The sequence below is a fragment of the Temnothorax nylanderi genome, unplaced genomic scaffold (assembly GCF_030848795.1).
Source record: "Temnothorax nylanderi isolate EJ_2023f unplaced genomic scaffold, tnyl_v1.0 TNYL_tig0898_pilon, whole genome shotgun sequence".
In the NCBI taxonomy this organism is placed as follows: Eukaryota; Metazoa; Arthropoda; class Insecta; order Hymenoptera; family Formicidae; genus Temnothorax; species Temnothorax nylanderi.
Genome location: NW_027249960.1, coordinates 1 through 55,377, shown reverse-complemented (window position 1 = coordinate 55,377; position 55,377 = coordinate 1). Strand labels below are relative to the sequence as shown.

The following is a 55,377-nucleotide window of genomic DNA, read 5'->3' as shown; positions in this document are numbered from 1 at the left end:
GGAGAGAGAGAGAGAGAGAGAGAGGAGAGAGAGAGAGAGAGAGAGAGAGAGAGAGAGAGAGAGAGAGAGAGAGAGAGAGAGAGAGAGAGAGAGAGAATTATATTTTCCATCTCTCACACGACACATCTCTCTTTCAAGTGGCACGATTGGTTGGTGTTTCGCCGGGAGCAAAGACTCTCGGGCATCGATAGCCGCGATTGGCCGTCGTCGATCACCGTGTGATGAAACGCGACGCCCCCTTCCCTCTTACCAGCGCGCGAGTTCCGATTGGTTTACCGCCGTCTCGTCTTCCGCGCAACGCCACATCGAGATGTAAATTTTTCCAAACGGAACGCGACACTCGTGCTCGTTGTGTCGTTACGTTTATGGTTTATGAAATAATGTCCGCGTGGCGATATCGCAAGTTAGATCGACGAGAAATTCGCACACCGTGACCGTGGAGCCGTATCGAGACGTATCGATGATAATTGACCGACGTTCGGCACGCGACTCGTCGGAAAAAAATGATTTCGGAAGCGTTAAACGAGCTTTTACGGTCTTTGGCCGTTTATATCATCGACAACGACAAGCCGGTAAGTCTGTCGCGCGATCAATTTGGACAAAAAATAAAATCACCCGCGGTGTGTTTCGTATATATATATATATATATATGGGACGATTCACGTCACTTTTACCCCCCATCTGTCCAAAATTGGTATGGACGGATTTTAATGACCAAGGGCGGAAAATGTTTGTCTTGAAAAGAGCTTTTGAAAGGCGTGTGGCATATATGCGCAATTCAACATGGCGTCATAGTTATGGCTGCTTAAAGGGATAAATTCAAAATTTCAGATCCAACATGGGCAGATAAAACGGTGAAAAGTAACTAAATTCATGTGAAACTCAGTATTTGGGAAATTTTGGGGTCGCTGATTACGAATCTGAACGTAAAATTGTGAAATTCAAAATGGCGGATCCAATATTGCGGATGCAAATATGAGAAACGGACGAAAATTCCAGCAAATGATCTGAAAACTCTTACTGGAAGGTTTTTTGGGTCGCTGATCACGAATTTGTAGCTAATTTGTTTAAAAACAACAGACAAACCGTGTTAATTGAAATTCTACTCTTAGCGTTACCCAGAGATGACGGCGTGGACGTGGCAGAAATTCATCTCCTTTGGAGTGCTTTATTTTCGTGAGTTCCCCTGGCCTCTCACGCTTCGGGGTGCTTTATTTTCGTGAGTTCACCTGTACTGTAGAATGTTCAGTGGTTGCTCACTAGCAGAGTATTTCATGTACTGTAATCTTATTTTGAATTTATCCCTTTAAGCAGCCATAACTATGACGCCATGTTGAATTGCGCATATATGCCACACGCCTTTCGAAAGCTCTTTTCAAGACAAACATTTTCCGCCCTTGGTTATTAAAATCCGTCCATACCAATTTTGGACAGATGGGGGGTAAAAGTGACGTGGATCGTCCCATATATATATATATATATATATATATATATATATATATATATATATATATTCATTTTGTGCTTTTATCGATCAACGCGATAATCAACGCGATGGGAATTTTTTTAGATCACTTACAAACGGCTGAGCGCCGAGTTGCGCGTCCACGTCAACGTGGCGAAACAAATCTTATGGAAATTCTACAAAAAATATTATAAAAGCAACGACATTGAATGCACATATTTGCTAATAGGCCTTCTAAAGGATAAAGGAATGCGCGTGGAGGTTGTTAAAGAATCCGATGTATCTAAAGCTGAAGCCAAGTTTAGTAAAATTACGTCGAAGCACATCTACAGCGTCCACAAACCGCTCGCGGATCTACAACTACTCGCCAGTTTTGGTTCCGGCAATGTAAATTACAGCGCGATAAAGTCGGATGCCTGCAAAAAGCGAAGCGACGAAGAAATACAACTGTTACGTTGGGGTGCAGCTGCTAAAAAGATTGCGATAAACGCGACGAGTTTACAATGTACAAATTCAACGAATCCATCGGGGACCGAAAAAAAATCAACGACGGCGAGCAACGATCGATCGAACGAGCCGCGTAATATGACTGGGAGATTAAAGAATCGCGAAAAACCGTCATCATCGTCGTCGTCCTTCCGAGAACGCGACAGAAACTCGACGACGAATCATATTTTACGAAAGAAGAAGAAGAAGGATTCAGCGAGGAATACAGATTCAAACGTAAAAGATGAAGCTTCGACGGAGACGACGACTAAAGGAGTTGTCGCGGAAAAGGAAAACGACAACACGGTCGAAAAGGATAAAACCTTGATTCGGACGAATAAAGCTTACGCGGAAAAGACTAGATATTCAACCGCTAAAAAACCACCTGCCCGAAACAAATCTGCGAAGCAGACGAGCCTGATGGATTACTTTTTTGTCCGGAAAAAATCTCCCTCGAAATCTGTTTTATCGTAATCAATATGACATCTAATCTCTCGGGGTCCACCATTCTCATCTACAATTTCTCCATTTTCATTCTTTATCAAAGAATTTAATTATTGCTATAAAACATGTTTTTTTCTGACTTTTTTTCAGATTTTGTTTTCAAAATTACTATGCTAATATCAAATATGCTTTCCAAGCATTTGCATATGCATTTGTTATAAATCCTGTGTTGTACAAGGAAAGTCTCGCATTGTATCGAAAAAGCTATTAAGAATAAAAACGTGTTCGATCTGTTATATACGAGCACTTTATATACATCTATTTTCGTCAAAATAATTACGCATAATTTCTACATGTATTAATCTTTTTGTACTTAAGTGTATAAACATTACAAATTATTCACGCTGTGTATAAAAAAAATCACTATTCTATAATAAAGTTAAATCTCAAAGTTCTATAGTTCAGAATTTCTACATTATTTTCTTAATAAGCTATTTATTCAAAAGTTGTAAAAAATGTGAGAAATGGCATTTTCATGTTTTTTTTTTACAAATACTCGATACGCGCGCGCACACACACACGCACACACACACACAAACTAATAATAAACATATTAGCAATTTAATCCAATATACCTGACGAAAATTCACATCATTCGCAGATTTTCTGTATGTATATATGAAAAAAAAAAAAATTATCGCCGCTGTCCACGAAAATACACAATATGTATATCTATAAAATCTTAATATATCTTGCGAATATATTAAAAAGGGATCTATTAAAGCAAAATATTTATATTTTTCTGGAATTAAATTTATAAAATATTTGACTAGCAATATTTTACGTATATAATTCTGCTTATATTAAAATTATGTTTTATACGCGCGCGCACACAAATTGTCCGTTTTCCAGCAGTGGAACGCAATTATTTTTATAGTAGTAGATATTTTAATCATATCGATGGACTCGCAGAATTTTGCTTTTCCGGCAAAATTATATCTTTTATTCTACAAAAACATATGTAAATTGGATTTGTTTCTTTAAACGTATTTTACCAGTTACCTGTGACAAGCACACAATTACACATTTCAATTTACAATTAAATAACATATATAAATTCTCAAGAAACGCAACGCTGTAATCGCAACAACGTTCTGTCTTTTCCAAAAAATTTCCATCATTTCAGCAAACCGGGTGGTCCGACCTATGAAACATTGATATTATATATGTATTACACATATTGATATTTTTTCCCACAATAAAAGTAAATTCGGGTGCTATATTTACCGTAAACGCCGCTCATAATGCTTCTCAGAGTTTTCATCAAAGCAGCGAATGGAACTCCGTTCTTCTTGGCAAAATTCTTCCAGATACGATGCCATCCAAACAGTCTTGTAATTACTAGCATCCATTTCAACTAATTCCGCGTTCAATAGTTTAATCGCGTCTGAAATAATAACATGTAACGTGACTCTGCTTTGACCGATTGGGACTCGATACCTTTTTCGTTGGACGAAGAAAGATATCGATATACCGGAATATTCAGCTTGTTTAACATTTGGCATAGAAGATGGAACAATCCATAAAAATGCTAAATCTTTTTCGACGAGATCATTGAGCGTCGATATTCTATTCTGTGCCCACTTTAATGTAGTTAATATGTGATTATCATCCAATTGCAAATTTCCATCATTTTTCCTAAAATAGAAATGTGTACAAATTTCTTAAAAGGTAAGAATATTTTCAACAATGCTTCTATATATGTATATATAGAATTAAATACCGTTACATACCATTCGGCGAATACTTCTAACGCTAATTTTTTAATTCTTTCAATAAAAAATTTACTCAATAAAAAAGAAACGCTCGGACGTGAACGTTGCTATTGTTCGACGATGAACACAGACGACTTGGATTTTAACGACATTTTTCTCACGACCGATTTCGACACGACTTTACCAACTCTGGGAGAATAAAATCATCTCGATCGTCGACCGTGCGCGAGTACGACCGACGTTACGTCTCCACAACGATGCACTCTGCGTAATCAACTTTTATAAATTTATCCAACATTCGTAGCTTTTCAGTTTTTCCTACCTTTCGCGACAATTGTTTATCCACGTTAGCGTACGATACACAACGCGCACATTCGAGACACGTGTATCCGTAAAAAATATTTGTAGGATATAAATACATACGTTACGTTACCGAGATGTGCCACGCGACTCGCGCGATCGTTTAACAACGGATTTCGTCGACCCAACGTAGAATCGAACGTTTCTCTTTTTACTTTTCAACGTTGAGCGCTTCAGTTGAAATTCCATCTCGGAATTTACCATGGAAATTAACTCGAATGATTTATTTGAAAAATAACATTATATTTATTTGTCCCATGTAGCGAATCGTAGTTTGTAAAAAAAGCTTCTTTGCCAATAATTCGTAATTTGAATAATCGTTGTTGGATACCTCGATGTTTTCGCAAAAAGAAAAAATTTACTTATAATTCATTGGGAAAAATTCCGGGAGACATATATACGAGATGTGTAAATTTGTATCCGTCATTCTAGAATTGAGAGTCAACCAACCGTCGAACATTCCGTATTGAGATACATAATTATATCTAAGAAATTCATTTGTAAAAGATCCATGTTCGCCTAATATTTTCATTCACACTCGATAATCTGTATTCACATTTATTAAGTTTCAATATTGATACACAGAAATCTCAAAATATTTACCCTCAACCGTGGCGGTAAAATCCCTGGAATTCCTATTTATTTTGATCGATATTTCATTTATTCTAAAAAAAATTTAATTTGGTTCTACACAAAGTACTGGAAAATATATAAAAAATAGAACAGCAAGTACGCATACAGAGAGAGAATGGAACGACCAATTATATTTATTTCACTTTATTTTTCATATCTAAAAGTTTATACCTAAAAGGAAGCCCTGGAACTCTACACTGTTAAAGGTTAGAGGATGAAATTTAAACCAATACCATGAGTTAGATTTATTTTGTTATTTTTAACTATCATGTGCGTCAAAATTTATTAGTTTGAAACAAAATAGGATTATTTTAACTCCATTGGTTTAGTCAAATTAACATTGTTTTAGTTAAAATAACTACATATTGAGTAAGAGCAGTGGCGACCTATGGAATAGTTAAAAATTACTCAAAATTGAGTTTAATTTAACCCTATGAATTTAACAGTGTATACATCCACCGGTATGCAATGTCCGCGGTTAAAAGAAATACAAAATAATAAACGAATCTTCGTACGCAGTTATGCGTAAAGGAAGTATACAAAACATACGAATAAATATTGTATCAATCTTTTCTTATAAATATACGTAAAAAAAAACGATAGTAAAAGTCTACTTCATTTGTGCGCGGCACTTATATCGCGTCACCCATTGATTTCCGTCGTCGACCCACAGTTTCCGCAAAGTTTCAGCAGACTCGATATGTGATTGTCGTTTTAAACTGCAAAATTCCCCAAGAGTAATTCCTTTTTTAAAGAAACGCCCATCGAGTCGGGGTGACCGATTGACTTTGTTTCAATTTTCACGTCGTCCAACCATATTGTATTACCAAAGTGAAGGCAAATCTGCGAATAATTCATTCGTCATATATTTTCCTTCTATCGTTAGAGTTTTCTCTCACTAATCCGACAAACTCTTACTTTTATAACGATATAAGACCCTCCGTCAAAATTTTCCGCGAACCACTCGCGCACCTGTTCGTCGGTATATCGATTCCACATATATTCCTCGTCCCGTGGTGCTACACCGGCTAAAAATATTTCGACAACGTGCGTCGGAAGATTTAATAATTCCTCTGGGATGTGCATTAATTTACGTACCTAAAATAGCAAACGATTCGTTTGTAACAAGAAGAAAAATTATAAATAACACACTTGGATCTACATAATGATATTTCATATTTAATATGAAACGTGACGATTGATATATTATTTTTTGAGAGATATTCAACGTTGTCGAAAAAAAATGTTGAATGCAAAACCACGAATAAAATATTAAATAATATTAAATAATATATAATGATATATATATTATTATATAGATATATATAATCTTACGTCAATATATTCGTGTATAATACCGCTGTCGATACATCTCACATCTACGAATTTTTCATCCAAATAATTCCCGTCACATCTGACGCGTCTGATCTGTACTCGTTTAAACGCGTCACGAGTTTCCTCCAAAACGCAAATATCACCTACGTTTGTCGAGTTACATATTTTCCTATAATTAAATATACATATACGATAATTGCAAAAGGGAACAGAACCGCGATGCGTGATGTACGATCAATTAAAGAGAAAAACGTCATTTTAGCGGTCCAGACTGTTTGCGCATCTTGGTATAGCCTAACGATAACAATTGTATTCCCCAACGATATCGCGCGTGAATTTTATATACTTTTTTTTCCAAACTCAGAAAATTGCGCCGAGTTTTTGTCGATCTTGAACAACATAGCTCTTTGTTTAGAACGGTAAATCCACATATTTTAATCGATAATTCATTTAAATTTTAACGCTAATAAACTTAATAAGCATCCTTATTAAATCACCGTAAAGAATTTATCGCGAACAATATCACCCTAATTCAGGCTTCGAACCCCCTGGACCTCATCAGCTCGTAATAAGAAAACTGCGCGCCGATTTTTTATCGATCTTTAAAACACAGTCCTTTTGGATATACAAGGTATTGTCTTAATGTCTGACACAGCCTCCTGAATTTCGAAAATAACATTAGATATGAAAACGACACCGGAAACACGTGTTGAATTATTTGAATTAGGGACTGCTTATTTTAGGCCAAAAATAAATTTTTCAGCCCCAAGGGCGGCGGGAAGGCGCAAATAAAAATTTTAAATAGGAACGAGCTACAAATTGTAGCTCGTTTTAAAGGTCTAGTAAAAAATAATTTTTTTTGTCAAAAACCGCAGGTCGCTACAACTCCCCTATCAAAAATTATGGCGAGAGGGGGGGGGGAGAGGTTAAAGTTACAAAAGGACCTTTCTCGACATTACAAAAGGCATTCTTTGTGATTTTATTTTACGGTTCCCAAGAGATTTGGGGGGGGGGGGAGGAGGGGCGCTCTAATTAGAAAGGTTCCGGCCTCCTTCCCAATAAAAATTTTTTACTCGCACCCCCCTCTACCCCAGGAGGCTGAGAGATTTTTTTGGTATAAAATAAGCAGCCCTTTTGAAATATACCGAACATGTTTCAACGTTTCTGGCAGAATTCAAAATCGTTTCCGAGATCCAGGAATCTAGGTCGGGAACTTTAGAGATACCCTTCCATGTATATACGGGATCTTATTTTAATCAACGCACTTGAATTTCTTCGAAATCGAGATACGAGATATCAAATTCCTGTTTTTACAAGGTTGTACGGTATCGAGGGAAGACATATTTGATAAAAGAAATTTAATCTTGAGTATAGAAGCGTTATACGATTCAATAAAGATCAATTTCAATTTTTAAATGGCAACATAATTTTTTTAACACATACGTTCGTAGCTCTTCTCATCGCGAACTCAACGCGCTATGAGACTGAGCCGTTCCTAGCTACGAATAATATTAATTTTTACATTTGCAATATTCTAAAATTGAACGCGTCTACGAGAAGCAAATTATTTTAAATAATTTTTAATTTTTTTACAACAATCAATTTCTTTCGTTATTCCAAGTATAAAAGTATCAAGCTCGTGTCGAAAAGTGAATAGGGGAGACCGGGGCTAAAAAGTCTACGGGGTAAATACGTCTAATCAAATATCTCGGAACCTGTATATTGTGCGAACTCGCTATTAACATTGTAAACGCTGCTTATAGTACCCATGTGACCAACGGAGTTTCGGCAGGTTACCTGCCGTGTTATGATTTTTACGAAGGCAAACGTGTTTTCGAAAGGTGAAAGTTACATTTTCTGCGCGTGGAAATTTTGTAATATCTGCAATAATATTTGCTCTCCAAATCTCGAGGTACGTGATTATAAAGAGTAATGCATGCTGAACACGAATCCAGTGTAGTTTTTTCATTATCGTTGATGTCTAATATTTCGTGGGCGATCAAACCTGAAACTTGTGTTTGGGGCTAATCGGTCAGTAAGCACCCGGGGCTGGTCCGCCAGTCTCGTCACTGTGGCGCACCGGGCGCACGACTTCAGCTCACGGCGATTTCAGGTTAGGTGTCCCTCGAGCGTGATTCTGTCTTCCCTTGCACGTGCGTCAGTTTGTGTAGGAGGGAAATGGTACGCACGTATCGTCGCAAAACGGGTGTTTTGGCCGACCGAAAAGATGGCGGACCGTTGTTTTCGAGATCGCTCACGCTCACGGCACGTCGGCGAGGTACGGCGAGGCACGGCACGGCTCTGAGATCCCGCGATTTCCGCGCGAGAGTTGACATGCCGCGCGCGCGGTAGATCGTCCCGACTCCCGGCCGCGGTAAATCGTCGTTGTTGGTCGTTGTGTCAGTGACAGTCGCGCGTGCAACCGCATCGTCCAGCGTTCGCCGCATCGTCTCGGCGTCATTGTCGCCGCCGTTGTAGTGGTGGTGGTGTCGGTGGTGGTCATCGTCGTCGTCGTCGTCGTCGTCGTGGTGGTCATCGTCGTCGTCGTCGTCGTCGTGGTGGTCGTGGCCGTCGTCGTCGTGGTGGTCGTGGCCGTCGTCGTCGTGGTGGTCGTGGCCGTCGTCGTCGTCGTCGTCGGCGCGTCGAGGAATCGGCGCGAGGACGCCGTCGAGTCGGTAAAATGGTTGCGCTCCACCGCGAGCTTTTCTAACCCCCCTGTCGCTATTTATCGCTCCCCGCGAGAAACGCGGCTTGGTTAGGTTGCTCGAGGGTCCGCGCTGATCCTATGGCACCGGAACGCCGTCACGCGTATTCCCCGTGGTTGCCCGCGTTGACAATGTGACGTGCCGTTGGGGAGTTTACGATTTGGTTAACCTCTGTATTCACGTGCCTAAATTGTTTTATGGAATAGGTAAAACAATTATTTTTTAATAATGTTTTGCATAAAAATGTTAAATAAATTTTTATATTTTTCTCTTAAAAAACAATTATTAAAATGTATCCTATCATTTTTCAGGATTAGATGTACGTATATGTATTGAAAATGCAGTGTGGCGGATTAGCCCCGGGGGTGGCGGTTCAACCCCGGCATTTTTGAGATTTCAATTTTTCCACCGTTGTCGTTTTTGCTCTATACCGGTTAAACAAAGCAACATAGATAAAAATTTCCTATATAAATTTTGTAGCTAAAGGTTCACTCTTTACAGTGGTATACCACATTTAACTAACATTATTTATTTTCTTGTTAAAAATCGGCACCGAAAAAAAACTGGCGGTTTAGCCCCGGTCTCCCCTACCTATTTTTAATATTTCCGTAATAATTTTGTATTTTAGCCGTAGTTTGCGCGTCCTCAACGTTGGAGTACGTAATTTTTTTCGTTTCATCGGAACGTGGAATATGTTCGATAATTCTCGCGGAAAAATGCGTCGTATCGTGAACATATAATACCGTCAACTTTATCTCGTCGTTGCTGTAAAAAAATAAAAGACGTTGAAAATATTAGATAACAATACGACGAGCTAATAGGAAAATTACTTACATCAGTATATTTGCTATTGGCGCATCGATTTCAGGAAGAATACAATGTCTGAATACACAGATATTTTGCTCTTGGCAGAAGCCAAATGATTTCACATTGTCACACAGAGCACAGTCCTGTTTATCCCTCTCTAATGTAATTGCTATTCGCTGGAATCGTAATTCATAAATAACCAAAAAATCGTAATAAATTGATATTTTGATGGGGTAACATCTCGGTTAGCTTACCCGAACGTAGTCTAACATTTCCGGAGATATTACAATTTTTATTCGCTGCAGTATTTTAATTATACTTAGAAATTCCACATCGTTGTTCTCGTTAATAATTATACTAATTTTAGAATTAGTAACATCCTTAAATTTAAAATAGTATTAGTTGCGGAAATATAAATATAATAACCCCCGCTCGGTAAAATAAATAAGCAATCTTATGTCCATTGCAATAATTACCCGCGACATATTGTCTTTTAGTGAAAACCTGCGATCGAATTGATTTCCGTGTTTCAACGATACCGAATAATGTATCAGCCATTGAATATTGGTAAAATTAAGGTCGGACAGTACTGGATCGGTACATATCAATACCGGATAACAACCCCATACACATGATATCCAACTTTTTCGTAAAACTGCAAATACACGAATCAATATATATAATTTTCCAAAAGATAAAAAACACCCATTAAACCAATATAAATTTAGATAAAAAATAAAACATTTCTTAACGCGATTAAATGGTCATCGTACCTCGTATATCGAGCGATCTCATATTTTCATGAATCAGTAGAGTTTTCTTCGTCAAAGTTAAAAAATTATTTAACTCTTCGGCCTCTTTGGCGTTTACGCATACTATCGCTGTTCTCAATGTGGCGCAATCGTCCTTCAACAGATCTAACGTTGAAACAATTCCCAAAATCACATCAGAAATCTAATATTTTATGTATAATTAATATAATTAATCGACAATCCATTCGTCCAGGCCAAATTTTCATATTTTATTCGCAAATTTTTCTTACCAAATATTTTTTTATTCCTATACGTAGACCTCAAAATGTAAAGTTTCGGACATATTGACTTAAAAACAACAGCTTCTATAAATGACGCGATGCATATATACGGATTATACATCGCGAAACGTACAAATTTCTCAATCCGACCCGTCCAGTTTGCAGCGGATATAATTATCCGCAATATCGGCCTATCGTCATCCCCTCGTGGTTCACGGTTCTCGATTATCTTATGTTTTTCGATGAGTTCTCCCATCTATTGAAAAATTGAAAACAATTCTAGAAATTTTCAAACGTCAATTAATCGTAGATACAAATGTGGTTTCACTCACTGACCGAGTCGTAATATTTATCCAAAATTATATCGGCATTGTCGAGCACTAAATAAGAAAGTCTATCGAACGACAATATATTTTTGTACTCGTTCGAGAATCGAGCCAAGTATCGCGGTGTGGTCACTAAAATTTGACAGCCGCTGTACATCGTTGCCTGAAAAAAGCAAAAATGAAGAGTTCCTCTGCTTCTATACAGCTACGCACCTTTTCTCGGTACGGTAAATATTCGCCACTCGGCATTATTAAACGACCGACGAGACGCCTGGGTACTCGCGCAGTTACGCGAAAACCCAAATTTCTGTTTAACATTTTCTAAAATTAATTTTTATTTATCGATAGTAACGTACAGCGAAGATATTTAAAACATATTTAAATAAGAAATTTAAAAATTATTGTACATTTAATAATTATTTTCCAAGTAGAAAAACAAATTCAGTAGAATTCAAGCTAGGAAAGTCTGATTACGGTAAATTTCGAGGGCGTGTAGTACCAAACCCAAACCAATATTACATTTTCTACAACGTTGCGCGCTGTCTTTTGCACGTTTTATTACGATGCATCTCAACGGATTTCTCCTTTCGAACCTTTCACACGTCATTGTTGTACGCAAACACATGGTCTTTTTTTATAAGAAAAAAAAATAATAACAAGTATCTTTTCAATTCGATAATGATGTAAAATGAACGATCAATAGCAACAACGCCAAAACATACTTTATTTGAAAATCAAACGATCGACACACGGCTGTAAACGTAAACGCTTAGCACAGTGGCTGTGTCGATCAAAATCGACGATTAACGACGAAAAGGTACAAAAAGATATTCAATTTTCGTAAAAAATATAGATAGATATATTTACCGCTACCGATCGATCCGATTTGCCGTTAAATGCCGCGACGCATCTTATATCGTCGAATGACCGTAGAAATGACTGGCACAGAGATCGAACGGAGATTACTTCAACTGACGAGGCACATAAAATTAATGCCAACGGACGAGTCGGGCTACGTGTTTCCTGAAACAGATATCATTTATATCGATTAACATGTTCCATCCTGGACTTACCATTCGGACAATTTGAAAATTTTAGCTTTTCGATTATTATAGATAATATAAGTATTTTCCATATTTAACGTTAATATTAAATAAACAGTTTAATAAAAATATCTACTTTATTTCGCATTGCATTAGACACACTTTTCTTTATATTTTTTGTTTTTGTAATTATTACGGAACGCTAAACGAGCGGAGACGAAATCACGTAAAATTAATCCGGTAATGGAATGTGTTGATAAATGAATTTTTTTACACACACGTACGCACGTATGTATATTTTATCGATATAAATTTGTAAGATATATTTTGCTTAGGCACAACGCTTAGAAAACTTGATAAAAATTTAAGACATTTTGTTTTTTATAACACTCGTATAAACAAAATTTCTCTACCTCTTTACGTTTAGCTATCTGACCACAAACAGCCATTGCGCATCCGCTCGTTTTACCACATTGCGACGATCCAACAGCAACAACGTCTAATCCATTGTTTATAGCTGGCACTATACAAGATTGAAGTTTTCTCAGTCTAGTAAAGTTGATGCCCTCGGTCCAACCCTAAAAAAGATATATTTCAAAATATATTTTTATTACACTCTTATAATCAATCGAATTACCGTCCGAAATGCATTTACTGAATTATATACCTCAAGTATTCCATAAGGATATCTCAGGTCCGTAATGTCACTCAAGACATCGCAGTCTATCGAACTCTGTATCAAAATCTCCTCGCTGATGACAAATAGCAAAAAAACATAAGAAACATAAATATTCCTATATAATCAATTATACGATATACTTGTGTATTTTTACCTGAGAAAAAATTTTGTGCGAGATTTATCAGGTATATTAATACACGTTGCCTCGTTCCTTCTTTCTCTGTCCCGTGAAAACTTTACATGGAAAATGTACCACTGTTCTTTAAGTTGCGTGGGCATTTCGACGAGATTCAATAAATCTATATACCAATAAAATTATAGCGTATCGCGTTATCATTCAAATGTTATTAAATTGAAGTTTAAGAGTTAATAAAAGTGACGAATAAAACAATTTTTGAGCAATCGAATAAGAATGTTAAAAAAATAAACTAAAATCAAACTAGATTTATCTGAAAAGTTACGAAAAAAACCGGTTAACGTTTCAAATTCAAACGATACTTGGACTTTTTTCCGGAATATTACGACAAAAAAATTCCAAGAAATTACCATTAAACGGACGAAATGAAATAATTATATCCTACGAATAAAACAAAATCAGCTTCGCGGGTTAAAACGTTGGAATAATTAAATCGGGAAAACTGAGATCAAAATAAAACATAAAATAATTAGTCGAAGATTAAAAATTAACGTGGAGATGTTAAAAATACGGTAACACTTCTACGATGAGAATCCATCAAAAATAACCGTAGTAACGAACACATTCTTCGTTGGAAAGTGTCACAAAATGTTGAAAGTCCAAAAGTCCAACTCGTGACGAAAATTACAAGTGCAAAATAAATAGTGACAAATTCCGACGAAGAGAAATAATTCCAAAAATTGGCTATCGGCAGGAATATCCGATTAGCGCGAAAATACGCGACCAACAAAAATCTATTTTAATAGATAATATAAAATTTTAATAGATTTATTTTGGTCAAGTATCACTTGAGATATCAACGTACCTCCTTCTATATATAATGCGTGATAATTAATGATTAATGCTTCGCTCAACAATATGACAGTTTTATCAATGGAACAATAAAACTCTCCGTATTCTCTTCCATTTCTTTCGTCCGTGACTAAATGATCAAAGTGTACAATTTCAGATGTGCCGAGAAGACGTTTTGTAAATCGAATGGCTTCTTCGGTCCACTTTTCTACAACACTTTAAGTAGTTGCAATCTGTTAAACATTTTTCGTAAAGAAACCACAAAAAACTCTGTAATTGAATTAAAATCTTACACCGCCGTCGTAGCGTTGTAATCATTTGACGCGACACGATTCTCTTTCATACAAATCGGCAAAACACCAAATACACCCACGGTTTTCGACAAATACTCATCGGGGACAACATCTCGTGGAAGTATACGAAATTCATCCCTAGTTAATTCAACGCTAGTACCATGATCCACTAAAAGAATACAATATGTTTCATCCGTTTTAATACGAGTTATTAAACCACGGGAAAAGACGGCTTGTAAATTTCTTTCATCTCGACGCATAAGATGTATAAAAACCGTCTGCAAGATAAAGAGTATCTTATATTACGAGAAATGTAACTTGTATAAGATATCAGATAATTATAACTCTCATACGTAACGGGAGAACGTGAGAAACTTACGTCGCCAATTTTAACATTTTTCTCATCTTTTTTCTGCTCCAAAAAAGTAGATGTTTTCATAAAACTTATCAACTTTGATTGAATCGTACAGAGTGTCTTTTTGTGCTTTTCAACATCATACGCTCTCATGATACATGGATTCTGTACGTTTCCTACTTTTATCGCTTTGGCCGTAGGAGGAATGACTGTATCTGAAATTAAATAAAGATTTAATAGTTGAGTAATTTAATTTGTCTAATGTATCGTTGCTATAAATAAAGTATAAACACATTACCTCGACGCTCGCGTAACTTTGTCCATGTTTTGAGAATTATTGCCCTGAAACGAAGAGATTTGTAATATTTTACAATCATATCCAAAAAAATTCTTGTATTTATTTGGATCACCGACAATCTCTATACCTTGTCCAACGAGAGAGATCACGGTTGACAAAAAAACATTAATAACGATAACGATAGGAGACCGCAGAACCGCAACAAGATGTTTGCGTTAAATTATTTTTATTTCGGTAATTATACAGTTTAACGGGCCTCACCTCAAATCTCGATGAAATTATCCTTGATCGACGCGTCTTCGGACGAAACGTAAGAATCCGGCGGAAAAAAGTGTCGCTCTGTCCCGCGACGCGAGATATTTAGCGTTAAAGTTGACGACACTCAGGTTAGAAACCCATGTCATACCGACCGCCATGTAGCGACACACTGAACACACCCTGCGGCCACACACGCATGCTCATTGGCCGCACGCGCATGATGCCAATGTGTATAATAGTACGTAAGTAAATAGGCGCAGGCGGAGCTCCTTCCCCCGCATAATAAAAGGAAACAAAACTCCCAGCGTGAAACCTAAGTAATTGCTCGAATGAAGACGCTTGAATATTCCGCATGATTGACCAGTCATCATATTTAAAATTGGCGCAGTTTTGCATGCGCGTGCGGCCACTGAGCATGCGCGCATGCTCGCAAGGCATGCATGGTCGTAGTCGCTGCATCTCGTCGATCTGACAGGAATTATAATCCGATTCCTGTCAACTTTAACGTTTAATATCTCGCGTCGCAGGGCAGAGCGACACTTTTTTCCGCCGGATTCTTACGTTTCGTCCAAAGACGCGTCGATCAAGGATAATTTCATCGAGATTTGAGGTGAGGCCCATAAACCGTATAATTACCCAACTTGTTGCACGGTTCATTTTTTTTCTCTTTTTCTCTCTACAACGTAAAAAAAATAAAGAGGAAATATAAACTATGCCAAGAAGTTGACGCGCGATGTTTTCGGAGATTATAAGGCTTCAACCAAAAAAGAACCCGACCTTGTAATTAACCGTTTCCGCGTGCGTACGTTTTTTCTGTCACGTTTAACGTTATTTTTCCGATAATCTCAAGTATTTTAAAAAATCTTGAAAAATCTACAAAACATCCGTCTACGCGTTGTAGTTGCCAATTTTCCAGTAATTACCCCGTCAACTACTCGTCATTTATTTGATCCTTTCTCTGACTGGCTTGCAAGTTTCGTAGTTGCGAACCAAGATATTATTCTGGCTTGAATACCGTAGACCCATGTACGCGCACAAAGGATTAAAATTATCGAGACCCAACCAAGTCCATTCGCGATATCGAAACAAGATTGATAACTCGGTTAAATATATTTTTGAACGTTATGTCGTTGTAATTTTACACAAATAATTTATTACATATTTACAATTATTTAATTTAATATTATTGTTTGTGGAACTTGTAGATCACGAATTGTGCGAAATAGATTTCCTTACTATGGATTCTTCAAATTGGAAAGATTCAACATATTGGGAGGATTTCCGCGAAGAAACTTTTGACACGAAGGATTACACAGAAGCGGAAGCTGAGGAATCTCTTAAGGTACAAGAATTATATCGTTTAATTATACGAAATTTTTTTGCGCAAATTTGTGTTCATACGTGGGTTATTTATATGTATATTGCATGTATACAGGGTGTCGCATTTTAATTGAAGCAATTAAAATGCGATACTCTGTATATATAATTATCAATATAAATTGAGCTACTACCCGAAAGACGGATACTTATTCCGCGAGTATAAGAATTGTCGTCTATCTGATTTCTTCTATTTCTTTCAGTACACGAATGATGGAGAAAGAGATGGGAATGGAAAGGAATCCGAGTTGGATATGACGTTGCAAGACTCGAGAGACAATACGCAAAACCTCTATAGCGAAGACCCGGGTAAAGTCTATCGAGAGTGCAGTTTTACCGACGATCCACGATCTAATAATGATCCATCTATTCTGGCCATGAAGGATACAATACTGAGGATAATCGAGACAAATTCCGTAGTCGTCGTTCGAGGACCGACCGGCTGTGGAAAAACCACTCAGATTCCACAATTTATTCTCGATGCCAATATCGAAGAGGGACTCGACTGCAATATTATAGGTATGCTTTAAATAATTTTTACTATTACGATTAACGTAAAAAAAAAAAAATTATGGCGTATATATTCGTGAAAATTATACGACAATTACAATTTTGATATAGTTACGCAACCGAGACGAATCGCCGCGGTAAGCAACGCCAACAGAGTGTGTCGCAAAAATGATTGGCGTCTCGGTACCCTCGTGGACTACCAAGTGGGTATGCGAAAGGAAGTCTCACCCGAAACCCGTTTAACTTATTGCACCACTGAAATTTTCCTACAACATTTGATTCACCGTAAACATTTGTTAGACTATACGCACATTATATTGGACGAAATTCACGAACGCGATCAAAATTTGGATTTTCTTTTACTCGTGATTAAAAGATTATTACAAACAACGTCCAGACACGTTAAAGTTATTCTCATGTCGGCGACGATCGACGTAACGAAATTCGCGAGATACTTTTCTACGAAAGTAGAAAATAAATTGATTCCAGCGCCAGTCATCGAGATGCCCGAGATAAAAAAATTTCAAATTCATACGTATTATTTGGACGATATAAAAAGTATAGGAACCGTAAGTATATAGATTATGAAGAATATTTAGTAATTATTTAAAATTTTATAATGTTGTATAATCGTGTCGATTTGTTTTTTTATCTAATTAAATTAAAATTATTCCAATTTTATATATTAATATTTCAGATGTCTAAATTACGATAATATATAACGATAGATTTTCTATTTTTTATAGATACCAGAAGTATCCGCCGCGAAACCAAAAGTCACTCAAAGCGCGATAAAGTTTTGCTCGCTTATTATCGATGCTCTCGATAAAATTGATAAAAATAATATCGAAGAAGACTCAAATCCGCCTCAGAGACATGCCGTTCTCGTATTTTTACCAGGAATGTACGAAATTGAGGAATTATATAATTACTTGGCGACTTTCCGTGAAAATAAATTATGGGACCTAACAATTTTGCATTCGATGATTCGCGATGACGACGACGACGAACAGCGTCGCATTTTCCAAACGCCACCGAAAGATTACAGACGCATTATACTCTCTACAAATATCGCTGAAAGCGGTATTACAGTGCCGGATGTAAAATATGGTAAATATACAATTTTTATGAATTATATATGATTGTAACTCTTGAGAAAAGAAAACGGTGGTGTTAATTAAATTCGTATAATTTTGTAGTGATCGACTTTTGTCTCGTAAAACTGCGGACATTTAATCCCGCGATTCATTGTCAAAGTTTGCAAACCTATTGGGCGAGTAAGACAAATTGCACTCAACGAGCTGGTCGCACAGGTCGCGTAACGGACGGCAGAGTGTACAGATTAGTGCCAAAAGCATTTTACGAGGCAAGTAATTTACATAAGAATAACATTATGCTAATATTGCGATACGGGTCGCAAAGTTTTATTCGATATTTTTAACTATACACGCGTTTAACGGAATCCAATATTTATCGAGCGATTGTAAATTTAACGAATTATTATTATTTTATATCCTTGTAATTATATAATACTTTTTTTTTTTTTTTTTTTAACATCTACCAGTGATACGCTCGTGTAATTTTTGTTCAGGTCCACGTATATATCGTAAACACGCGCATAAATATCAATTGTAGATCTTGAAAAAAAAACGAACCATCGTTCAGTTACGAGAATATAAAATTATAATACGCCATCGCGCTTTTAGATTATTAATTATTTATTATATTTTTCCACGTAATATTTTGTTAATTATTTTCCCATAAAATTTACAGAATATTTTACCGGACGACAATATGCCGGAAATGCTCCGTACCCCACTCGCCAATGTCGTTCTCCGCGCCAAAATTCTCGACCTCGACGAGCCACGTATCCTTCTTTCGCAGTCCCTCGATCCACCTACTTTCACAAATTTGACAAATACCATCTTGAGCTTGAAAGAGGTCGGAGTTTTGGTGGACGATGATTCTTATCGACCGTTTGACGGAAAGTTGACCGATCTCGGCAAGATAATGGCGCATCTTCCGCTCGACATTCGAATTTCGAAATTAATCATGTTGGGCCATGTTTTTGAGGTTTTACGAGACGCTATTATTCTGGGGGCCAGCATGGCCGTTAAAGATGTCTTTTCTATGGAGCAATGCCATCCTACCGTTTCCTCTTATACGATTCGGAAAAAATGGGCTCACAATTCTGACAGCGACTGCATCGCCACCTTAAATGTTTATAAGACGTGGCAAAATGAAAAAGCTAACCGTCGATTGAACACTCTTCATGCCGAGAGACAATGGGCCCGGAGAAATGGACTTCAACTAAAAGCCTTGCGTGAATTAGATGCTCTGGTGAACGAGATTACCGTTAGGTTGCTGAGATTGGAAATTAAAGAAAGTATAGGAGTTAATAAAGTCATTTGGCAAGGTATATTTAATTATTTAACGTTCAAGCTTTTTGTGAATTATTCATTATAATATTTAATTATTTGATTATTATTTTTCTTATTTTCTAATTATTTTTAATTATTTTCCTCATTTACTTCTAGGTGTAGATCGTGATTTCGTGCTTAAAGTCGTACTCGCTGGAGCTTACTATCCCAATTATTATATCAAACGTCCGCAAAATCAAGAAATTCACGAGGAAAATATTTCAAAGACTCTCAACGATTTAGATCCCACGAAGACAGTTTGTTTAAAAGGTTGGCCAATGAAACAACCTGGATATTTATACGCCAAGAAATTTCAAGAGATTTTTTCCAAACATCTAAGAATTCCAGAAAAACAAATAGTAATATCTTTCGACGCGTCGCGCGTGCACGTGCAATTTCGCGAGAAAGAAACGACCCGTGACGACAGTCTTCGAAATATATCCGAGCACGTTTATCAGGTAATTATACCGATGTATTCGCTTCATATAAATAACACGAATAAGAGTAAAATATTATATATACACGCACATGTGTATATAATTGAGCTATGATATTATATAAATTTATTACTCAATGTGTATGTGTAAACAAACATAAATATAATTATAAAGAAATACGTATAATATAGATGTTCGGATTACGTAAAACATAAATATCAATATTATTCTAATATAATGACGTATGTTTATCCACAGGCCGTCCAGATGAAACGATGCGATATACCGATCGAAATAAAGTTGTTGAACGAACGAGAGGCGAATGAGAGGGCGAAACATTACGATGTTCGTAAATTCGAACGGAGTCATTTCTTTCGCAGAAATGTTGAGAAGACGGAGGAGAATGTTTCGGAAACCAGATCAACATTGCCGGGACTCGATGAAAATGAAATATCTTTATATATACGAAATGTAAGTCATCTTTTATATTTTTTTGATTAGTAAAGAATAATTTTCATATAAGATTAAAAGAAATTTTTTTGTATAGATGCCTTTCATTTTTGTCGTAAGAAAAATTTTTATAACGATTAAAATATATTGAATTATTGTACGCATCGTATCTTACACGTCTGCTACAATAATAATTAATAGATGCATCGCCTATCTAATTACTAGCATAATAAAACTTTTATTTACTCTCTATTAATTAAATAATTATTTTTTTCTAATTATATATATACATATATATATATACGTATTATTTTTAGATCGATAGTCCTGGATATTTCTGGGCAACCCTCGACGACTATACCACTCGTCGTCAAGTGCGATTTATAAAAGAGAGTCTCAACGCGCGTCCCTTGAAAACATTTATCTCTATCCCAAAGACCTCGACCATAATCGCTGCCCCTATGAAATGGAATAATTTATCGTATTTTCATCGCGCCATAATTAAAGAATTCATCTCAGAGGATGGAGAATCAGTCGACATTTTCTTTATCGATCACGGTCATTTTTCGAGAGTGCGATCTAGCGATCTAAGGGAAATTGATAATCCCGCGATATTAAACATTCCTCCCTTGGCATTTTCTTGCCGATTGGCCTTTTTGCGACCTTCAAATCTAAGTAACGTTCACGAATGGACGAAAAAATCAAGAAATTATTTTTTAACGCAAATGAAGGAAAGCGAACGGAGATTTGGAAAAATTTACTCGGTCGTCGATAGCGTTATTAACTTGGAGTTGATCGTGGTCGATAAGAAAGGAGAGAGATTTAACGTTAACGAGGATTTGATTGCAAAAGGATATGCCGTAAAGAGGGAGGAAACCTATATATCGAAGCAAAATCATGAATTAAGGACAAAGGTTGATATCGTTAACGCAATGTCGACAGAGGAGAAAAAGTATTACGAAGAGCAACAATATGACAAACATTGTTCGTTGGAAGTAAGTAGAGTAGTTGAACTTTGTAGAGAAAAGATTAATGACAACTGTTTGTTGATAAATCGATTAATTTAATACTTTTACAGTATCCCGATCCACCTAGAGAAGAGGATTGCAAGTCTAGCATAAAACTCCGAGGTCCACATTCTCCCTTAGAAATGGAGTTGATCCAGTTGACGTTGGATGAAAAATTGAGGACGAGCGTAGAAATGAATTCCGTCAATTCTGTCTTTTTGGATCACGATCTCGGTCAATTGACGCGTCTTTTGGTCGCTCAGAGCACCGTTCAATCCGGGCAAAATTCTTTAACCCTAAGAAATACCACTTTTCTGCCAAATATTCCCGGACTCGCGGCATCGCTCGCGCTAATTTTTGCACCGCGCATGGAATTGAGATGCAATTCTCGCCAAACTTATTATACGGGAGCTTTGTGTGGTTTGGGCCCGATAGATAATCGTTATAACCGGGCCAAATTTCCCAATCACGATATGGAAATTCCATTCGACGTAGAAATCACGATGGACGATGTGAAAGAGGTTTATGTCATCTACACAAATAATAAACTGATATTTTTGCGATACTCGACGTGAAATCTATACGAGATATCGTTGCACAAAATTTCTGCATTTTCCGCGAACCCATCAATCTCCGGTTAATTTTATAGATGGATTATATAATTATTCGGTTTTTCTATTATTATTACTTTGTTTTTCAACTCCTCTCAGCTTTTCAAAATAATAACATTAATAATCAATTTTTCTAGATAAATAAACTGCGCCACTGGATGAATACCGGAATGCGTTTAGATAACTCCAATGACGAGGATATTATAATGTGTCAAAATAAAATCAAACACATTTTGCTGAACGTGAGAGACAAACAGAGACGATTGCGAGATCCGAAAGACGACGTGATCGATCGTCATCATAGCGATAAGTGGAATCGCTACGACGGACCACATATTTTGCCGTCCGTTCAAAAATCTGTGACAAAATACGACGTATATCCGTTGCACAACGCGTTAGAACTACGCGAAACAGACGAACGGACGGAGGAGATGCTGAAGAATCTCTCACAATTTCAAAATCTTGCCTACGAGTACGTAGATATATATTTTTCTGTATATTCTTAAATTTATATTATATATATTTTTTCTATTTTTTACCCTAGGGATGCACACAAAATGGGAAACGTGGCTGCTTTTTGTAAATTATGTGGAAAGGAAATGTTTGGCCTATTGGAGCTACGTGTTCATCTTCATTCGGAGCAACATGCAGAATGAGAAACTCTTGCAGCGTCAACTACATTAAGAGATTACAATAAAATCTGGAAGTTTGTTCTGGATTTTTTTAAAATCTCTGATCCTATCTCAATGGTACAAACCTGAGAAAGCATTTTCACGCATCATTTTTTTGTTTACCTTATTCTATGTGTTACATAACTATTATATAGCGAACGTACGGTGAGAACAGAATTCTCTTACTTATATTATTAGAGAGAACGGCAGTTCTACGATAAAAGAACATAAAATAGAGACATTCCGTTAATTCACGTAACAATAGGAGCAATTTACTTAAGTTTATGACAGTGCGGATATACAAAAAAAGTATTTTTTACGTATATTTAATTATATGCTATCTCTATGATAGACGACGTATAATTTTATTATTTCTTATGTTAATTGAAATAATATGTCATTTTCTTAAGAAGGCATTTGCTAAAAAAAAGAGATAATTTTTTTCGTCGTGCATTATTTACATTGCCTATACGTCGTGATCTCCATATTTCAATTTCTTCAACTAATTAATTAATTTTACGATTAATTAAATATATTACTTTTTTTTTAGTTTTTTTATTTTTTAAAGATTTTACACAACTATATTGTTGACGGGCTGAAAGCTATATATGATATATCTACATATATATATATATATATGTACGAGTATGTATTACCATAAATAATTACATTTTGTAATTTTTAAGAATACAATTAATTAAAAAAAAATCAACGTATCTATGCCACGAAATATTTGTTTTGTAAACACATCTTCCCTGTAAACCACATTTTTCCACACATACGTGTGTTCCTATTAGTATCTCGCGTACGTGGATGGTACACGTTGAAAAATACCCGGTTTAGATTACGAACGCTCGCGAGTATAAAGTGTGTAAAGCGCGTCATCTGACCCATGTATTTTTCAACGTGTACTACCAAAAAACAATATTAATCTAGTTCGATCCCGTCGCCCCGCATCCGGGAGGGAAACAGGTACGGGATCTCGTATAAATAAGCCAACGGTGATTCTAATTTAGAATTACAATCGCTCCAGTTTGCGGCATTCTTATTTTCCGTATGCCACGTTATTATATTTGTACAAGATTGGTTTGTCGACGCAAATTTAATAAGGTAATTATGTGAAGGAAAATATTTATTAATTTGGCTATAACATATAATCACTTTAGTAGACTCGCAATCCTCTTCTCTAGGTGGATCGGGATACTGTAAAAGTATTAAATTAATCGATTTATCAACAAACAGTTGTCATTAATCTTTTCTCTACAAAGTTCAACTACTCTACTTACTTCCAACGAACAATGTTTGTCATATTGTTGCTCTTCGTAATACTTTTTCTCCTCTGTCGACATTGCGTTAACGATATCAACCTTTGTCCTTAATTCATGATTTTGCTTCGATATATAGGTTTCCTCCCTCTTTACGGCATATCCTTTTGCAATCAAATCCTCGTTAACGTTAAATCTCTCTCCTTTCTTATCGACCACGATCAACTCCAAGTTAATAACGCTATCGACGACCGAGTAAATTTTTCCAAATCTCCGTTCGCTTTCCTTCATTTGCGTTAAAAAATAATTTCTTGATTTTTTCGTCCATTCGTGAACGTTACTTAGATTTGAAGGTCGCAAAAAGGCCAATCGGCAAGAAAATGCCAAGGGAGGAATGTTTAATATCGCGGGATTATCAATTTCCCTTAGATCGCTAGATCGCACTCTCGAAAAATGACCGTGATCGATAAAGAAAATGTCGACTGATTCTCCATCCTCTGAGATGAATTCTTTAATTATGGCGCGATGAAAATACGATAAATTATTCCATTTCATAGGGGCAGCGATTATGGTCGAGGTCTTTGGGATAGAGATAAATGTTTTCAAGGGACGCGCGTTGAGACTCTCTTTTATAAATCGCACTTGACGACGAGTGGTATAGTCGTCGAGGGTTGCCCAGAAATATCCAGGACTATCGATCTAAAAATAATACGTATATATATATATGTATATATATAATTAGAAAAAAATAATTATTTAATTAATAGAGAGTAAATAAAAGTTTTATTATGCTAGTAATTAGATAGGCGATGCATCTATTAATTATTATTGTAGCAGACGTGTAAGATACGATGCGTACAATAATTCAATATATTTTAATCGTTATAAAAATTTTTCTTACGACAAAAATGAAAGGCATCTATACAAAAAAATTTCTTTTAATCTTATATGAAAATTATTCTTTACTAATCAAAAAAATATAAAAGATGACTTACATTTCGTATATATAAAGATATTTCATTTTCATCGAGTCCCGGCAATGTTGATCTGGTTTCCGAAACATTCTCCTCCGTCTTCTCAACATTTCTGCGAAAGAAATGACTCCGTTCGAATTTACGAACATCGTAATGTTTCGCCCTCTCATTCGCCTCTCGTTCGTTCAACAACTTTATTTCGATCGGTATATCGCATCGTTTCATCTGGACGGCCTGTGGATAAACATACGTCATTATATTAGAATAATATTGATATTTATGTTTTACGTAATCCGAACATCTATATTATACGTATTTCTTTATAATTATATTTATGTTTGTTTACACATACACATTGAGTAATAAATTTATATAATATCATAGCTCAATTATATACACATGTGCGTGTATATATAATATTTTACTCTTATTCGTGTTATTTATATGAAGCGAATACATCGGTATAATTACCTGATAAACGTGCTCGGATATATTTCGAAGACTGTCGTCACGGGTCGTTTCTTTCTCGCGAAATTGCACGTGCACGCGCGACGCGTCGAAAGATATTACTATTTGTTTTTCTGGAATTCTTAGATGTTTGGAAAAAATCTCTTGAAATTTCTTGGCGTATAAATATCCAGGTTGTTTCATTGGCCAACCTTTTAAACAAACTGTCTTCGTGGGATCTAAATCGTTGAGAGTCTTTGAAATATTTTCCTCGTGAATTTCTTGATTTTGCGGACGTTTGATATAATAATTGGGATAGTAAGCTCCAGCGAGTACGACTTTAAGCACGAAATCACGATCTACACCTAGAAGTAAATGAGGAAAATAATTAAAAATAATTAGAAAATAAGAAAAATAATAATCAAATAATTAAATATTATAATGAATAATTCACAAAAAGCTTGAACGTTAAATAATTAAATATACCTTGCCAAATGACTTTATTAACTCCTATACTTTCTTTAATTTCCAATCTCAGCAACCTAACGGTAATCTCGTTCACCAGAGCATCTAATTCACGCAAGGCTTTTAGTTGAAGTCCATTTCTCCGGGCCCATTGTCTCTCGGCATGAAGAGTGTTCAATCGACGGTTAGCTTTTTCATTTTGCCACGTCTTATAAACATTTAAGGTGGCGATGCAGTCGCTGTCAGAATTGTGAGCCCATTTTTTCCGAATCGTATAAGAGGAAACGGTAGGATGGCATTGCTCCATAGAAAAGACATCTTTAACGGCCATGCTGGCCCCCAGAATAATAGCGTCTCGTAAAACCTCAAAAACATGGCCCAACATGATTAATTTCGAAATTCGAATGTCGAGCGGAAGATGCGCCATTATCTTGCCGAGATCGGTCAACTTTCCGTCAAACGGTCGATAAGAATCATCGTCCACCAAAACTCCGACCTCTTTCAAGCTCAAGATGGTATTTGTCAAATTTGTGAAAGTAGGTGGATCGAGGGACTGCGAAAGAAGGATACGTGGCTCGTCGAGGTCGAGAATTTTGGCGCGGAGAACGACATTGGCGAGTGGGGTACGGAGCATTTCCGGCATATTGTCGTCCGGTAAAATATTCTGTAAATTTTATGGGAAAATAATTAACAAAATATTACGTGGAAAAATATAATAAATAATTAATAATCTAAAAGCGCGATGGCGTATTATAATTTTATATTCTCGTAACTGAACGATGGTTCGTTTTTTTTTCAAGATCTACAATTGATATTTATGCGCGTGTTTACGATATATACGTGGACCTGAACAAAAATTACACGAGCGTATCACTGGTAGATGTTAAAAAAAAAAAAAAAAAAAAAAGTATTATATAATTACAAGGATATAAAATAATAATAATTCGTTAAATTTACAATCGCTCGATAAATATTGGATTCCGTTAAACGCGTGTATAGTTAAAAATATCGAATAAAACTTTGCGACCCGTATCGCAATATTAGCATAATGTTATTCTTATGTAAATTACTTGCCTCGTAAAATGCTTTTGGCACTAATCTGTACACTCTGCCGTCCGTTACGCGACCTGTGCGACCAGCTCGTTGAGTGCAATTTGTCTTACTCGCCCAATAGGTTTGCAAACTTTGACAATGAATCGCGGGATTAAATGTCCGCAGTTTTACGAGACAAAAGTCGATCACTACAAAATTATACGAATTTAATTAACACCACCGTTTTCTTTTCTCAAGAGTTACAATCATATATAATTCATAAAAATTGTATATTTACCATATTTTACATCCGGCACTGTAATACCGCTTTCAGCGATATTTGTAGAGAGTATAATGCGTCTGTAATCTTTCGGTGGCGTTTGGAAAATGCGACGCTGTTCGTCGTCGTCGTCATCGCGAATCATCGAATGCAAAATTGTTAGGTCCCATAATTTATTTTCACGGAAAGTCGCCAAGTAATTATATAATTCCTCAATTTCGTACATTCCTGGTAAAAATACGAGAACGGCATGTCTCTGAGGCGGATTTGAGTCTTCTTCGATATTATTTTTATCAATTTTATCGAGAGCATCGATAATAAGCGAGCAAAACTTTATCGCGCTTTGAGTGACTTTTGGTTTCGCGGCGGATACTTCTGGTATCTATAAAAAATAGAAAATCTATCGTTATATATTATCGTAATTTAGACATCTGAAATATTAATATATAAAATTGGAATAATTTTAATTTAATTAGATAAAAAAACAAATCGACACGATTATACAACATTATAAAATTTTAAATAATTACTAAATATTCTTCATAATCTATATACTTACGGTTCCTATACTTTTTATATCGTCCAAATAATACGTATGAATTTGAAATTTTTTTATCTCGGGCATCTCGATGACTGGCGCTGGAATCAATTTATTTTCTACTTTCGTAGAAAAGTATCTCGCGAATTTCGTTACGTCGATCGTCGCCGACATGAGAATAACTTTAACGTGTCTGGACGTTGTTTGTAATAATCTTTTAATCACGAGTAAAAGAAAATCCAAATTTTGATCGCGTTCGTGAATTTCGTCCAATATAATGTGCGTATAGTCTAACAAATGTTTACGGTGAATCAAATGTTGTAGGAAAATTTCAGTGGTGCAATAAGTTAAACGGGTTTCGGGTGAGACTTCCTTTCGCATACCCACTTGGTAGTCCACGAGGGTACCGAGACGCCAATCATTTTTGCGACACACTCTGTTGGCGTTGCTTACCGCGGCGATTCGTCTCGGTTGCGTAACTATATCAAAATTGTAATTGTTGTATAATTTTCACGAATATATACGCCATAATTTTTTTTTTTTTACGTTAATCGTAATAGTAAAAATTATTTAAAGCATACCTATAATATTGCAGTCGAGTCCCTCTTCGATATTGGCATCGAGAATAAATTGTGGAATCTGAGTGGTTTTTCCACAGCCGGTCGGTCCTCGAACGACGACTACGGAATTTGTCTCGATTATCCTCAGTATTGTATCCTTCATGGCCAGAATAGATGGATCATTATTAGATCGTGGATCGTCGGTAAAACTGCACTCTCGATAGACTTTACCCGGGTCTTCGCTATAGAGGTTTTGCGTATTGTCTCTCGAGTCTTGCAACGTCATATCCAACTCGGATTCCTTTCCATTCCCATCTCTTTCTCCATCATTCGTGTACTGAAAGAAATAGAAGAAATCAGATAGACGACAATTCTTATACTCGCGGAATAAGTATCCGTCTTTCGGGTAGTAGCTCAATTTATATTGATAATTATATATACAGAGTATCGCATTTTAATTGCTTCAATTAAAATGCGACACCCTGTATACATGCAATATACATATAAATAACCCACGTATGAACACAAATTTGCGCAAAAAAATTTCGTATAATTAAACGATATAATTCTTGTACCTTAAGAGATTCCTCAGCTTCCGCTTCTGTGTAATCCTTCGTGTCAAAAGTTTCTTCGCGGAAATCCTCCCAATATGTTGAATCTTTCCAATTTGAAGAATCCATAGTAAGGAAATCTATTTCGCACAATTCGTGATCTACAAGTTCCACAAACAATAATATTAAATTAAATAATTGTAAATATGTAATAAATTATTTGTGTAAAATTACAACGACATATCGTTCAAAAATATATTTAACCGAGTTATCAATCTTGTTTCGATATCGCGAATGGACTTGGTTGGGTCTCGATAATTTTAATCCTTTGTGCGCGTACATGGGTCTACGGTATTCAAGCCAGAATAATATCTTGGTTCGCAACTACGAAACTTGCAAGCCAGTCAGAGAAAGGATCAAATAAATGACGAGTAGTTGACGGGGTAATTACTGGAAAATTGGCAACTACAACGCGTAGACGGATGTTTTGTAGATTTTTCAAGATTTTTTAAAATACTTGAGATTATTGGAAAAATAACGTTAAACGTGACAGAAAAAACGTACGCACGCGGAAACGGTTAATTACAAGGTCGGGTTCTTTTTTGGTTGAAGCCTTATAATCTCCGAAAACATCGCGCGTCAACTTCTTGGCATAGTTTATATTTCCTCTTTATTTTTTTTACGTTGTAGAGAGAAAAAGAGAAAAAAAATGAACCGTGCAACAAGTTGGGTAATTATACGGTTTATGGGCCTCACCTCAAATCTCGATGAAATTATCCTTGATCGACGCGTCTTTGGACGAAACGTAAGAATCCGGCGGAAAAAAGTGTCGCTTTGCCCTGCGACGCGAGATATTAAACGTTAAAGTTGACAGGAATCGGATTATAATTCCTGTCAGATCGACGAGATGCAGCGACTACGACCATGCATGCCTTGCGAGCATGCGCGCATGCTCAGTGGCCGCACGCGCATGCAAAACTGCGCCAATTTTAAATATGATGACTGGTCAATCATGCGGAATATTCAAGCGTCTTCATTCGAGCAATTACTTAGGTTTCACGCTGGGAGTTTTGTTTCCTTTTATTATGCGGGGGAAGGAGCTCCGCCTGCGCCTATTTACTTACGTACTATTATACACATTGGCATCATGCGCGTGCGGCCAATGAGCATGCGTATGTGGCCGCAGGGCGTGTTCAGTGTGTCGCTACATGGCGGTTGGTATGACATGGGTTTCTAACCTGAGTGTCGTCAACTTTAACGCTAAATATCTCGCGTCGCGGGACAGAGCGACACTTTTTTCCGCCGGATTCTTACGTTTCGTCCGAAGACGCGTCGATCAAGGATAATTTCATCGAGATTTGAGGTTGTGACCGGAACAACGAATGGAATGATAAAAAATCTAAAATATAGCCACTTACTACTTGGGCTGTGTTTACGGTCGCCACTGTATTTTCAGGCTTAAATACAGAAACCTGATTCAACTGCGTTGCCCCGTCCTTCCTTCTCAGCAAGATGGCTGCCGTTTCTACGTCGCGGACGCGTTCAAGGCCGTCGGCCACGCCCTTGTTAAGCGAAGCGTAATATTCGGAATATCTGATAGGATGTTCACTGGGGTCGCGAATCAATATTTGCTTTGTTTATTATAAACAAATAACAATTTATTAAAATAGATTGTACAGCAATCTCTCTTCGCGCGCGTGTTCGCTCGATCGCGTGGAATTACGTCGAGTTTTTCCCGAAACGCCGCTTTCTCGGTTAATGCGGATCTTAATAATCAATATAAGCGCAATAGGAATTTCCCGTATCACGCACTCACTGTCTCTAACAATGTTTTAATCACGCTACTGACGCTAGCGGATAACGGGATAAGAACGCCTTTTTCGATTTGTTTGACGCAACAGGTATGCACGTGTTAACGTCTCGAAAGTTCGCGACGGACTGTCCGGGAGGAACGGGTCGAGTTCTCCCACCTTAGACTCACGCATGCGCTGAGCCTACGTTTTAGGCGCGCAACCTTCGCACTGGCGGCACGTACCTTCGGGTGTAGATGGTACGATTCCATCTGCACTTCGCTTACCGAGTCGCTCTTGTGACTCGGCACCTTATCATGAGATGCTACACTAAAGTGCAACGGCGTGACTTGGCTTTCGCGCCCGCGTGAACCAAACACGTCGCTGCACGCAAACTTTGCGCAAGCGAATCAAAAGTCACTCAATTTGCACCGAGTGACTCTCAACGTCACTACAGACGAATCCTATGAAACCAGGTAAGTATACAGGTAATTTTACCCATTTTTAATCTCCTCTTTCTTTTCAGGTACCCGGGATCGCTATGGAATCGTCTCATCTAATCACCGGAGTCGGTGTAATAAAGGTAAGTATAAAAGGTAAGCATATCGCTGCTTAATGTTACCGCACGCATAATCATATAATAATGAATTCTTAAATTGACAGGGAATAATGTAATAATATCAAAAACATGAATATAATATCAAATTGGCTGAATGCCGTCTAAAAGTGTAGAAAGTTCACAAAAGTGTAAGAAAGTGTAAGTGAAAACAATGAAAATCAATGCAAAATGCAATGGTAAGTAAATCTTTGCCTGGAATGACTCCATTTGGCCGTTCTCTCTTCCGTGAGATGTAACTGTAAATAATACATATGAAATTGAATGAATTTAAAGAATCTGCACCTAAAGTGCTCAAAAGTGTATCAAAAGTGTAATGCCGTCACTGGTTCATCTCGCACGCTTATTCTAAGACGTCGAGTGTAGACGGTGTAGATAGTGTTGCACCTTTCGGTGATTTGTTCTCGCACGCTGAAATCTAACATGCAGGTGTAAATGGTGTAGAAAGTGTTGCACCTTTCGGTGGCTTCGTCTCGCCAGAGAGAAGAATGAGAGACGACACGGCCCGGTTTTAAGGGGATCCTGGAGTGACAGCGACAAGGCATAATCGGTCTAAGCAATATCTTTGAATTGGCTGAACAGAATGGAAAATCCTTTTACACGATTAAAGTACGCACAAAAATGTAGAGGGCTGTACATGATTTTTTCTGATAAACTAAAAAAAAATTTTATTTTTATAAATATTGTCTTCACCTGACGACAATATTTGCTTTATACAAAAATTCTGCAGTATTTCTATAGAAAATAGTGATGCAGCCCTCTACAAAAAACTGTCAGGAATAATATCGTGCAATTAGAAGTAAGATTTGAAGCCTAAAAAGAAAGATATTACTTAGACCAGTGGAAGATGCAAGGTTAGGTGCTATCCTTGTCTATATCCTTGTCTATACAAGGACAGATATAGTCGGTGAGCACTTCTTTATCGACGCTGATCGAGTTCGCCTGCGGCTCCAGCATCCCCTTAAATGATCCGCGAACGCGATACGCCCTCTGGGAACGACGTAAAACGTGCACATGAACTACGTAGCCAATATCGACATTTGGGCCGCGGGGTAACCCATACGTGCACGATTTAGGTTGCGTTCCGTGCTAATGTCGGTAACGCAAAGTTATTGATTTTTCGTTATGTGAGCGAGCGAGAAGGTATAAGAGTGAGCGAGATAACAATAAGAGCGAGCGAGACAGTAATTGGAGTGAGCGAGATGAGAATAACACATGCAGAAGGCTCGGGGGTGGGGATCTGATCGAGGATCGAGCATCGAGTCTTCTCCTTGCGCGCCGTTGTTCTTATCTCGCTCACTCCTGTTACTGTCCTACTCGCTCTTATTGACGACTCGCTTGCTCTTATACCTTCTCGCTCGCTCACGTATACTAAAGGGAATTTTATATATAGATTAGGATTAGGATTATGTCTGAAAGGTTTAGAATGACAAATATGTATATGTTTGTATTACATCATATAAAATATATTATAATAAACGATTTACGACAACGAATCGAGAATAATTTTATTCAATGCAACTCGCTATAACTGTTACTCATTATTACTTATAGTACTACTGTGACACTTATATATTATACTGTTTCAATATATATGTTGCATCTAACGCGACGATGTATGTACACGCGTTTTTTTTTTTTTTTTTTTTTTTATTAGGGAGGGGAAAATGCTTGACGCACACCCGCGTCGGCCGTCCGGCGGGGTAGTGTGGGGCTTGCACCCACTAAAAACCCCTCCTCTTCATTCTACAATATTAAGATTTCTAACAATATAAATAGTCAATACATTAATATCTTTGAAAAAAATATATATATATGTATATTATTTGGAAATAACTAATTTTTTAAGGCTATGCTATATAAACTATTTATATTTAGCTGATGTGCAATTTAAACATAGAACGCATTTTTAAAAAAATTTATCAGAAACCGCAGAAAAAAGATTTAAACTTAGAAGTTTTATTTCAATACTTTGTGTTGCTGTTAATGAGCATGACGTAAAGACCACAGTCACAGTTGAAATAATTGCATAAATCTTCGACTAACAGGTTTTATCACGGGGAAATATACATAAATGTAGGTTTCCTTTAATAAAAATATCAGTTGTATTTTTGACGTCTTTTTTTCTCATATTTATATTTTACGACGTTTGTTATTGCGAATGATTTATGAAAATCATTGATATGCGTATAGTACGTGTGTACGTTACTTTTTAGTTTTAGTAGTACTTTTAGTATAGTAATACTTTTAATAGTTTAGTTATTATAGTTGTAGAATAACGTACGCAACACTTAATATGCTTAATAGCAGCATATAATAAATCTAAATGTACTTTTTTAAATCTTTATTATAATTTGCATCTTATTACGCATCATTGATAACAAGAAAATGCATGATTTTACAATTTCGTAGCATGATCACATATTACAACTTTTTATATATTCCGTGACAAGACCTGCTAGTCTACGATTTATGCAATTATTTCAATTGTGATTGCGGTCTTCTATATGAAATTGAAAAATTTATGCTTATTTTTCTCATTACTGGAAATTCATACTCGTTGCAAAGTAACATAACTTGCAAACATATATGCCTCTATTGAGACATAATGGATGCAATGTCATGATACAATGTTGAAAGTATTTCTGTCCATAATGACGGAACGATAAGATGCAATAAAACAATAATAGATTTAAAAAAGTATTGTATTTCATATTTTGTACAAAATTAATATGTAAAAAGCATTATTTACATTATATTTTAAAATGATTCTGCGTTCTATGTTATTTTATTGCTTATTTCTTTACGCTTATGTATTGCAGTTTTTTTTATTCTATCTTGCTACAATCTTGTAATTATTTCTTATTTGTTTAACAAATTACTCATTTTTCTGCGGGTATTGCCTTTTTTTATAGCACGATTGTTATATCTCGTGCGAGAGTACAATTTTACCTTCGTCATAAATCGCAACGCTTGCAGTCGATGATTGTAGCACGCATTATTTTTGTCTAGCCATTCACAGTGTTTTTCATTTGTTGCATTTATACATTCATTCGTTATCTTTTCTAGAATTTGCTTTGATGGCCAATAATGTAGCCATACACGATTGAATGTCATTAATTGCGTTTGGACCACTTCTGTAAAAAGATCTGTCGGTCGTACCAATTTCGTTACTGCAGGAGCATCTTCGTCTGCATTTGGATATTCTTGAAATTCTATGTACATCTCATTTTCAGTTGCGTTTTCCATTGGCGTTTTCATCATGCAATGACGACAATTATCGCACTTCGTTTTTCCTACGCTTCGTCGCGCTATATATCCAGCAAAAAAAGCAACAGCATTTTGATCATATATATTTAGTGCCTCAACGTTTTCTGCATTTTCCACATTATCGTATTCTGCAAGAAGTTGCAAATCTTCCATAAATGTTTCATCTTCAGAACTACCGTCACATTGTATGACAGTATGATTTGCATTCAATGAATTTTCTAACGTTTTAACAAGATGACTCGGTGAGTTAATAAGAGACTCAGCTTCAAGGCATTGAACATTACCTTTATCAGTTGTTGGAATATATCCCGTAGATATTATATGTCTCAGAGAAAGTCGGATCATTCTTGCTGTGGGGTTGGGATTAAATCCTCCGCGTTGTCTTAATTTAGAGAATAAATGTTCAACCGAGTCTTGGTTACATAATCCTGTTGCAAGTTCAAATTTTTCATATCGCCTTGTGAGTTCTTTATATACTTCAAGTATAGCTTGTACTGTTAAAATAAAGCCTTTTAAACAAGGAATTTTTGATACTTTGTCCAGCGATGTAGACCATGTTGAGCAACATTTCAGAAAGTCTGTTAATAACAATTCAACGTCAGGATTTTTGGGAGACAATGGTCGTTTTTCGCCATGTGTAACTTTTAGACTGTAAGAATTGCAAGCATCTATTACTTTATTCAGATTTTCTGTAAAATCAGCCGTTGCATCCCACGTATTTGTCCGTAATAATTTAGCATTACCAGCAGTTTTTATTGCGGATGCAAACGTATGACTGAATAATTGAAAGGCTCTTTTCACATTCATTGTTTCAAAAGAATTGGGGCGAATATGTGCTTTTGTGATATGAGACAATAAATTGGAACCTCCCTTATTGGCATTATCAATGGTCCATGTAATTTCGAAATCATCGAATGATGCGATTACTTTTCCATCGCGATACAAATACTTGTGTTTCCTCAGATAGCTCGCCAATCTTTTTATTAAATGTGGAAAATCAAACAATGCGTAATATTTTTTTCCATTATGAATAAAAAATGGTTTATCCGAGTTTACGCCAAGTTTTACATAAGCACTCTGATTACTTGAACCTTGATCGCATGTAGAGTTCTAAAAGACAGTAATTTTACCGGGTAACTTTGGTAATTTATCGTAATTTACTGTAAATTACCCAATAAAATTACCGTAATTTACCGAAAAGTTGAAAACACATGATCAATGATTACAATTATAATTTATAATAAATATTGCCTGTTTTATTCGATTTGAATAGCGTTTATTTTTATTTTAAAAAAGTACAGGAACATTTCAAGGGAACATCGCAAATAGAGCTTATACTTATCTTATACTTATTTTTATTTGGTATTGCTTTTGTACTTAAAGCTTAGTTATAAAAAAAATTATTGCACTTTGCAAAACCTACAAAACAAATAATTGCCGTACCTTAACGTCCTTAACATTAAAAAATAAAATAGTTTCAGTTAGAAGTTAAAACAAACAAATCATACTTTATAGTCAAAACAAAACCAAACCAGACTTCAGTCTTTTCGTTGAGCATTTGGTAACTCTCGTCACATTAATATAAATATAAATTAAGATGACAATGATCAGATCATGATCTTACTCATCATTTTCTAGATCGCTATCGCTTTCAGTTTAACGTCACTCTCATTTTCGTTAGAATTAGAAGACAAAGGTGAATCACGAACTACAAAAAGATCGCGAGATTTTTTTTCCAAATTAATGTTTGACGCTATAAAAAGCATTAATTGCAACCAACATTTCAACTATATTTGGTAGGAGCTTATTTCTAGATCGGGTATGAATTCTACCAAATGTGCTCCAATTTCTCTCGCATCCGGCCGACGTCGGTGGAAGATTGAGAAGCTGAACAGCAATGGGGCACAATGGCTGTTTAGTACATAATCCTTGCCACCAAGTAATTGGGTCAATATTTTGTGCAGAGTAACACAGTTGTGGCCTAGACCACAACCCTGACTTAGTTCTGTATTCTGCCAGATTTGACAAAACAAGGCTGGTATCCAATTTCAGGTGCTCAGCCAACTGAATGATAATATCAATAGCCTCAGTAGCAGCGGCATCCGTTATTACCTGACCACAGTACCGTGGATCTAGTATATTTACAGCTTTGTGTACAGGTTTGCAGCAAAACTCTTCACGGCGTGTCACAAACATTCTAACTTGCTCTTGTTCATTTTCAGTCAGTGGAGCAGATGAGAGAGAGTTGTCCATCACCTTATTTATTTCAGAAAATATTTGGGGCACATCTGACAAATATGCACTGTCTGATTCAATATATGTAATAGCCTCAGCAATAGGGATTAAAATTACCAAAGCAGATCTAGCCTTAGCCCAAAAAGTTTCATCGAGTACAGTTTGGCGCACAAACCCATCAATGGTATTGTTATTAGCCTAAAGAGCATATTAACTAATGAAGCTGCTTTGCAAGCCACAGTCATTGACAAAGATCTCCAAATTGATCGGTTTGTGCGCCAAACTGTACTCGATGAAACTTTTTGGGCTAAGGCTAGATCTGCTTTGGCAATTTTAATCCCTATTGCTGAGGCTATTACATATATTGAATCAGACAGTGCATATTTGTCAGATGTGCCCCAAATATTTTCTGAAATAAATAAGGTGAAGAACAACTCTCTCTCATCTGCTCCACTGACTGAAAATGAACAAAAGCAAGTTAGAATGTTTGTGGCACGCCGTGAAGAGTTTTGCTGCAAACCTGTACACAAAGCTGTAAATATACTAGATCCACGGTACTGTGGTCAGGTAATAACGAATGCCGCTGCTACTGAGGCTATTGATATTATCATTCAGTTTGCTGAGCACCTGAAATTGGATACCAGCCTTGTTTTGTCAAATCTGGCAGAATACAGAACTAAGTCAGGGTTGTGGTCTAGGCCACAACTGTGTTACTCTGCACAAAATATTAACCCAATTACTTGGTAGCAAGGATTATGTACCAAACAGCCATTGTGCCCCATTGCTGTTCAGACTTCAGCTTCTCAATCTTCCACCGACGTCGGCCGGATGCGAGAGAAATTGGAGCACATTTGGTAGAATTCATACCCGATCTAGAAATAAGTTCCTACCAAATAAAGTTGAAATGTTGGTTGCAATTAATGCTTTTTATAGCGTCAAACATTAATTTGGAAAAAAATCTCGCGATCCTTTTGTAGTTCGTGATTTACCTTTGTCTTCTAATTCTAACGAAAATGAGAGTGACGTTGAAACTGAAAGCGATAGCGATCTAGAAAATGATGAGTAAGATCATGATCTGATCATTGTCAACAATGTCAACTTAATTTATATTTATATTAATGTGATGAGAGTTACCACATGCTCAACGAAAAGACTGAAGTCTGGTTTGGTTTTGTTTTGACTATAAAGTATGATTTGTTTGTTTTAACTTCTAACTGAAACTATTTTATTTTTTAATGTTAAGGACGTTAAGGTACGGCTAATTATTTGTTTTGCAGGTTTTGTGTAAAGTGCAATAATTTTTTTATAACTAAGCTTTAAGTACAAAAGCAATACCAAATAAAAATAAGTATAAGTATAAGCTCTATTTGCGATGTTCCCTTGAAACGTTCCTGTACTTTTTTAAAATAAAAATAAACGCTATTCAAATCGAATAAAACAGGCAATATTTATTATAAATTATAATTGTAATAACGAGACGGATATTTGTTGTTTGAGCAGTTTGAGTCAATGTAAGCAATGTATTATTACGTAATTTTCGCTCAAGTTCACAAATATTGTGTAAAATAATGTTCAATTGTTCAATAAGTCATCATAATCGACAAACCTAAAAATATAAATTAATTACCAAAATTACCGAAAATTACGGTAAATTACCGTAATTTTCCGTAAAATTACGCTCGATTTTAAATTACCGGTAATTTTAGAACTCTAATCGCATGTAACGAGTTGCACATCAGCACCCGTTTTAATCAGTTTATCTAAACATTCTTTTAATAATGATATTATTTCTTCGGCTTTCATACCTGTACCAGGAAGAAAATATGCTAATGGTTGACGCCATGGATGACGTGCGTTTATGCTGTCCAAACAAAATACAAATACGTGTTTTGCATCCTCATGTGTTCTTCCTAAAGGCCCTAGGTCTTTAAGTCCTTCTATTTGATCTAAATAGGGTGAATATTCTTGAAACGATTTTATGGACATTTCATCCCACTTCAAAGCACATACTCTTTCTTCTACAGGTATCTTGGAAATTTTCTCCTCCAATTTACGAAATATAAAATCGCAAAATCCTGGTATCATATTATATTCTTCGTTCCATCTTTGAATAGTTCTTTCCGCAGGAAAATTGCAGCCTGCCTTTCGTAAACCACGCAGTGCAGAAGCTGAATAATAATACAGTTGCTTTGAAATATTTTTTTCTTCTTCTGTATATGGCGCGTTTGGCGTATGTAATTGCAAATTTATCATTGTTTTCGCAACGGGATGCAATTTTTTCTTTGCCATCACTTCTTGTATGATTTTATTTTGGCTTTTCTTATTTGTACGTTTTACAGGCATTCGTCGATTGCATCTTTGTAAACGTAATTTTAACGTTTTTACTGTCTGGCGTAGACGCATATTTTCATTTGTTAAAGATTTAATTATTATTTGTGCATTACTGTCCTTATCTTTTTTTTCCTTTTCTGTAAGTTCCTTATCTTTTTCAACATTCGCTGATGTTGTTGGCCTTGTAGCGTTTTCATTATTTTCTCTTGTTTCTGTTTCATTTACTGGTATAGGCATGCTCTCCATCATGTTTGTGTCCATCATTGTCATATTGTCTCCATCATTGCTTTCTTCAGGTAAAGTTATATTCCTGAAAGAAAGAGGAACTGCGCCGCGTTTTAATTTTTTCTTACCTTCTCCCTTAAAAGAATTTTCACTGAAGTGATCTGCACACAAACCGGCACGACGGATAGAACTGGCAGACCACTTTTCCAAACGAGTATTTCCTGAAATAGAATAAATGCAAAATATTACTAGTAAATTTTCTCTTAAGAAATCTTTCGGAATATTTAATTCTTCAGAGGAGAGAACCTACTATAAGAGATATACAAATACGCACAAAGTTCCGCGGTATTGGAAACCATGTAAACTAGCAATTAGTATTAGCATTTTAAAGATTTTTCACTACCGCAACTTTATGTGCGTTTCTACATTTATAACATTTTTTCAACGCAAACATTTCTTATTTTTACTTGCAAATGCAATGTATTATATTCGTTTTTTGAAAATACCGAAACATATTAAGTTAATTATAAACACGACAGTAAATAAAATTAAAAGTAAGTTATTAATGCCATTGCGGCATGACGCACAGTAACTGAACTATACTACTTGCAGTGATGCGCCATAAAGATACGTCAGACATATAAGATGGTTGTGACCAGTAGCAGAGAGAATTCTTCTCTCTGCCAGTAGTAACTGCATTAAATAATTACATAATTAAATAATAAACCTTTTTTCAAAAGCAGTAATACAGCCATTGTCACACATTGGATATGTTGATTTATTTTTCCAAATATATCAATAAAAAATATATAAACATATGTACATATACAGTCATTGAAAAAATTATTAGGCATTCTAATTTTTATCGAAATGTTACACAATTTCAAATAAGCGTAACGCCGCGAAAATAAATCGTACAGACTTTATTTTTATTTATTTACAGGGAAAAGTTCAAAGTTGACGATAGTTATGATGGCAATTGCGCAAAAAATTTATTTCACCCCGTAGAGTGCATCAAAAATTGCATTTTTTGGGAGATTAAATACGTTCTTACTTTAGAAAAGATACTGGAATGGGGAAAGGATAAATTCAATTTCTGTCATATGTTCCTTCAAGTACAGACTTTACCCTTTAAAATAGAAAATTTTTTTCAATATGACCATTTTTCGCGGAGTTACGCTAATTTAGAATTGAGTAAAATTTCGATGAAAATTAGGATGTCTATAATTTTGTCAATATCTATATATATATATATATATATATATATATATATATGTGTGTGTATGTATATGTATATGTATGTACGTACGTATGTATGTATTACGTATATTTATGTATGCATGTACATACGTCTAATACAAGAAAATGTAAAAATATATATATGTAAAAAACTTACCACTATTACGTATCCATAATTTCTGTCTTGCATCTGTACTTGATGGAAATCGAAATAAATGCGACCCCGTGGAAAAAACACCATTGCGACAATTTTTAAACGCACATTTTTCATATACACTTTCTATATACTGATCACTCATTTTGCAATTAATTAATTTATGCTCGTACTCGTAAAAGAGTCCTTAATAAGAAATAACTTATTCTGTACTTTTCTGTATTAAAATTACTACACGTTTTAAAATGTAGAAAAATAAAAAAATAAAAAAATAAAAAGTAAAATGAAGCGAAAAAGGGAAACAAAATATTAATACGTACGCTTCAAAGAATAAAATATTAAAAAATAAAAATAAACTTAATTTGTTGCGCACAAAATATGCACAAAATTAACGTAACCTAGCCGATAATCTATTAATTGTTGTGTGAACAATTAATGTCAACTGAATTCACTCGAGACAGCGTCTTAGATAATGAAAAATCAATTTAATATTTCGACTAGTGTACGAATAAAATATACTGATCGCAGCAAATAGTACCAGCTCTAGCAAATGCTTCGAATGGAAAGACTTCACTGTTGTCTATCGCTTCGTTAAAAAGAGAGAGAATCTTTTCAAAACAATAAAGAAAGCGTTTTTAAGCGAATCGCATAGCTCCCTCAGAAGGGGGTAAGAGGGAGGAGTGGCGCCGCGGCAGCGCGTCGTGACTCGCGACATCAACAAGTGAGTCGCAGTTCGTCATATTGTTCGCCACGTCGTATGTGCTAATATCGTCTCCGCAGGTCCGCATTTTATGAAGCCGTAAGTAAATAATTATGTATTACATCATTACTGTAATAAGCTCTAATTAATATGTATTAATTTTCAATAATTTTTCTCTTTCAGTTATATTTCCAAGACGCCGAAGAAGACGACGATGTCGACAACGACGACGGCGTCGACGCCAAGCGCGGCGTCGACGACGACGACCGCGGCGTCGACGGCAAGGACGACGACCACGGCGCCGACGACGACGACGACCGCGGCGTCGACGGCAAGGACGACGACCACGGCGCCGACGGCAACGACGACGACCGCGGCGTCGACGGCAAGGACGACGACCGCGGCGTCGACGGCAAGGACGACGACCACGGCGCCGACGGCAACGACGACGACCGCGGCGTCGACGGCAACGACGACGACCACGGCGCCGACGGCAACGACGACGACCGCGGCGTCGACGGCAACGACGACGACCACGGCGCCGACGGCAACGACGACGACCGCGGCGTCGACGGCAACGACGACGACCACGGCGCCGACGGCAACGACGACGACCGCGTCTACGGCGTTGATGACAGCAGCAACGCCAGCAGCAACAGACGTTTTTCAATTAAATGTAAGTGTTAAATTTTTAATTACATAGGTGCTTTACAGAAACAACACTGTGAAACACAGTGAGGGTGCGTTCAGAAACGTCACCCGGGTACACTCGGATATACTTGCCTCCCTTTCTATCTCAGTGAGTCAGAAAGAGAGGAAAGTATATCCTAGTGTACCCGGGTAATGTATCTGAACGTAGCCTGAATCGTATCATCTTTGTTGTTTGTTGTTAAAAAATGAAATATAATACTCTGTGTTACACAGTGTCGTTGCTGGAAAGCACCTGTAATTTAAAAAATTAAGTCCTTTATTTATATCCAATTTCTTCACCTCTCGATGACTTTATCCAACACACCTATATCCCAGAATCGATCAATAAGAAAACCAATTCTGAAAGATATCTGTTGGATAAAGTTATCGAGAACTCATCTAGAGGTGAAGAAATCGAGCATTACTTAGATAAATACTTATATCTGTGCACTGAAAAAAGAAATTATTTGGCTCAACAAATGTTAAATTTATATATACATTTTGTTGAGTTAAATTATTTTTTTTGTGTATAACTCAGTGCAGTTATAATTATAAAGTTATATTTGTTATACTCATATCATGAATATCATGAACATGCTGTTTCATTATTTTTTTATTGTTAATGTTTCAGAGCGAACAATTAGGGACGATAATTGCCAAGGCAATAGCTGCCTCTCAAAGAGGTAGGAGAGGGCGAGGGCGAGGACGAGGACGAGGACGAGGACGAGGTGGGAGAGGAAGAGGACAAAGTGGAAGAGGAAGAGGACAAGGTGGAAGAGGAAGAGGACGAGGAAGAAATATTAATTATTTTTTTTATTCATAATTTTTATGTATATTTTTTATTATAATATATTTTATATGATGTAATACAAACATATACATATTTGTCATTCTAAACCTTTCAGACATAATCCTAATCCTAATCTATATATAAAATTCCTTTTAGTATACGTGAGCGAGCGAGAAGGTATAAGAGCAAGCGAGTCGTCAATAAGAGCGAGTAGGACAGTAACAGGAGTGAGCGAGATAAGAACAACGGCGCGCAAGGAGAAGACTCGATGCTCGATCCTCGATCAGATCCCCACCCCGAGCCTTCTGCATGTGTTATTCTCATCTCGCTCACTCCAATTACTGTCTCGCTCGCTCTTATTGTTATCTCGCTCACTCTTATACCTTCTCGCTCGCTCACATAACGAAAAATCAATAACTTTGCGTTACCGACATTAGCACGGAACGCAACCTAAATCGTGCACGTATGGGTTACCCCGCGGCCCAAACGTCGATATTGGCTACGTAGTTCATGTGCACGTTTACGTCGTTCCAGAGGGCGTATCGCGTTCGCGGATCACCTAAAACCGGGCCGTGTCGTCTCTCATTCTTCTCTCTGGTCTCGCACGCTGAAATCTAACATGCAGGTGTAAAGAGTGTCAAAAGTGTTGTTGAAGTGTAGAGCCTTCGCTGGCTCGCCTCGTACGCTTATTCCAAGTCGTCGAGTGTAGAAAGTGTTACAAAGTGTAAAAGAGTGTACATCTTATTAATTGTCTCAAAATGTTATAAATTATTGTAATTGACTGAATATTAAACCAAAAGGTCATTTCTGTAATAAAATCTTCAAATATGTTGGATAAAGTGTATTGGGAATTGTACTTGTGCACCTTGTGCATCTCATCGGCTTAAAGCCTTAATATTATTGTTTAAATGTTGAAAATATATGAACTGAGGATCTCTCCTCCGGGTGAGAATTATCTCTTAGTTTTAATCGGCTGAGGGCCTGTAAAGTGTACATAGTAGGGGAGACCGGGGCCTAACCGTCGCCGGGGTTGAACCGTCAAATCAAATATCTCGGAACCTGTATATTGTGCGAACTCGCTATTAACATTGTAAACGCTGCTTATGGTACCCATGTGACCAACGGAGTTTCGGCAGGTTACCTGCCGTGTTATGATTTTTACGAGGGTAAACGTGTTTTCGGAAGGTGAAAGTTACATTTTCTGCGCGTGGAAATTTTGTAATATCTGCAATAATATTTGCTCTCCAAATCTCAAGGTACGTGATTATAAAGAGTAATGCATGCTGAACACGAATTCAGTGTAGTTTTTTCATTATCGTTGATGTCTAATATTTCGTGGGCGATCAAACCTGAAACTTGTGTTTGGGGTTAATCCGTCAGTAAGCAGTCCGGGTGCATTTCCAAGGCATTTCCGGGCATTTCCAGCGTCACTGCATATGGAATATGGATGAGACGGGAATTACAACCGTTCAGACACCGAATAGAGTCATCGGACGTCGAGGAGTGAAACAAGTCGGGCGAGTGACTTCTGCGGAAAGAGGAACCCTCGTAACTATTTTTTAATAACGTTTCGCATAAAAATTTTAAATAAATTTTTATATTTTTCTTTTAAAAAACAATTATTAAGATGTATCCTATCATTTTTCAGGATTAGATGTACGTATATGTATTGAACATGCAGTGTGACGGTTAAACCCCGGCATTTTTGAGATTTCAATTTTTCCACCGTTGTCGTTTTTGCTCTATACCGGTTAAACAAAGCGACGTAGATAAAAATTTCCTATATAAATTTTGTAGCTAAAGGTTCACTCTTTACAGTGGTATACCACATTTAACTAAAATTATTTATTTTCTTGTTAAAAATCGGCACCGAAAAAAAACTGACGGTTAGGCCCCGGTCTCCCCTACAGTAAAGTGTGGCATGGTGTAATTGTAAATAACGCTTGTAAAAATTAAATAAAATACATACATACTCAGGAATACATCCTGCTTGCTGTAACTATCAAAAGTGTAACTTAAATGAACGCTTAAATATAAATCACTATGTGTAATCTGGCTGTCACTCGCGGATCAGCCGCGGATCTACTCCCGCTCCTAATATCAATATGTAGAGTGTGAATAAAATGTAAAGTGTAATTATTATGTCTGTATCTGGGAAGTTGATGATTAATGGAAAAAATATTATTACGGAAACTATTATAAATTCTGAAAGTTTCATGTTAAATAGTATGGTTCTGAACTGTCCCTAGCTGCGTAAACTAATAGGATCATATATATGACAAAAATTGTAAAAGTATTAGAATAAATGATATTATCGTTATGTAGAATCTATCTGTGTGCATCTTTAATAATCTTTATGTGAATATACCAATAAAATGATACTGATTATTGCTATCGCAAATGAGATGAATATTATTGTTAGAATTATTGTTTTTAACCTTTCCAAAGGCATTTATTGTCCCTACAGCTGTTACTGGGGATGGATCTTTGTTGTGGGATAAACGTGTGGTTCTATTTTATTGTTTATAAATCTTGTTTCTTTATTGTGTATTTGTACTCTGGTGTACTTTGGTGTAAATGTTCTTAAATTATAAAATCGACTATCTGTCGTCTGTTATTATAAAACAATCTTATCGCTATTAAAATATCATAAAATAAGTCTGTAAACGATAATTCGCGCAGGTACATAAATAAAAAGGAATATATATCCGTGGCACTACAGTTGAGTGTAAATGCCTGCACCTTGGTCCTTACGGTCGGTCTCCTCCGGTTGCAGCTCCTGCTGCACCTCCACCTCTGCTGCGAATATCTGGCTTCCGGGGGATGTACTTTCCACGATTTCCGTGCTGCCCCTCGCCATCAGTCTTTGCACCTCCTCGTCTGGAAGTTCCTTTCGCCTCACTGACTCGGTTTGCTGCTCTCTCGTCTGTCTGTGCACCTGTACCATCTGCACCTCTTGCACTTGATGTTCCCTCGCCCTTGGCTCGCGTTCACGGGGTTCTGGGCCATGTCGGGTGTCTCCAGGATGCTGTCCCGGCTTAACGGGGAAAACGGTTGATTTATCAAGCGGTTTCCAAGGTGAGGCCCGTTAAACTGTATAATTACCGAAATAAAATAATTTAACGCAAACATCTTGTTGCGGTTCTGCGGTCTCCTATCATTATCGTTATTAATGTTTTTATCAACCGTGATCTTTCTCGTTGGACAAGGTATAGAGATTGTCGGTGACCCAAATAAATACAAGAATTTTTTTGGATATGATTGTAAAATATTACAAATCTCTTCGTTTCAGGGCAATAATTCTCAAAACATGGACAAGTTACGCGAGCGTCGAGGTAATGTGTTTATACTTCATTTATAGCGACGATACATTAGACAAATTAAATTACTCAACTATTAAATCTTTATTTAATTTCAGATACAGCCCGTCCTCCTACGGCCAAAGCGATAAAAGTAGGAAACGTACAGAATCCATATATCACGAGAGCGTATGATGTTGAAAAGCACAAAAAGACACTCTGTACGATTCAATCAAGCTGATAAGTTTTATGAAAACATCTACTTTTTGGAGCAGAAAAGAGATGAGAAAAAATGTTAAAATTGGCGACGTTAGTTTCTCACGTTCTCCCGTTACGTATGAGAGTTATAATTATCTGATATCTTATACAAGTTACATTTCTCGTAATATAAGATACTCTTTATCTTGCAGACGGTTTTTATACATCTTATGCGTCAAGATGAAAGAAATTTACCAGCCGTCTTTTCCCGTGGTTTAATAACTCGTATTAAAACGGATGAAACATATTGTATTCTTTTAGTGGATCGTGGTACTAGCGTTGAATTAACTAGGATGAATTTCGTATACTTCCACGAGATGTTGTCCCCGATGCGTATTTGTCGAAAACCGTGGGTGTATTTGGTGTTTTGCCGATTTGTATGAAAAAGAATCGTGTCGCGTCAAATGATTACAACGCTACGACGGCGGTGTAAGATTTTAACTCAATTACAGAGTTTTTTTGTGGTTTCTTTACGAAAAATGTTTAACAGATTGCAACTACTTAAAGTGTTGTAGAAAAGTGGACCGAAGAAGCCATTCGATTTACAAAACGTCTTCTCGGCACATCTAAAATTGTACACTTTGATCATTTAGTCACGGACGAAAGAAATGAAGAGAATACGGAGAGTTTTATTGTTCCATTGATAAAACTGTCATATTGTTGAGCGAAGCATTAATCATTAATTATCACGCATTATATATAGAAGGAGGTACGTTGATATCTCAAGTGATACTTGACCAAAATAAATCTATTAAAATTTATATTATCTATTAAAATAGATTTTTGTTGGTCGCGTATTTCGCGCTAATCGGATATTTCTGCCGATAGCCAATTTTTGGAATTATTTCTCTTCGTCGGAATTTGTCACTATTTATTTTGCACTTGTAATTTTTCGTCACGAGTTGGACTTTTGGACTTTCACATTTTGTGACACTTTCCAACGAAGAATGTGTTCGTTACTACGGTTATTTTTGATGGATTTCTCATCGTAGAAGGGTTACCGTATTTTTAACATCTCCACGTTAATTTTTAATCTTCGACTAATTATTTTATGTTTTATTTTGATCTCAGTTTTCCCGATTTAATATTCCAACGTTTTAACCCGCGAAGCTGATTTTGTTTTATTCGTAGGATATAATTATTTCATTTCGTCCGTTTAATGGTAATTTCCTTGGAATTTTTTTGTCGTAATATTCCGGGAAAAAAAGTCCAAGTATCGTTTGAATTTGAAACGTTAACCGGTTTTTTTTCGTAACTTTTCAGATAAATCTAGTTTGATTTTAGTTTATTTTTTTAACAGTCTATTCGATCGCTCAAAATTGTTTTATTCGTCACTTTTATTAACTCTTAAACTTCAATTTAATAACATTTGAATGATAACGCGATACGCTATAATTTTATTGGTATATAGATTTATTGAATCTCGTCGAAATGCCCACGCAACTTAAAGAACAGTGGTACATTTTCCATGTAAAGTTTTCACGGGACAGAGAAAGAAGGAACGAGGCAACGTGTATTAATATACCTGATAAATCTCGCACAAAATTTTTTCCCAGGTAAAAATACACAAGTATATCGTATAATTGATTATATAGGAATATTTATGTTTCTTATGTTTTTTTGCTATTTGTCATCAGCGAGGAGATTTTGATACAGAGTTCGATAGACCTGCGATGTCTTGAGTGACATTACGGACCTGAGATATCCTTATGGAATACTTGAGGTGTATAATTCAGTAAATGCATTTCGGACGGTAATTCGATTGATTATAAGAGTGTAATAAAAATATATTTTGAAATATATCTTTTTTAGGGTTGGACCGAGAGCATCAACTCTACTAGACTGAGAAAACTTCAATCTTGTATAGTGCCAGCTATAAGCAATGGATTAGACGTTGTTGCTATTGGATCGTCGCAATGTGGTAAAACGAGCGGATGCGCAATGGCTGTTTGTGGTCAGATAGCTAAACGTAAAGAGGTAGAGAAATTTTGTTTATACGAGTGTTATAAAAAACAAAATGTCTTAAATTTTTATCAAGCTTTCTAAGCGTGTGCCTAAGCAAAATATATGTTACAAATTTATATCGATAAAATATACATACGTGCGTACGTGTGTGTAAAAAATTCATTTATCAACACATTCCATTACCGGATTAATTTTACGTGATTTCGTCTCCGCTCGTTTAGCGTTTCGTAATAATTACAAAAGCAAAAAAACATAAAGAAAAGGGTGTCTAATGCAATGCGAAATGAAGTAGATATTTTTATTAAACTGTTTATTTAATATTAACGTTAAATATGGAAAATACTTATATTATCGATAATAATCGAAAAGCTAAAATTTTCAAATTGTCCGAATGGTAAGTCCAGGATGGAAACATGTTAATCGATATAAATGATATCTGTTTCAGGAAACACGTAGCGCGACTCGTCCGTTGGCATTAATTTTATGTGCCTCGTCAGTTGAAGTAATCTCCGTTCGATCTCTGTGCCAGTCATTTCTACGGTCATTTGACAATATAAGATGCGTCGCGGCATTTAACGGCAAATCGGATCGATCGGTAGCGGTAAATATATCTACCTATATTTTTTACGAAAATTGAATATCTTTTTGTACCTTTTCGTCGTTAAACGTCGATTTTGATCGACACAGCCTTTAGTGCTAAGCGTTTACGTTTACGGCCGTGTGTCGATCGTTTGATTTTCAAATAAAGTATGTTTTGGCGTTGTTGCTATTGATCGTTCATTTTACATCATTATCGAATTGAAAAGATACTTGTTATTAGTTTTTTTTTCTTAAAAAAAAGACAGTGTTTGCGTACAACAATGATGAAAGGTCCGAAAGAAGAAATCCGTTAAGATGCATCGTAATAAAAATTGCAAAAGACAGCGCGCAACGTTGTAGAAAATGTAATATTGGTTTGGGCTTGGTACTACGCTTCGAAATTTACCGTAATCAGACTTTCCTAAATTGAATTCTACTCTTGTTTTTCTACTTGGAAAATAATTATTAAATGTACGATAACTTTTAAATTTCTTATTTAAATATGTTTTAAATATCTTCGCTGTACGTACTATCGATAAATAAAAAATTAATTTTAGAAAATGTTAAACAGAAATAAGGTTTTCGCGTAACTGCGCGAGTACCGTCGCGTCTCGTCGGTCGTTTAATAATGCCGAGTGGCGAATATTTACCGTACCGAAAAGGTGTAGCTGTAGAAGATGAGGAACTCTTCATTTTTGCTTCTTTCAGGCAATGATGTATAGCGGCTGTCAAATCTTAGTGACCACACCGCGATACTTGGCTCAATTCTCGAACGAGTACAACAATATATTGTCGTTCGATAGACTTTCTTATTTAGTGCTTGACAATGCCGACATAATTTTGGATAAATATTACGACTCGGTCAGTGTGAAACCATTTATATCTAGGATTAATTGCCATAGAAAATTTCTAGAATTTTTTTCAATTTTCAATAGGTGGGAGAACTCTTCAAAAAACATAAGATAATCGAGAACCGTGAACCACGAGGTGACGATAGGCCGATATTGCAGATAATTATATCCGCCGCAAACTGAACGGTTCAGATTAAGAAATTTGTACATTTCGCGATGTATAATCCGTATATATGCATCGCGTCATTTATAGAAGCTGTTGTTTTTAAGTCTATATGTCCGAAACTTTACATTTTGAAGTCTACGTATAAGAATAAAAAAATATTAGGTAAGAAAAATTTGCAAATAAAATATGAAAATTTGGCCTGGAATCGATGTCGATTAATTATATTAATTATACATAAAATATTAGATTTCTGATGTATTTTTGAATTGTTTCAACGTTAGATTGTGACCGGAACAACGAATGAAATTATTATGATTGAAATATAGCCACTTACTACTTGGGCTGTGTTTACGGTCGCCACTGTATTTTCAGGCTTAAATACAGAAACCTGATACGACTGCGTTGCCCCGTCCTTCCTTCTCTCAGCAAGATGGCTGTCGTTTCTACGTCGCAGGCGCGTTCAAGGCCGTCGGCCACGCCCTTGTTAAGCGAAGCGTATATACGGAACTTAGGATAGGATGTTCACTGGGATCGCGAAGTAATGCTTTTTGTTTATTATAATCAAATAATAGTTTATTAAAATTTAGATTGTACAGCAATCTCTTCCAGCGCGCGTGTTCGCTCGATCGCGTGTAACTACGTCGAGTTGTTGTCGAAACGCCGCTTATTCGGTTAATGCGGATCTTAACGATCAATATAAGCGCAATAGGAATATTCCGTATCACGCACTCACTGTCTCTAACAATAGATTAATCACGCTACTGACGTTAGCGGATAACGGGATAAGACCGCCTTTTTCGATGTGTATGACGCAACCGGTATCTCTACGCGTTAACGTCTCGAAAGTTCGCGACGGACTGTCCGTGATAATATTTCGTTCACGCTACTAACGCTAGCGGATAACGGGATAAGAACGCCTTTTCCGATTTGTATGGCGCAACACGTGTTGACGCCTCGAAAACTCACGACGGACTGTTCGGGAGGAACGGGTCGAGTTCTCCCACCTAGACTCACGCATGCGCTGAGTCGTCATTTTAGGCGCGCAACCTTCGCACTGGCGGAACGCACTTTCGGGTGTAGATGGTACGACTCCATCTGCACTTCGCTTGCCGAGTCGCTCTTGAGACTCGGCACCTTTTCGTGAGATGCTACACTTAAGTGCAACGGCGCGACTTGGCTTTCGCACTCGCGTGAACCAAACGCGTCGCTGCACGCAAACTTCGCGCAAGCGAACCAAAAGTCACTCGATTTGCATCGAGTGACTCTCAACGTCACAACAGACGAATCCTATGAAACCAGGTAAGTATTAATTTTCTCTTTCTTTCAGGTACCCGGGATCGCTGTGGAATCGTCTCATCTAATCACCGAAGTCGGTGTAATACAAGGTAAGTATAAAAGGTAAGTAAACGCGGCTTAAAATGACCGCACGCATAATCGCATAATAATAAATTCTTAAATCGACAGGGAATAATGTTTAAGTATCAAAAACATGAATATAATATCAAATTGGCTAAATGCCGTCTAAAAGTGTAGTAAGTTCACAAAAGTGTAATAAAGTGTAACTGAATATAATGAAAATTAATGCAATGTGCAATGTTAAATAAATCTTGGCCTGGAATGACTCCATTCGGCTGGTTTCTCTTCCGTGAGATGTAACTATAAATAATATCTGTAAAATTCAATGAATTTAATGAAATTTGCACTCGAAGTGCTAAAAGTGTATCGAAAGTGTAATCGCCGTCGCTGGTTCATCTCGCACGCTTATTCTAAGACGTCGAGTGTAGACGGTGTAGAAAGTGTTGCACCTTTCGGTGACTTCGTCTCGCACGCTGAAATCTGACATGCAAGTGTAGAAAGTGTTAAAAGTGTAAATAGAAGTGTAGAGCCTTCGCTGGCTCGTCTCGCACGCTTATTCTAAGTCGTCGAGTGTAGAAAGTGTAAAAAGTGTAATATAAGTGTAAATCCTATTAATTGTCTCTGAATGTTATAATTATTGTAAATGACTGGATATTGCTCCAAAAGGTTATTTCTGTAATAAAATCTTTGAATATCTTGAATAAAGTGTAATTTGAATTGTATTCGTGCACCTCGTGCATCTTATCGGCTGAAGGCTTAATATTATTATTTAAACGTTGAAAATGTTGATATGACTTTATAAAACTGCTAAATATGTTAATTGGGAATTTCTTTCGTGTACAGATTGTCTCTGCGGGTTTCTATCGGCTTAGTGCCTGTAAAGTGTACATGTACAGTAAAGGTGCGTGGTGTAATTGTAATAACGCTGTGTAAAATTGAAATAAAATATATACTAACTCAGGAATACGTCCTGCTCGCTATTAATGTTAAAAGTGTATCTTAAATGCTATGAATAATAAAACCGTCACTCGTGGATCGGTCGCGGATCTACTCCCGCTCCTAATATCAATATGTAAAGTGTGAATAAGGCGTAAAGTGTAAGTATTTATCCGTGTCTGGGAAACTTGTGAATAACGGAAAAAATATAATGAATGAAACAATAATGTGTTCTTTAAACTTTATGGTAATCGCTTTACGGTAAACAGTGTGGCTCTGACTCTACTTATAAAATATACCAATAACAGTATGCTAATTACTGCAATGGCAAAAAGAATAAAAATGAATGTTAATATAACTATCTTGAATCTATCTGAGTCCCATTTCAATGAATGTAACTATGTAGTCTACGTGTTCGTCGTTCTGACAATTATCTGGGATCGGAGGAATCTTTACAGGCAAGTATATCGTATATTTGTATTCGGTGTATGTATCTTTTTATTATATCGTGTGTTGTACTTTGCGGTGTACTTGGTGTATGTATCTCTTACAAATTTTAATAACTATCGCGTCGAATCGCTATTGTAGTCGTAATAAAAGTATTAAAAAAGAAATAAAGTCTTTAAAATAATTGACTCCACGTTTGCACTTCACGTGCTCTTGTCTCTCTAACTCTGACTCGACTACTTGTCGATGTGCGCTCAACGCTTATTATAACTATTGATAAATAAAACATGCTTAAATAATCTCATCTGTTACATTATAAAAGGTTTTATAACTCGGTGTACATTTGCGAGTGTGACACCTCTTCTCCATGGTCCGGCTGGCTGCCGTCCTCGGGTACAGCTCTCGCTGCACTACCTCTGGTGTGTGACAATATCTGTTCTCCCGCGACGTCGTCTGTACTATTTCGTCTCTTCCCCTTGACATGAGCCTTCGCACCTCCTCATCCGGTAGCTCCTCGTGCTGCACCGTCTCGGTGGCACTCTGACGCGTCGTCTGGCCCTCCTGGTTCTCTGCTGTCTGCTCCCTCGTCTGTCGGTGCACCTGCACAATTTGCACCTTCCGCACCTCGTACTCCCCTGGCTCCTTGTTAGCGTTCTCGGGGTCGTGGGACATGCTCGCTATCTCCACGGATGGTTCCCGGCTTAACAGGGAAACGGGTCTTTAGCATGCGGTTCCAAGATCTGTTGAAGGACGATTACACCACATTGAGAACAGCGATAGTATGCGTAAACGCCAAAGGCCGAAGAGTTAAATAATTTTTTAACTTGACGAAGAAAACTCTACTGATTCATGAAAATGTGATCGCTCGATATACGAGGTACGATGACATTTTAATCGCGTTAAGAATGTTTTATTTTTTATCTAAATTATATTGGTTTAATGGGTGTTTTTTTATCTTTTTGAAAATTATATATCGATTCGTGTATTTGCAGTTTTACGAAAAAGTTGGATACATGTGTATGCGGTTATTATCCGGTATTGATATGTACCGATCCAGTACTGTCTGACCTTAATTTTACCAATATTCAATGGCTGATACATTATCGGTATTATAAAACACAGAAATAAATTCGATTGCAGGTTTTTCTCTACTTTTAGATAATATGTCGCAGGTAATTATTGAAATGGACATAAGATTGCTTTTTTATTTACCGAGCGGGTTATTATATTTATTTCTGCAACAATACTATTTTAAATTAAGGATGCTACTAACTGTAAAATTAGTATAATTATTAACGAGAACAACGATGTAGAATAATAAAAATACTGCAGCGAATGAAAATTGTAATATCTCCGGAAATGTTCGACTACGTTCGGGTAGCTAACGAGATGTTACTCCTGAAAATATCAATTTATTACGATTTTTAGTATTTATGAATACGATTCCAGCGAATAGCAATTACATTAGAGAGGGATAAAAAAGACTGTGCTCTATGTGACAATGTGAAATCATTTGGCTTCTGCCAAGAGCAAAATACCTGTGTATTCAACATTGTATCCTTCCTGAAATCGATGCCCAATAGCAAATATACAGATGTAAGTAATTTTCCTATTAGCTCGTCGTATTGTTATTTAATATTTTCAACGTCTTATTTTTACAGCAACGATGAGATAAAGTTGACGGTATTATATGTTCACGATACGACGCATTTTTCTGCGAGAATTACCGAACATATTCCACATTCCGATGAATCGAAAAAAATTACGTACTCCAACGTTGGTACGCGCACTACGCAAACAAAAGCGCTAAAATACAAAATTATTACGGAAATATTAAAAATAGGTACGTGTACCGAGCATATTCGCAATTTTTTTGATATTATTTGTTCTCGTATATTCTTTAAATTTCTACGGTATATACTTTCCATAGGCTCCTATTCGCTCGCTCCAACTATCTTGGATCGATGGCGTCTGGAGGGGAAAAAAATACATTATGAAAATTCTTGCAACGTATATTAAATATAAAAATAAAAAAACAAAATGTTTTTCAATAAAATAGCGTTGTAATCGATAAAACCGGACTTGCAAATATACCGAAAACTTTTTTAATTGGAATTATGCATAATCAAGGATGCAAACAGGCTATTCGATATCCGCTGAATTGAAATAAATATTCGCTTTTACATATATAATTGTAACAAAATAATTGAGAATCTTTGGCATATTTTAATATTATGACGATTATTTAAAATACAAAAACTGCACTAAAACGAAAAATAACGTTGTACGTTACAAGAATAATTTATTTTTTTATTGTATTTTTATTTCACGCTTTATAGTTGACAGTTCTGCTAAGCGTGTACGCGGATTGGCGATTGAGTCACCGGGAGCCTTAAAATATACAGGGTGTTTCATTTTAATTTCCCCAAGCAAATTTTTTGAAAAAATTGAAGATACGGAATAGCGTTTCGGAAGGAAAGTTGTATGTTCGAACGGGGGCTGTACGATGAAAATATAGACTCGATCTTGAGTAACCTTTTCAAGGCTAGGTCAATATGATCGATGTTTTTTAAATGGAACTCCCTATTTTTTATCGCGTATT

The 55,377-nt window shown here is 36.4% G+C and overlaps 3 protein-coding genes and 1 pseudogene across 3 annotated transcripts; 2 read left to right on the top strand and 2 right to left on the bottom strand.

Moving 5' to 3' along the window:
- Nucleotides 1-5,877: 5,877 nt before the first annotated feature.
- LOC139785840 (putative ATP-dependent RNA helicase TDRD12) lies at nt 5,878-14,928 on the bottom strand. Its single transcript, XM_071725010.1, has 17 exons — nt 14,752-14,928; nt 14,373-14,650; nt 14,093-14,295; nt 13,246-13,390; nt 13,080-13,164; nt 12,826-12,990; nt 12,237-12,392; nt 11,380-11,532; nt 11,053-11,299; nt 10,784-10,927; nt 10,487-10,665; nt 10,265-10,390; nt 10,038-10,186; nt 9,795-9,968; nt 6,499-6,667; nt 6,082-6,261; nt 5,878-6,006 (listed from the first exon to the last, which is right to left on the bottom strand). The coding sequence occupies exons 1-17, from the start codon at nt 14,878-14,880 to the stop codon at nt 5,878-5,880; spliced, it is 2,811 nt and encodes a 936-aa protein (XP_071581111.1). The 5' UTR covers nt 14,881-14,928.
- Nucleotides 14,929-16,497: 1,569 nt separating this feature from the next.
- On the top strand, nt 16,498-22,884 carry LOC139785842 (probable ATP-dependent RNA helicase spindle-E). The gene is made up of 12 exons (XM_071725011.1): nt 16,498-16,625; nt 16,864-17,179; nt 17,282-17,739; nt 17,917-18,280; nt 18,370-18,536; nt 18,944-19,586; nt 19,708-20,048; nt 20,286-20,498; nt 20,795-21,472; nt 21,556-22,005; nt 22,233-22,567; nt 22,640-22,884. Exons 1-12 carry the CDS (start codon nt 16,521-16,523, stop codon nt 22,749-22,751), a joined length of 4,182 nt encoding a protein of 1,393 aa, XP_071581112.1. The 5' UTR covers nt 16,498-16,520; the 3' UTR covers nt 22,752-22,884.
- Nucleotides 22,885-23,563: 679 nt separating this feature from the next.
- LOC139785843 (probable ATP-dependent RNA helicase spindle-E) lies at nt 23,564-30,832 on the bottom strand. Its single transcript, XM_071725012.1, has 11 exons — nt 30,297-30,832; nt 28,903-29,039; nt 28,349-28,664; nt 27,789-28,246; nt 27,248-27,611; nt 26,992-27,158; nt 25,939-26,581; nt 25,477-25,817; nt 25,027-25,239; nt 24,053-24,730; nt 23,564-23,969 (listed from the first exon to the last, which is right to left on the bottom strand). The coding sequence occupies exons 2-11, from the start codon at nt 29,005-29,007 to the stop codon at nt 23,694-23,696; spliced, it is 3,561 nt and encodes a 1,186-aa protein (XP_071581113.1). The 5' UTR covers nt 29,008-29,039; nt 30,297-30,832; the 3' UTR covers nt 23,564-23,693.
- Nucleotides 30,833-46,228: 15,396 nt separating this feature from the next.
- Nucleotides 46,229-54,618, top strand: LOC139785841 (putative ATP-dependent RNA helicase TDRD12; annotated as a pseudogene).
- Nucleotides 54,619-55,377: the final 759 nt, after the last annotated feature.

Coding starts and splice junctions, on each gene's coding strand:
- LOC139785840 (XM_071725010.1), bottom strand. CDS start 14,880: ATGAGAGCGTATGATGTTGAAAAGCACAAAAAGACACTCTGTACGATT. Junction 12,991..13,079: donor ATCCTTATGGAATACTTGAG/GTATATAATTCA, acceptor TATCTTTTTTAG/GGTTGGACCGAGGGCATCAA. Junction 11,300..11,379: donor TGGATAAATATTACGACTCG/GTCAGTGAGTGA, acceptor ATTTTTCAATAG/ATGGGAGAACTCATCGAAAA.
- LOC139785842 (XM_071725011.1), top strand. CDS start 16,521: ATGGATTCTTCAAATTGGAAAGATTCAACATATTGGGAGGATTTCCGC. Junction 17,180..17,281: donor ACTCGACTGCAATATTATAG/GTATGCTTTAAA, acceptor ATTTTGATATAG/TTACGCAACCGAGACGAATC. Junction 20,499..20,794: donor TATCTTTATATATACGAAAT/GTAAGTCATCTT, acceptor TATTATTTTTAG/ATCGATAGTCCTGGATATTT.
- LOC139785843 (XM_071725012.1), bottom strand. CDS start 29,007: ATGGATTCTTCAAATTGGAAAGATTCAACATATTGGGAGGATTTCCGC. Junction 28,665..28,902: donor AAGCTGAGGAATCTCTTAAG/GTACAAGAATTA, acceptor TATTTCTTTCAG/TACACGAATGATGGAGAAAG. Junction 27,159..27,247: donor AGTGCCGGATGTAAAATATG/GTAAATATACAA, acceptor ATAATTTTGTAG/TGATCGACTTTTGTCTCGTA.